The sequence below is a fragment of the Rhododendron vialii genome, chromosome 6a, assembly GCF_030253575.1.
Source record: "Rhododendron vialii isolate Sample 1 chromosome 6a, ASM3025357v1".
Lineage (NCBI taxonomy): Eukaryota > Viridiplantae > Streptophyta > Magnoliopsida > Ericales > Ericaceae > Rhododendron > Rhododendron vialii.
In genome coordinates, this window is record NC_080562.1 from 27,735,997 (window position 1) to 27,796,944 (window position 60,948).

The 60,948-nt window shown below is 40.6% G+C and overlaps 3 protein-coding genes and 1 long non-coding RNA gene across 4 annotated transcripts; all 4 read left to right on the forward strand.

Annotated features, from left to right (window-relative positions):
- Positions 1 to 11,697: 11,697 nt before the first annotated feature.
- Positions 11,698 to 13,581, forward strand: LOC131330037 (uncharacterized). The gene is made up of 3 exons (XR_009200940.1): positions 11,698 to 11,829; positions 12,246 to 12,299; positions 13,390 to 13,581. It is a non-coding gene; the product is annotated as an uncharacterized LOC131330037 (long non-coding RNA).
- Positions 13,582 to 15,449: 1,868 nt separating this feature from the next.
- Positions 15,450 to 17,284, forward strand: LOC131328573 (uncharacterized). Its single transcript, XM_058361504.1, has 3 exons — positions 15,450 to 15,489; positions 16,015 to 17,107; positions 17,254 to 17,284. The coding sequence occupies exons 2-3, from the start codon at positions 16,020 to 16,022 to the stop codon at positions 17,282 to 17,284; spliced, it is 1,119 nt and encodes a 372-aa protein (XP_058217487.1). The 5' UTR covers positions 15,450 to 15,489; positions 16,015 to 16,019.
- Positions 17,285 to 17,321: 37 nt separating this feature from the next.
- On the forward strand, positions 17,322 to 18,321 carry LOC131330035 (uncharacterized). The gene is made up of 2 exons (XM_058363510.1): positions 17,322 to 17,906; positions 17,993 to 18,321. Exons 1-2 carry the CDS (start codon positions 17,337 to 17,339, stop codon positions 18,071 to 18,073), a joined length of 651 nt encoding a protein of 216 aa, XP_058219493.1. The 5' UTR covers positions 17,322 to 17,336; the 3' UTR covers positions 18,074 to 18,321.
- A 22,768-nt stretch (positions 18,322 to 41,089) lies between these two features.
- LOC131330029 (probable LRR receptor-like serine/threonine-protein kinase At3g47570) lies at positions 41,090 to 45,533 on the forward strand. Its single transcript, XM_058363498.1, has 2 exons — positions 41,090 to 43,967; positions 44,863 to 45,533. Exons 1-2 carry the CDS (start codon positions 41,207 to 41,209, stop codon positions 45,279 to 45,281), a joined length of 3,180 nt encoding a protein of 1,059 aa, XP_058219481.1. The 5' UTR covers positions 41,090 to 41,206; the 3' UTR covers positions 45,282 to 45,533.
- Positions 45,534 to 60,948: the final 15,415 nt, after the last annotated feature.

Genomic DNA, 60,948 nt, shown 5'->3' on the forward strand with positions numbered 1-60,948 from the left:
ATGAGTTTCTGCTGTTATGGAGTACCCCTGGGACCATTCTGGACCTGTCCCAGAACCCAGAAATGTGTAAACCAAGCACTGGTCTGGTTGCGCCAGGGCGCACCATCGCGCGCCAGACTGGCTCTATCGCGCGACAGAGCGCCAGGGTGCACCATCGCGCGCCTAACTGCCTCCATCGCGCGACAGAGCACCAAGGCACATCCTCGCGCACCAAAATGGATCTGTCGCACGATAGTCTGCCTCTGACTAGTGAGTGGCCTTGCACGAGTAACTTGGATTTAGGCTGTTATTCTGTTCCCACACTGTTTATGGGGTGCTTTATTCATTTGTAGGGCTTTTTAGCCTTTAACATTGCTTAGAACTGTATATTATGCTGCTATATGAACTGCTTGGTTTGTCCTGGGTGTGCACTGGTCCTTCCAGAGCCCAGAGGGTTTGTGAATAAGAGCTGTGGGTTTGAGCTCACCGGCGCGCGCGTGTCTTGGAGTTGTGCGCGCAGGAGTGAACAGCATGCAATGACTTGTTCAGTGCATGCTAGTTTCTTCCTGCGCACGTCACTCCAAAATAGGGGCCTTCCAGTTTGTTTAAACTCCCACAGCAGTCTGTTCTCATCCTATAGTAACTGCTCATCCATGCTATCTATCACATCCAGCAAACATGTTACAGTTTTAATCCCCGATTAACTGTTCCCCCGCCCTAATTGGCTAAAGTATTGATTAATCAAAAAGAATCGCAAACAAACATCTTTCGCAAATGCCTAAGTAGAGACCGATCTCCGGATTGGGCAAGAGGGGTGCCATAAAACCCTTCCCCTCTCATAACGTGGCTCCTGAACCCAGATATGGTTATGATGGACTGGTTCCTTAACTTTTTCAAATCAAACAACGCGGCAAGTGCTTCAAAATACAGTTCCTTGGGTGTCGGACCTTCAAAACCCGAATGACGACTCTGTATTTTCGCGAGCGCTTATCGTCCAGCTTAAAAGCGCTCCCGCGAACCGGCACTTTTTTCTTTTAGGAGGGGAACGGAATCCCTTCCTAGGAAAGAAAAAGGGGCACGCATGCCCACAGCAATAAACAGAATAGCCAACTCCACGTTCGGGCACAATCAAAATCGGCGCGGTCGTCAATCTTTTCTTCAATTCCTCAAAAGCTGTCTCACATGCGTCACCCTAAACAAAACGTGTCCCTTTCCGTGTCAACCTAGTCATAGGTGCCGCTAGGTGTGAAAGTTCTTGGACGAAACAGTGAAAATACCCTGCCAAACCCAAGAAACTACGAATCTCGAACACATTTTTCGGTCGCTGCCAATTCATAACGGACTGTGTCTTCCCCGGATCTACGGACACTCTACCATTCGAAACCACGTGACCCAAGAATTTAACCTCGAATAACCAAAACTCGCATTTACTAAGCTTCGCGTACAAACGGTGCTCTCTGAAGAGTTCAAGAACGATAGTGAGATGAAATTGGTGTTCCTCCTCCGATGGTGAGTATATGAGAATGTCATCTACAAAAACGACCACGAAGCAATCAAGGTAGGCACGAAAGATACGGTTCATTAAGTCCATGAAAGTAGCCGGCGCATTCGTCAATCCAAAAGGCATAACTAAAAACTTGTAATGACCATAATGCGTACGAAAAGCGGTTTTCGGAACATCCTCTCTTTGGACCCTTAATTGATGATAACCGGACCTCAAATCAATTTTAGAGAAATCACCTTAAATGGTTGAATCCACTTAATATTTATCATCTAGAGTTGTAGAGTCCACTTAGGACTTATCACATATTCAAAATACATGATAAATACAACCAAGTAATATCCCATGTGGACGCACCCATGGGTCCCATGCAACATCTCCCACTCGTACACAGTGGGTATATATATTGAATCTCTCGTTCAATGAATTCCTCAATCCTATTCTCCTCTTCATATGGGAAAGTGAAACGTGCGACCAAGCAACAAAAGTACTAAAACAAAGTGTCATATTAAGCCACCATCTAACTAACATAACACTCAACATCTCGTCTATACCCCAAATCATCTAACCACACCAAGTCTTGCACCTCTGATCCCTCACGTAGTATAACTGAGCCATGCAAGACCTCTTAATGCATTTGTGCTCAAAGATTGTATCGAACTATCATCGATACAATTGCCCAGGCAAAGAGCCACAAATCATTAGTGTAATATCAAATGATCTTTCCTTAGACACTCATGTCAATCTATCTAATCTTGACTGCTTTCCTAGACACGCTCCGCTGGACCGTATAGCTCGTGATCCTTGGATGACATGCTAAAGTAGCAACATCAAACTTCAACTTCATAACATAGTTCTAAGTCCCAAAGGGTATAAGTGTATATGGACTACATAGTCCAAGGGCTCACACAGTGACGAAGAAGGGATCTATTCTGTCACACCCTTTCACGGTTGACTCAAAGCACATACAGTATGATTTGTATGCTATGGCGGAGCTCCCACTTATGTTATGTCACACTCTAACACCATACAGACCTTGACTCAAACGCTACTCAAGCGCCAACGTGAGTTTCCAAGACAAGTTCTCCTAAAGTCCTTTCTCAAGAATCTCACATCTGGCTTTATACAGGTTGCATGGAGGTGTGGATACACTCCATGTTCGACTTGTTCCAGTCTCATCTTAGCCCTTGCTAAGGCGACAAATAGTTTTCACCATAAACCCTAGCCTACTTTCCAAGAGCCAAGGAAATCACACATTGTGATCATTTTATGTCTCATCCCGCGTGCTACCTAAGCATCGGGGTGATCTCCCGTGTGAGAGGGACAATCAAAAACCTGGTGACATTTTAATTACAAGATATGTGCACTAATTATATAATATTCCAATTTGCATATAAATAATTGAAAAACAGATTTCATTATTAATGCATAAATTCCAAAAAAAAATGTCCATCAAACTCAAGCATATCAAATCCTACGTAAGCCCAAACCCCTAACATGTCTATGAAATATGTCTCTAGCAATGGGTTTGGTTAAAGGATCAGCAACCATGTCGCTCGTAGAGACATGCTTTAGGACCACCTGTCCTTGCGCAATGATATCACGAATGAAGTGATGACGGGTGTCAATGTGCTTTGTTCGACCATGGTACTTGGGATCTCTTGCATAAGCTATTGCTGATGTGCTATCACAATGAAGCACCACAGCCTCACCCAGATGTCCTGTTACACTCAAGCTTTGTAAGAATCTCCTCAACCATATCGCTTCTTGAATAGCAGCAGTGCATGCCACGTATTCTGATTCCATTGAAGATAAAGAAACAACAATGTGTTTCTTGCTGCACCATGTAATGGCTCCTCCTCCAAGTATGAAAACATAGCCAGAAACAGACTTACGCTCATCTCTATCAGCAGACCCATCTGCATCACTATAGCTGACCAATCTAAGAGTGCCACCTTGGTAGCATAATGCAAAGTCTGCAGTCCCTCGCAAGTATCGGAATATCCTCTTAACTGCACTCCAATGGGCAGTACCAGGATTACTTTGATATTGGCTGACCATTCCAACTACGAAACATATATCGGGTCGAGTACACATCATCGCATACATCAGACTACCAACTGCACTTGCATATGGAACATTTGTCATTTGCCTTTTCTCTTCTTCTGTTTTACGACTTTGCTCAGTGCTAAGAATTTGACCCTTCTCGATTGGAGTATCTATGGGTTTGGAATAGTGCATACGAAACCGTTCCAAAATTCTCTTTATGAAAGTCTCTTGAGACATACTAAGATGTCTCTTGGAACAATCTCTTGAGATCTTAACCCCAAGCACATAATCTGCTCGACCCAAGTCCTTCATCTCAAATGTAGAGGACAACCACTCTTGAGTGGCTTTGATTAACTCCAAATCATTTCCCGCCAACAGAATATCGTCCACATATAATGAGAGAATGAGAAACTTTTTCTCAACTCTCTTAACATACACACAATGGTCCTCTTCAATCATCGTGAAGTCAATACTAATAATCGCTTGATGAAATCGAATGTACCATTGTCTAGACGATTGCTTTAGGCCGTAAATGGAACGTTTTAAGTGGCACACCTTGCGCTCTTGTCCCTCGACCTTAAAACCCACTGGTTGATCCATATAGATCTCTTCATCTAGTTCTCCATTGAGAAATGTTGTCTTCACATCCATTTGGAACAATTCCAAATCTAAATGTGCGACGATAGCGAGAATGAGGCGAATGGAAGCAAATCTCACCATAGGGGAGAACGTTTCCTCATAATCTATACCCTCACGTTGGGTATAGCCTTTCGCCACGAGCCTAGCCTTATACTTGTCAATTGATCCGCCAGCCTTGTGCTTAATCTTTAGAACCAATTTGTTGCCAATGGTCCTGCGCCCAGGCGGCAGATCAACTAACTCCCAAACTTTATTCTTAGCCATTGAACTCATCTCTTCATGCATAGCAACTAGCCATTTTTCTGAAACAGGTGACTTGATAGCTTCTTCAAAAGAAGCTGGCTCATCAACATCCACCGAAACAGTCATGAAGGACTCTCCTTCAATCTCGAAGCGGCGACGAGGAACTGTTCCACGTTGGCTTCTTCAAGTCTGTGGATCTTGAGAGTCTACTAGTGGTACACTCCCACTCAATGGTACACTCCCACTAGGTGAAGGATCGCTCCCACTATCTCCAACAACTATAGGATGAGGTTGCATATCCTCATCTTGCCTATGTGATGGAGATAAATCTCCTTGTGGTTCCTCTAACTCATAGAGCTCAAGATCCTTTTTAACCTCACCAATGCTTGGAAAATCCTGCTCTAGGAAATCCACATCACGCGACTCAATTTCAGTCATTCCCCCATCTGGGTGTTCACCATACAGAATGTATCCCTTGGAGTGCTCAGAATATCCAAAAAACACATTTATTAGCTCTAGGACCCAATTTCCCATGTTTGTGGGAAGTATTGTGAACATACCCAGCAGTTCCCCAAGGACGTAAGCCCTCTAAATTAGGCTTTTCGCCATTCCATAACTCATATGGTGTGGAAGAAACTGATTTGGAAGGTACTCGATTAAGGACGTAGGCAGTAGTCAAAAGAGCATCTCCCCAGAAATTTATCGGGAGATTGGCTTGTGCCATCATCGACCTAACCATATCAAGAAGTGTTCGATTGCTTCTCTCTGCAACTCCATTTTGTTGTGGAGTACCAGGAATCGATAATTGTTTGCGTATCCCTTTTTCCTCACAGAATACTTTGAACTGATCAGATAAGTATTCTTGACCCCTATCGGTTCGGAAACTTTCAAGTTTCTCTCTTTTTGATTCTCAACCTCTGCCACAAAGTGCTTAAAACAATTCAAAGGTTCAGAGCGGTGAGACAACAGAAATACTGAGCCAAAGCGTGAGAAATCATCTATGAATGTTATAAAGTAGGATGCGCCATGACGTGCCTTGACATTCATTGGTCCGCATATGTCAGAATGGACTAGCTCTAACGAATGAGTAGCCCTAGAAGCCTTACCAAAAGGCTTCCTGCATGCTTTACCAGCCAAACAAGGCTCACAGGTAGGCAGGCTTACTTTGGCGAAAGGGCTCAATAGCCCTTCTCTAGCCAGTCTAGCCAATCTTTCGTGGCCTATGTGGCCAAGTCTCGCATGCCATTTTATTGAATCAGACACAATATCAGAAGAAGAAGATGCAACATAAATAGCAGAATTATTATTAAAATCTGAATCCAAATCCAGCATAAAGAAATCATTCTGCAAATACCCATGACCATAAAAAGTTTCACCAAGATAAATAGACAAACCATTATCCTTAAACTGAAAAGAAAAACCTAACTGCAATAATGTTAAAACTGAAACTAGATTACATCGGATAGAGGGTGCATGAAGCACATCATGAAGAAGTAAAGAACGCCCAGAACGCATCTTTAGCTGATAGGTTCCAACACCCAAAACCTCTTCTTGCACTCCATTGCCCATTATTATGTAGTGTCTACCAACTGGCATCCGATGATAATCTACAAACCCAGCTCGATCTCTAGCTACATGTTTTGTTGCTCCCGTATCTACAATCCAACCAAGGAGAGAATGAGTCACAAACACATGTGAACAAACAAAAACTTTTAGAGAGCTAGTTTTAGGGTTTACCTTCTTTGGCTCAGAACACTCCAGAGCAAAGTGACCCTTCTGTCCACAGTTATAGCATTTCAGTTTGGACTTATCCTTTTTAGCAAGCTTGCCTTTTTGATGCTTGGTTACCCTGCCTTCTTTTGGCCCCATCTTTTCAGCCCTTCCTTGTCTTGCTCCCTTTTGCTGTCCTTTGCGCTGGGACCTATGTCCATTGCGCTGTCCAGCTCTAGCGACAAGTGCAGCACTGCGGTTCGCATCAACGCGCTCCACCTCCAGCTCAAGGTGCCGAGAGATGTCATCAAAATTCTTTATCCCTTCATTGTGTGTTAGCACAATTTTAATGTCTTTCCACAAAGGATCAGGAAGGGATCTGATGACAGCCAAAATCTGTTGCTCATCAGTGAGATCATTACCAGCTGATCGCATTTCACGAATCATGGCTGACATCACCCTAAGGTGCTCAGCCATGGTATGCTTTGGATCCATCACGTTGATTGAACCTCAATGTTAAGGCACGAAGCCTTGTTGCTGATGTGCCACCATATTTTAGGCGTAATTGATCTCACATTGCTTTAGCAGTTTGGAAATTCTCAAATTCCCCAAGAAGGTCATCGTGCATGCAACTCAGCAAGGTAAAGCACGTACTTTTGTCCTTCTTACGTCAAACGTCATAGGCTTGCTCATCACGACGATGTTGTGCAGTGGTCCCCTCCTCAGGCGAGGTCATGACATTGGTCAAGTGATCAAGCGACTCTTGCTCGTTAAGAAGGTACTGAGCCTTCCTATGCCAGATATCATAGTTGGTTCCATTAAGTTTCTCTCCCTTATTAAGATCAGCAATAATATTCTTGGATGCCATTTGACTACATTCATTCAACAAGGAATTAATTAGGCACATATCATAATATTTTATTCTCAAATTTAAAGACCGTGAAATTCTTTCCCACATTATAAAATCAAAAATTTTGCATTTTAGGTGCTGGTAATCATCTCCCCATAATGTGAGATAGAATTAAATATCTAGTTAATTTGAAAATAAAATATGGGGAACAACTCCCATTTTCCACATTATCTAAACATGTGACAATATGCAATAATAATAATAATGCACTGAAACAACTATTGCATATATTATTTGAACGAATCAAAATAACAGGCTAGCAGTAAATCATTGAACTAATCAATTACTAAACAAAATGGCTCGAACATGTTGAACTTATCAATGATAAAGATGATAGCCATAAAATTTTATGTAACATATGCTAGCAGAAGAAGAAAAAAAAAAGAACATCTCTTCCCTTTTTTTTTATTTTTAATGGAACATATTGATCATCAATAAAAGAACAGGGAAAAATCCAGACAACAGGGATACTCCGAAAACATATTTCGGTCCCACATAGCTTTTACATATGCAACCCATACGTCCAGTCAACATCAAACCTAACACTGTTAAGGAGTAAAAACAACCAATTAAAATTGATATGTCAAAATTCTGTACACAACCAAAGGGACTAACCCAAACTTTTCCATGCAAAAGAGACCTATGTATGACGTGTTTTTCAATAACACAATCTGTAGAAGTCGTTTTAGGAGATAAATATGATACATGGAAAAAACAGGAGGATTAAATGTGGAATAGCCATAAAATATTGAACTAATCAATAATATTGAACTTATCAATTAAAGCAGTACAACAAACAAAGTCAGGGAAATAGGCAGATGTCCTCATGCTCAAACCCTTTTATGCACATTCAGCAAAATAAAATAAAAAGCAGATCTATCAACAAGAACATTATTATTTTCTGCTGTAAAAACAATTATTAATGGGTTATGCACAAAGCATTAATTATTAATAGCAAGCTTAGAACATGAAGCAAAATAAGAGTTGTATATCAGTACGTAACAAGAATGATCTGCTATAGTGATGTCATGCACGTGCTCACAAAAAGCTGTGCCATGCCGTTTCGACTCCCACTGGATTCAAGCCACCACACAATTTTGATCTCAATTGAACACATGTCAAAACTGATGCAAACCTTCACAAGTCATAGTTTACTCCTTTAAAAACAGATCATGTGTTCACTGTACGGTTTGAAAGGTTATAGAAAATACTTTCAATCTGTAGCCCAAAGCCACAAAATAGACTTCCAACATTATCGAATAAAAAAAAAGGGATGGGGTTTCCGTTCGTTTACAATTTTTTTAATCAATCCAACCGTATGCATATAAAAGGCGAAAACAAGCATGAAGGCTCTGATACCACTGTTAGCAAATAATACAAGTAATACAAAATACCTGCTGCGGATTACTCAAATATAACGGATAGAAAACTTGTCTTACGAGCCCTATCAATATGCACACCCTGCACAAAGAAATATTAGAAAACCCTTCCTCGCAGGTGGAGAGGCTACTAGAGTCCTCCACAAACTTCACACGTTTCAAATCCCTAGGGACTAGATGGTGCCCTAGAGAGAACTAGGAGAGAGAGACTACTATTTGATATCTGAGAGAAAATTCAACTGATATCTTTTCTATGGTAGGATATGGGAATATATAGATGAGAAAGATATATAGAGATATAAGACTTACTTATCTCTATCACTTAGGTAGTTTGAGTCCCTATAGGACTCATCACCTTAAGTGGTTGAATCCACTTAATATTTATCATCGAGAGTTGTAGAGTCCACTTAGGCCTTATCACATATTCAAAATACATGATAAATACAACCAAGTAATATCCCATGTGGACGCACCCATGGCTCCCATGCAACAAGAACGATAGAGAGGAGACAACAAATTAAGAGTTTATATAGTTGACCTCTATTGCCCCATTCCCATTCAGGATAAACAAAGCTATATTTTTTGCAACCTCAATGAGGCATGTTCTTGAATAACCTCTGCAGCTATCAATTGGGCATGTGTATGTGTTTTTCTCCTTCTTTCTTTTACTGGAAATCGGTATACAATAGCAACTTTTTCCTAAATGAATTCAATTATGGACAAAAACCAACTCATTATATTCAAGCTGCTGCAGCTTCCAACAAACTTGCATATTGTGTAAGTGATTATCTTCTTCCGTCATCAAACTTCTTCACTGACTAATTTTCCTTCTTCCCTCGTAGTTGCTTCAGGTTTGATGGTTAGCTTGAAGGTATCTGTTGACATCACAACTTTGGGATGCTGCATATCGCTTTGGGTAAACGTTACGTGTTCGAGTTTGTTGTTCAATTTCTGTATTTTTTCGAGTTTATGTTAGCTTGAAGGTATCTCTTGGGTTTGTTGTTCAATTTTCTCATTCAAGAAATGTGTTTTAATTAAGACTACATTTCAAGTGGGACTCCAATAGCATGGGATACATAATATATTATATATTATCAAATAAAAAGGCGCACCCGAAACTCCCGAATGTGGGACCTGAGGAAGAGTTAATGTATGCAGTCTTACCCTTGCAAGTAGTGATTAGGAACATATCGCACATTAGCTCCCACACAAGCCCTTCATATATATGCAACCACTTCTTGAACAACCGGCCTATTCCTATTCATGCAGCAGCATAGCAATGGCACAATGAAAGCTGTCAAGTTCAGTCTATCTCTTTTCTTTCTTTCTTTTTTTTTTTTTGACTTTTTCAACTGTGAAGATTCCATCCTCGGCGTACGATCAGCAGTTGTTTTCGAGAGTAGAACCGTTCACTTTTATGCCACAATGGGCTACTTTATCCTTGCGCTGCTCTGCATGCCCTTCAAAAGTAATCCAAATTTTGCAACACCCAAGGAATGAAAGAGTTAAAAGAATGAGAGCGAGTGGAAATTCATCGATTAAAAAAAGAGAGTGGGAGTTCATGCAGAGTTCTCCAAACAGCATTAACACGGTATAGATGAAGTGGCAGCCTTGTGAAAAGAAATTGATTCTGAATATGAAATTTGCCTATCTTGTGGGGGCAATCCGCAATAAATAGCATTTTGTTGTGATCTGGCCACTTAATTAAAGTGGCCTGAGTTTAATTTACAATCTAGTTATACAAAAATTGAAAAACAACTGTAAAGAGTTCATGATTGCAGAGAAATGGAAGGAAAAAGAATTCAAAAGGCGTTTGTTTATAAGCCTACTTCGAAAGGTACGTAGGTTTTGATTACGAGATTGTTTGTTAGCCAGACTAGTTTTGGAGATTAACTAAAAAGGGGATAAGAGGGGATTAGTTAAAAATGGGGAATTATAGTATATTGGTTTGGTTGTTTGTGAGTGTAGGTGAGGAAAATTGTATGAATTCGAGAAAATGTGACTAATTGCCTTCAAAGTTCTTTTTAATATCCAAATTTGGGGGAGAGGAGGCTTAATTGGGTAATTGAGGAAGAAGGAGTACAAAATTAGGAATGACTAGCAATTAATAGGTTTAAGCACAGCCAAAATGTGTTTCTCCTTGTAATTATCTTATGGCTCTTCCTTCCAATCCCTCGTTATTTTGCGTGTTGAAGTGTGAAATATTGTATAAATGCAAACTTTATTCATATCCAAGTGCTAATTTTTAAGGGGGGGAAAAAGTCCAAAAACCCATCTAAATACTCTTATGCCTCCACCAACCTACGATCAGGCTAACTTTTGATTATCTTTGACCTCCCCTGGCCTGTTCAAGTTCAACCTCATACATAAGGGCATCTCAAAAGAAGTTAATAGAACATGATTAGAAAAAAGGGTGAACGTCTGCAGCGCACACTTGCGTACGATATTCACCGGTAATGTCTACTATCAAGAGACGTAACATTTACCACTGAAAGACGTAATATTTTACCAATAGACGTAACAGCGCATACTGTATACACCCTTAATCATTGAGAGGCGTAACATTTACCATTTAGAGGCATAACAATTATCCATGAGAGGCGTAACATTTTCAACAAAGGCGTACCATTTTTCAAAGGTAGGTGGGGGTGTGTATTAATTGGAGCTTTTTTCCAAGGAGAGAGATATAAAAATTCTACATTGCATTGGCCAGTTGAAGAGTGATCACTCGCAACTAGTGCGCGCACTCCAAAGGAAATCTAGTTTGATAGCTTAACTCTTCAGAAGACTTCACTTTTGACTTTAACAATGCACTTCTTATGTAAAATCATGACATTTAGAATTCTAGTCACGTGATTCAAATAGGAACTCGACACTCTAATTTAATTCTAATAGTAAGTTAGGCTACGCGAAGTGCATCGTGATCCGAATGAGTGTGTGAATTCTGATTTAATTTTGTAAATACTAAGGGACAATTGAGTTACATCTGATACACAATACAAGTTATTCTATGTTAGGATTTTTCCTTGAAAATTGAACAACGCTACGATGATCCTCATATTTTTATTTATTTATGTTGAAATTATGAGAATTTTTGGAAACCGAAATTTGTACGCGAACGGACCAGAATAGCGACGATCGGGCGCGAAGAGCCACGTGGCGCAACGCGGTGCTTTGTGGATTCATAATTTGAGTCAGCACTATATATATTATATTGTTGTATAAGGATATATTATATGAGTTAATTACTCTTAGTTAGTAATTAGGATATCAACCACCTCTGTTTTCTTCCACCGTTTACAGAGAGAGAGAGAGCAAAGGAGCAGGCGGCAGCCATTTTTCTCCTTTAAGGTCTGGTCCAGCCATGGCCATCACCGTACAACATCAATTTCTTTTCGGAAGTCAAAGAAACTTAACCGGTAAATTTGAATCTTCCTATCCTTCATTGTTCTTCATCCCTACTCCTAATTTTTGAGCCCTTCACCATGAAACCCATTTTATAATCTCAGAGGATACTTATTTTTGACAAAGGATCAGATTGGTTGTTGAGTTCTAGGTCCCATTCCCTCAATTTATCCCTAAATATTTCAGAATTTTCGGACGAACTCACAGGAGTAATTAGTAACTATTTTTGACGTTTTTTTCATAAAGTATTAAATAGATAACTATTTCATTATGGTCCTTTTAGAATTTCAATCCGTGGAAAAGGTTTAGACTTGGATTTTTGTGGGAGATTTGATAACTATTTGTTATTGGTCCTACAGGGGTGTCCTAATTTAGACTAGTTACTTAGCCATATTTTCGGGTTAGTGATTATCAGTGCGCTTCTACTTAGGTATCAATTCAATGGAGTAGTTCGCATGCGTGATGAGCTAGACGCTACTTTTTGGTGAGTTGCGCATACCTTAGTTACATGTATTTTCTGAAATTTTGGAATGAGATGCCATTGCTTGATTTTGTTAGAAAATATGGAATTTGAACTTCCTCGTTGGTTTAATTGATGTTAATGGGCTTATTTTCTTTTTTGGTCCCTAAAGTATTTCCGTCGTGTCACTTTGGTCCCCAATATTTCAATTGTAAACATTGCATCCCCAACGTATCAATTTTGTGTTTAAATGGTCCCTGGAGGTCACGGCGTTCATTTCCTCCGTCAAAATGAAGGGCAAACTTGGTATTTCACCACCCCATAGCTTTATTTTCTTTTTTGGTCTCCAAAGTATTTCCGCCGTGCCATTTTGGTCCCCAATGTACCAATTGTAAACTTCGTATTTCCCCAGCTACTGCAACACCCCTTCCATCTTATGTTACATGGAGACAAGTGCACATATCGGGTGCAAGTGCATACCTAAGGGTCGGATACCTAAAATTCAAAAATTGGGAATACGTGGATATGGAGCTAGATTTAGACACATGTGCAGAGATACGTTAAATAACTTTTTTTTGAAATATTTTTTTATATTTGTAAATTTCCATAACAAGATAGAAAATTTATGTATGAAAAATCCAAAATACATTTTATTCCTTTGTTTTGTCATCAAAGTATAATAAAAGCTCATCAAAAGGCTATTGAAGGTCCATTTATTTTACAGGATTGATACGCCCACCACATGTGGTTTGTAAAAGCCATCATTAGCCTTTTGATGAGCTAGATTTAGACACATGTGGTAATGATATCTTATCACTCTTCAATGGGGTCGCTCCCCAACCGACTGGCAAAAATACCGTTGAATGCTATTATTGCTCAAAAGTGCAAAAGTTAATTGACAGAGAAATGAAATGAAAAGGGTCCATCTTTTGGACCAAAGAAATGAGCTTATGGACTAAACTGCATGTACTGGAGAATTTGATGGGAATATTTGAAATGTGCTTTGCTCTTGAATTATTTTACTAAGTGAGGTATTTCCATGGTCAAACTTGTAACTTTGGTATATGTTTCTCACCCGAGCTTCGGCTTCTGAAAACCTTTTCTAATTTTTCAGGTTAAGGTAGATAGCAAGTTGTGGGCTGAATGGGGTGCTAGAATAACCGTGGAGAATTGTGTGTAGCCTAATGGTTTGTAATTATTATACTTGTACACTTAGAAGCTCTGGGATTATATTATTTATTCTACGCTTCCGCATACCTTGCTTATATGGTTTAAAATGACAATGATGTGAGAAATCCCTAAACTAGACTATGAGCAGGTCTTCGGCGGCTTAACACCCGCTTGGCCGATCACGACTTCCAAAGTAGGTTTTGGGTCGTGACATCTTATCTGTCTTCAATACCTACCATTTGTATACAAGGGTAACGTAGCATCGTGAGCGATAGACGCTCAATGGCTAAAGCCTAACTGAAACCCACAACTTTATAGAGAGTTAAGCTTGCATGCTGACAATGAGAGTTAATCTTGTTTTTCTTAAAAGGAATCATTTGATTTGAAAGGTAGTTTCTGGTCGGACCTGGTTTTCTTATGCTGACTATAGTTTTTTTAACATAAGCGTTAATTAGGTATCTTCTCCCACTCTCTAGTTTTTTAACCTCCACCAACTCAATAATCTGAGAACGACGAAGGTGCCTGTTTTTTTGGTTATGGCTAGTCATATTATTCTTAGTTTGATGTAATCATAAATTGTGTGGCACCATGTGCAGGTTCTAATGTCCCTGTTAGGAAAGGTCTGTTAGTCTGAACTTAATCTGTTTTGATCATTATTAGTATCGTCCAGCTTGCATAATCTCTTGGGCATGTGACGGTCAATTTAATGAATAGTACTGAAGGCAAGTCATTCTTTTGTTATTGCCGTCGACTTTCATTTTTGGGTTGCAGCCAAATCCTTAGGCTGCAGGCTAAGGATGGTGCATGGTATTATTCTTTCTCTCTCTATTTTCTGTTTTATGTGGTTAATTTGTTCAGCTCCTAGGTGGACCACATACAGGTTCACCGTTCACCCTTTGTCGCGAAGAACGTCCAACTGAATAGGAGCGCTATAGTTGAAGGATGAGGCAGCTTTGAAGGTATGCCAAATCAGCTTTTAATATATCTAGCTACAATCCACAATAAAAAAAAATCTAAAAGGTAATTGGCTCCCAAACACTCCAAGAGTATGGCTTGGCCGTGGTCAGAGGGAATGTTAGAAACTTTCAAAATAAAATGGGTTTAGTTTGGGATGAATCATGGTTCCTTTTACTAGCTTGGCTCTAAGGTGGCTAGGCTCTTATTGTACGAGACACCCTTAAACGGCAAGGCCGATGGGCTGTGCGGCTGCAATGTGGCGTGACAGTTGGCAATTAGTTAGTTAGTTAACCATGTGGGGTGTGACTGTTGGAATTGAAAAATGAAAAATGAATCCTTGACCCTGTCATGGGGTGCCAAACACCCAATAATTTATCGCATTACTAAAACGAACCAACACCTCTGTCTTGTTAGTCTTTGCTTTGTGGACATCTCTCTATCTCTAACGGAAATCTGTAAATGTTGCATTAAGTTCTTCAAATTATTGTTTTTGTTTCAATTTTAGGATTCAATAATCCGTGGACGGGTTAGCGATTGATGTAATACTTGGATTCGGAATTATGATTTGGTTAATGAAAAGGACATTAGTTATTAAGATATTAACTCCACGAGTCTTCTATTTTTGTTTTAGTATGTACTGTATATAAATAATATAAAAAATTGGCCTAAGGTCCATTATACCACGTTTCAAACCCACTAAGTCCATTGATCAAGTTTCTAACCCACTAAGTCCACTAATAGGTATTTGATAAGGCATAAGGTCCGTTTCATTTAAAAGAGAGATAATCCCTGACTGATTTACCCTTCCATTCAAATCCCTTATTTTTAGCCCATTATCCCCCCATTATCCCCTGACGTTTGAATCCAATTTTTTTACGTTACAATAGAGAGTCAGAGAGAAATAGCGTGAAATCAGGAAGATAGTGCTTGTTCTTGAGATCATCTACTATTACTCATTCGTTAATATCGATTCTTATTCTGGTTTTGGTGATCTTCTGTTCTTTCTCTGGTGATCGCGAATATTTCCTTTTCCCAGACGAGTCATTCCAAGAAATCCAGGCCCTAGTCTCGTCTCCCTCCCTCTCTGGTAACTCTATCTCTCTATTGATCTGTTGCTTTTGATTTCGTTTCTGACATTGATTTTGGTGTATTTGAAGTTGTTATTATACATATGAGAATTGCAAGTTATAACTGTATAAGAGTCGTATCTGACTTTGTACATAACGTTACTGTTGTTATATAACGTTATATAACGTTAATATTCTCCTTTTCAGATTCGCTGTATATTACGTTATTGTATTTATATAACGTTATATTTTGTGTTTGTAACATTGTAACGTTGTATGGTTTTTGATATATAACCCGGTTTTCAGTTTTTTGAATTGCAAGTTATAACTGGATAAGAGTCGTATCTGACATTATACATACGTTACTGTTGTTATATAACGTTATATAACAACAGTATAATCCTTTTCATATTCGCTGTATATAACGTTATTGTATTTATATAACGTTATATTTTGTGTTTGTAACGTTGTATGGTTTTTGATATATAACCACGTTTTTCAGTTTTTTGATTTTTTCGCTTTGTTGTGTGTTGTTATGTGTGCAGTTGTCATGGATTCAACAATCATGTTTCTTTGTAAGTATGGGTTGCAGATTCTTCCGGTGAGGTTATCGGGTGGTGGTAGGTTGAAGGATGTCTTAAGTAGTATTCGTAATAGGTGGGAAAATCTGTCTGTTGGTGGGTTTTCTGTTTCATATGCTTATGAGGATGGATATTGTGCTCTTCATAATGAAACTGATTTTGAGAACATGCTTTTCTTGTTTAGTAATTGTGATCGCATAAACGCGAAGGTTGATGAGAATAAACATAGTAGCAGGTTAATTGTTGGTAGTGCTATTAATGAAGTGGGTGATGTTGATGAAGTGGTTGATGATGAGTTAGAATATGTGGATAGAATGGACCCCGCGGAAAAGTATTGTAAACATGCTGAGCCTAGGTATTTGACTGAAGCTTGGGCTCATTTGATAGAGGGTGTTGGACAGGAATTTCCATTAGGTGTGAAGGAGTTCAGGCAGGATCTGGCTAAATATGCGATTGAGAATGGCTTTATGTACCGTTTGGTGAAAAATGACAATATTAGGGTGACAGCTGTTTGTGTTATTGTAGGGTGTGGATGGTACGTGCATGCTATTTTAAATAGAACCAATGGAGTATTTCATATTACAAAGTGTCATAATGAGCATAATTGTGGTTCAACGTACCGAACCAATAAGCATAAGCGTGTGTCATCCCGTTTGGTTGCGAATGAGATAGCTGGGATTGTCGAGAAGAAACCCAAGACTTCACCTATCGACATGATGGATATGTTTACGGACAAGTATGGTCTTGATCTGTGCTATCATAGTGCTTGGTTAGGTGTTGAAAAGGCAAGAGGGGGATTATATGGAGATTATGAAGGTTCATTCGATAGGCTTCGGTGGTACGTTGAAGCTGCAAGGGCTACGAATCCGGGGAGCGTTTTGAGGCTTGAATCTGATCCTGTAACAAAGGAGTTTTCGCGACTGTTTGTGTCGTTTGACGCTTGTATCAAGGGGTTCAACTACTGTCGGCCTTTTTTGTGTCTTGATGCGACCCATCTGAAGAGTAGATTCAAAGGATCACTCATTGCCGCAACAGGGAAAGATGCAAATCAATGTATGTTTGTGTACGGTTCTTTATATTTTTACCTTATATATTAGATTTCATTTGTACAGTTTTGAATATATAACATTGTATGTTTTATTATGAGAAGCTACACATGACAAAAGTTTGCATATGATCTAATATTTTATCATTCATGTGCAGGTCTATTCCCCATAGCTTTTGCAATTTGTGATGCTGAAAATGAAGCTAATTGGACTTGGTTTCTTGGCCTTCTAAAGAGTACAATGTCCACTCGTCCTATTACCTTTATCACTGATCGTAATGCAGGTCTTGTCAACAACATTCCTGTTATGTTCCCCAGTTGTCATCATGCATACTGTCTCTATCACATACAGTTTAACTTGAAGGATCACTTCCCGGGACGGTTTAGAAAAGGTTTTCGGAACAGGCTCGTTGAATTGTTCAACAAATGTGCATATGCTTCATCGGTGTCGGTTTACAAAGTTGCTGAGGAAGATTTTTACCAATTTGGCGGAGATAAAGCTAGGACCTTTATTGCGAGTGTCCCCAAAGAGCATTGGAGTAACGCGTATTTCGAAGGTCAACGGTATGGTGAGATGAGCTCTAGTGCTGTGGAGTCGTTTAATAATTGGATTCTTAAAGCTCGGGAAATGCCTGTATTTTATTTAGTTGATGAGCTTCGTCGCAAAATTATGAGGCAAATGGCTGCTAGGAGAGTAAAGTCGATGAAATGGAATTCAGTGATTTGTCCGAAGATGGATAAGAAGTTAGCTCACTTTATCAAGAAAGGAAGGTCGTGGAGGATCATTATGTCAAAGGGTGGTTTGTACGAGGTACGCTGTCGTATCCCAAAGGTAGTATCTGTTGAGGAAAGGACCTGCTCTTGTGGTAATTGGCAATCTACCGGTTTCATGTGTAGGCATGCTGCAACGGTTATTATAAAAGCTTGTGGAGGGGAAGGAAATTTGGTGGACCATATGGATCCGTTATACCTTGTTGATGCGTATCGGCGTACATATGAAGAACCCATATATCCGGTTGTAGAGAGTGACATTCCCGATTTTACGAAGGAAGGTGACCGGGTTATAAACCCTCCATGGAATAGGCGGCCAGCGGGTAGGCCCAAAGTTAAACGCATTCGTTCAAGGGGTGAAGAGTCATATACCAGGCCTAATAAATGTGGGAGGTGCCACAAGGCCACAAAGCACAATCGAAGAACATGCAAGGAGCCAAGCGATATATGATGCAAACAGGACAAATATGAGAATAAAGGAGAGATTAGGATGGAGAATAGAATAAAGTTGGGGCTTTGTTTTTTTTTCATTTTTTTCAGTATTCATGCCTAAATATTGAAATTGTTTCTTTTGGATTATGGATAAATAAAGAGTTTAATGTTTTGTAGACATGAGTTGTGCACATTTTGAGATATTAACGTTATATAACATTATATAAAGTTATCCCTTCTCCTTTACAGGTGCACATCAGTTCTGTACAGTTTGATAAAGTTATGTTATATAACGTTATATAACATTTTATATTCTGCTGTCCAGGAACACTGTATATATCGTATATGTACTTGTATAACATTATATATTCTCCTTTTATTTTTTAGTTACATATGACATATTTTAAAAAATGGCCATAAATGTTCGTAAATTAGTAAGAGGGAAGGAAACGTCTTAAAGACACCAACAAAAGATAACAGAATAACATTAAGCTTATTCTACTAACACTAGCAACAAAACACTTCAAATACTAGACAGAGGCAGTGTGTGCCATTATAAGGATCAACTGTGTTTGCCATTGTTGACCATTCCGGCAGCAGTTCTGGACAGCATCAGCTTGTAGCCGAACAGAACAACAGTAGTCTGCAATAGCAAACAGCAGCAAACGGCAGTAGAAGGAGCTACACAGTTGATATATCATAGTTGGAGCCACTATTAATTAAACCAAGGATTCATCATATTCCACACATAACAGCATCAATCAAAGGACAGACAATACCCAATATGGAGCAGAACAGAACAGTAGTAGAAAACAACAGAACAGTAGTGTGAAAAGCAAATCAGAACATTACAACTGTTGCAAGAAACATAACAGCAGCAATATCTTAATTCCAACAACTTTTATATAACCATATATACGAACTAAAACATGTCAAAAATCTGATACAGAACTGTGGCAAATATCAGATTGCTGTCGTATAAGTTAAAGTTTGTTCGAAATGAGCCATCAGAGAATTTTGTATCATCTCCTTCCAAAAAAAAACTTTTATCTATCCTTACAAAAAAATTAAAACCACATTTGTCCCGAGGACACCATCTCACTCCCCATATTACAATCTCATCATCATATCACTCTCCATATCACAAACGGTCATTGCGACCCCTTCCCCATCCTTCTAGCTTCCCATTTCTTGATTGTCCAGCTTCTACCTTCATCGTTTAAAATCCGAGAGACTAAACCAGCTCTAAACTGATCAATTTCTGTCTTCGTCAGTCATTTTGGGATTGGTTCAAGGTGCGCCAATAGTTCCATGAGCATGCAGACGATAACCCCACAATCAACCCTACATAGTTTCGAGGCCAATAAGAATGATAAGTTTATTTGAAGTTCTTTTCAAACTACTGTATGTACGAGTTTTATGGAGTTTCGAAGCTTACGATGTATTTTCTTGTTGTGGAGCATTTTGAGGTGAGCATATTGGATCATCGAAATTTTGTTCTTGAAAGAGTATCTCTGTACCGGTACTTTTGTTCTTCAGCTCATCATGCCTGTCCTTCATGTAGTTCTCCACGTATTTTTTCTACATTTAGGAAGGACAACATTAGTGGTGTTGATATTGTTCGTGAATGGATTTATGACTATTTGCATATATGAAATTACTAAGTGTACCACAAAGGTAGCGTCTTTCAGAATTGGATCTCTGCCGTCTCTCTTCTTCAATGAATTGTAGTGCATCCATTTCTTTTTCCTAACATCATAGAAAAGAATGGTCCAATGGTACGGACTAAATTTTAGCGGTTTGTCCCCGCTGCCATTCATAGGGAATACCAAGTACCAATAATATGTAGTCCCATGTTGCCGAACGTTTTCAAACACACTATGGAGCTTTTCGTCGAGCAGAACTGTTCTCATGTCGCTTTTCACGTTGTGTAGTATAGTCTGTTGCATTGAAAAAGGTTTTAAGGACATTAGACAGATGATCATATATAACCTTAAATAAGCAGACAATTACGAAAGTAAAATATATGTTTCTTACCCAGATGGTGCATGGGAAATATGCAACGTTACCATGGTTAAGCTTATCTTTTTCCAGCTGGATTGTTAACATACGAGTGAGACCATCGATCATCTGCATTAGTTTCCATATTTAGTTAACAATAGAATCGACCAATACCCAGTCTGATTTGTATATAAGATATGATTGCCATACCCAATTTGAGACGTCCCCTCCTTGCAAGAGTTTCATTACGTCTTCCAGGGGTATAACTTCTCTCGTCACATCACTGGTCCAGACGGTGCAACTGTTATCGCAGGTTTTCCAAAAAAATTTCAGCAATTACTTGAGATCAGATCAGAGGAAAAAATATATGTAATGCAAAAAAAAAAATATGAGGTTATATGCCCAAAAAATAATATGTTAAAGCAACAAAAAACTTGCATAAGGTTGCCACTGACGAGATTGCATGGAAACATGCAACATGCAACGAAAAACCAATTTCATGTAATCATTTGAGAATTCAGTATTAGCATTATCATTCAATAGTGGCAGTAGCTTTCTGTTGATATGAAAGCCTAAAACTGCTTCTAGGAATCATCAAAATGTTGATGTCTGATAATGTGTCTGCACTCCCATATCATGTTTTGCCTTTTCCACTACTAGGATTGTAGAGGGAACACAGTGTACTATGTGTACTAAGTTGTGGTACACTAGGAGTATGCTTCTATATATTTCAGATTATCATAATTATATTTTTTTCACTTATATTCTGTAAGTATATCGTTTGGGTGTTTGGATTGGGCAGTGACTGAAAATTATGTATACGAACAAACTGTCAGCACAGAGATAATGTTGTAAACAGCAGCAGAGATCATATAATGCAAAAATTCCATATGAGGTTATATTATTGTAGTATATTGACTTACTTGAGATCTGCGTCAGAACAGTCAACAATTTGACGCAATAGGTTCGCATCTTTATCCGGGAGCAAGTGAATCAATGGTGCTTCACTCAGATTCCACTTTTGTTTTGATGATTTCTTTGTCCCCTTTTTCAAATCAACGTAGACAAAATCGTCTAATCGCTTTTCCACTCTGGTGAAAGTTTTCTTCACTCCTCTAGTCAGGGATGATGATTTCACTTTTACTTTGGTTTTCCCCTTCTTCCTTTTAGGTGTGTCGCATTCTAGTATACTCGTGTATGCTTCAATAGTTGTACTGTCCACATCTGCATCTGGCACCATTATGTCCTCTGGTCCGCCCTCATCCTGGACAATTTCAAACCGTCCACCTTCTTCTTCTCCTTCTTCTTCTCCTTTTTCTTCTTCTTCTTCTTCTTCTTTTTCTTCTTCTTCTTTGTCCACATTTTCAACTTCATGTATCTCTCTCCCGGCATCCACTTTTTTAGCTTTGGCCTCCGTCTCACCCACATTTTCGCCGATCTGCATTCCCAGAAAAAATCCAGTTATAATTGTATATATAACCTAATATTTTTAACAAAATATATAAAAGTTGTTATATAACCTAATATATACAAACATTACTGGGTACATTTGTGTGACAGAGTGTGTCACAATATCATCAATGTTGTCTCCGATCACTTCTAGTTTTTCTTCAACAATGTCTTTCTCTATGAGCATGCCACCAATCTCTGTCTGTAAAGTAATGTTTTCGTGTTCTAGGTGATCTTTATCAAACTGTGCCGAAATGCCTTCAAATCCGAAACTAGGTGTTGTGGATTATTGATGCTTTGTAATCCTTCTCCTAAGTTCAGTAATTGTGTCAATTTTCTCCGAGTTTTCCCTCCGAAGCTCAGAAATTATCTGGTCCTTTTTCCGCATTTTCTTCACTCAACTTTCTGATTATGCCTCGGAGGGCTACCACTTCATCTTGCTCATTATCCGTTTCCTCATCACTTGTATCTTGCACGACCTCATCGCCCGACGTGTCAACTGCCGTCTTCAACTTAGCGTCCTTGTCATCAGCCTCGTGCCCGGGGACTGGGGAAAACCTGTACAACTCCTCCTCCTTGTTGTTTGGCTCTAACTCTGAGGATAATTCCTTTAAAAAAATATAATAAACAATGATGTTTATAACTCACATCTACCACCAAAACTGTATCATATTGGATAAACTATGTAACTAAAAAAAACATATAACCATATGAAATATTTACCGATTGCGGATCAAGAGAGTCCAATTTGTTTGTACGCAGTTCCTTGGTTAGGTCACCAAGCCTCCACTTGATGAACCTTGGTATGGTTTGTGGATCTCCTTGTTTAATTAAAGACACATGCTCACAAAGCCAATACTGTTTTCGAATATAGGCACAAATTAGATTAAAACATACCAAAAAATTGGAAAAGCTAGGAAAATTATCAAAAGTTTACGCATCCTCCGACTTTTGTTGGTTTTGAAGAAGCACTTTTGTTTAGTTCTTGAATGATGTCTTCAGTTATGAAGGTTGCCCAATCATATGACGTGTTGTTATCCAAAGATTCAATGAACTCCAAGTAACCCCAACTCACCCTGGCTTGTGTATTTGCAAAAAACAGTGTCCCTATTAACAAAAGGCATAGGACACGTGTAGAGACTCGTATTTTTATTTATTTATTATATATAATTAAATGTTCATTAAATGCTTAATTGGGAAAATATGAATTTTGTGGTGAATATTTGAATTGTGGTTTAAAATGATGCAATTGTTAGTAGAGGGGTGTGTGTGTGACTTGCAAAATATGTGAGTATATTTATAGTGGTGTGAGTGGTAGGAAATCATTTTTTCTCCCAACTCAAACTCTCGGCTCTCTCTCCTCCCCTCAACGTCTCTCTCTCTCTCTTGCTCTTTCTCACAAAACTCCACCTTATACCTCCAAAACCTTAAAGATCAACCTTCATTCGACTTTCTAATCGAGTTCTTAGGCTCGAAATTCCTTGGGTTAAGCTTGGAGGAGAGGATTTTGGTTGATTTCAAAGGTTTGGAGTTAGGGCTCATTCGAATCTCTTAGGTTTCGCTCCTTGAATCGAGGTAGGGATTTCTAACTTTCTATGTATGTTTATGAGTTGATTTGGTGTCCAAAACTTGCTTTGGATCGTTGTTTGGAAGCCTTGTGTTTGCCCATGAAAGCTGTAAATTCGTGCTGAAAAACCCAGGTGCTACATGTACCAGCATTTACCCGGTACATGTAGCAAACCCAGATTTCTTTGATTTCGTTCACTGGCTACATGTAGCACCCTAAATTGCTACATGTAGCAAACCCAGATTTCTTTGATTTCGTTCACTGGCTACATGTAGCGCCCTAAATTGCTACATGTAGCAAACCCAGATTTTTCATTCTGTTCGCTGGCTACATGTAGCGCCCTAAATTGCTACATGTAGCAAACCCAGATTTTTCATTCTGTTCGCTGGCTACATGTAGCGCCCTTAATTGCTACATGTAGGAAACTGGAAATTTCTGAAAAGTTTTCCCCTTCATGGTTTGGAACCCCGATCGCTTCTAAACCCTTTCGGACACTTCCAAACCTATCTCAAGTACATTCAATTAAATTCCTACGATTGATTAATGTTACCTTTGGTCCATTGGTCTTCCGTTAGTAAGAAACGAATACAGAATTGCATGGTTAAGATTTCGTTATAATGCATCCTATTAATTGTTGATTACTTGTGAATGTTTATGGCTCGTATGTGACATTGTTGACATGTTGTAAGATGTCCCTTGTATGAGTGTGATCGTTTGGAAGTCATAGCTAGCATAGTGAATAAGAGAGTAGTCGTATGTGTCGGAAGTTGGGATAGGGAGTCTCGTAACGCAAGGGGTGGTAATACGGAGACTCAAGTGGGTCACGTAACGCAAGGGGTGGAAATACGGTGATCCAAGTTGTTAGGGTTTACGTAACGCAAGGGGTGGAAATACGATAACCTTCGAGATTGCTAGAGTTGTTAATGTCTTGTGAACTAGTTAGCATATTAAGACAAAGGCACATCTTAGAATGATCTTATTGGCACTCTTGTGAGTTCGTTGTTGACGATTGATTGAGCTGAATCTCTTGACTTCATCCCTCCTACCCATATCATCATATTAATACATCGAATTGATAGAGATTTTCCTACTGGGCTAGTGTAGCTCAACCTAATCTTTCTTTTCAGGTTCAAATGCTGGACAATAGCTCGTAGGCAATGTGTGCTTGGGAATGAAAGACTTTTTGGAAGCTAACCTCTTGTAGTTACTTTAGCATCTTTGTATTAACTTTATTTTGCCAGAGATGTAACTGTAACACATTACTTTAATCCTTTTGACCAAACGTTTGTAATATTCTAACAGGATTGTACCTGCAATTATGTATTTTTGGGGCCAAAGCGCCAAGGTTGTAAACCTTTGATCGTGGGGATTCGATTTGTAATTTAAGACAGGTGGGAACCCTTTTTGGGTAATATATATATATATATATATATATATATATGATAGGCGAGGTTCTTTATTTAAAATGTATTACTTAATTATGTTGAAAATCGAGGGCGTGACAACACGCGCCAAGTCCTTCGCATCGTCCAAAGTTGCACCTTTAATAGCCTTGGCAAAGAATTCCCTTAGTACTGGAATGGTCAATATCCTTTGGCCTTTGGGACCTGGGCAGAGACGATCCGCAAAATCTGAATTTGGAACCCTTGGAGTTAGATTTAGTATAATCCTCGTACTACCAGATTGTATCCCAAATATCAGTGTAACCTCTTTGGCTGTTATTCTTACAGACTTGCCACCCAATTTGAATCTCCCACCCGTCCCCTCATATTGATTTACCAACTTTAAAACGTCAGTATTGCTTTTCCTTACGTAGGCCTCATCCAGATTTGCTTCGACAATACCCAACACAAGCTCTGCAAACGGTGTTTTCTTGATCTCCTGAATTTGAAGTGGTGTGAATTCCCCGGTAGGAATACTCTTTATCAGTTTTACCACAGTATTTAAAGTTGACCTGCAAAAAATATACAATGATACAGAATATCATATATAACCATATATAATTCAGATTACAAATACATATATAACTTTTCACTAGTAAGTAATTCATATGTAACATTATATCAAGGTTTATATGGAACAGCTAACATTTGTATGCTGTTGCAATACATTCAGAATGGTACATATTACCATATATAACCATATATATTTCAGATAACATCATATATATGCTTGCACATGTGAATATAATATATATAACATTATATCAAAACAATCATATACATATGACCAGGTATCATTACCTGTACTGAATGTGCCTCATTACTTTTTGGGGATTATTAGACATCCCGGTTTCCATTTTTTCTTGTTTTCGTATGCCTTTCTTGCCCATGAACCCTTTACTTCTTTTACATTTCTTCCCCTTTTCCTTTTCTTCTTCATCCCCCTCTTCTTCATCCCACTCCTCTTCTTCTTCATCTCCCTTTGTTTTTTTGCTCACCCTTGCTTTTATGTCCTTGGATACTTGAGACCTTGTTTTCCTTTTAAATCCTTTGTCAATCTTTGTTTCTTCATTGTCATTACCTCTTTGGATTTTCCGCACTGCCTCAGAAGATCGTGCCACCCTCTTTGTCGGGGTTTGCAGATCTATAATCACTTCAGCTTCCCTTTTAGGCCTTTTCCTCTTTCTCTCATAAACCTTTTCAGTCTTTGGCTTTAACCCACGGTCTTTGATCTTCACTTTTGACATGGTAACCTTTTTAATTGGGTTTGGGGAGGAAGTTTGGATAGTTGTCTCTACAGCAGCTACTTTTGATGCTTTCATCTTCATTGCGGGCACCTTTTTCGCGGGGGAGGGGGATGAAGACTTGACTACCTCAGTCTTATCATAATTGTCTGCCTTTTTTCTTGCGGTTGGGGAACGCTGGATAGTTGGAGTCTCAGCAGCTACTTCTGGTCCTTTACTCTCTCTTGCTGCCACTTTTTTCCGGGGGGTGGTAGAGGTAGACTTGATGACCTCGGTATTATCGTCACTGTCCTCAATATTTATGCTAGTTGGGTCTACTGTCCGCTTTCTTGGTGTCTTCTTCTGCCTCATCTGTTTTTGTGGGTCAATCATTGCTAACGGACGAGCTTCTGCTGCGTACGTCACAGGTACCAACTCTTTCCCTGTTTTGTAGGATTTGTCATTGCAGCACATACAATAAAAACATTTAACATATGGAAACAAACATGTTCATATGTTTGCAAATGGATTCGATAAATTGATATTACCATATATGTTCCATGATATCAGCGGGTCAAATGAAAACCTAAACGTTATATAACCTAACTATTATACGTCTCATTATACACTATATCAGCAAAGTATATAACCATATGTATCTTATATACAGAGGGAATACCATATATTTGTTGATTTATGTTATAGCTGTCAAACCAATTAAATTTGATTAATGAAATGGTCCGCGCAGCGGCCTGATTGATCACAATTTATATCCAACATTGATATAACCATATATACTCGCAATCAAAACCCTAACAATAACTGACAAACAATTTATATAACCATATATACATAATGAACACCATATATTCGTTGAATATGGTTATAACAATTAAACCAATTAAATTAGTTTATTGAAATTGTCCGCGAAGCGGCCTAATTGGTTCGAATAAATATCCAACATTGATATAACCATATGTACTCGCAATCAAAACCCTAACATTACTTGGGCAAACAATTTAAATAACCATATATATACGAATATAAGAATAAACTGGACTGATCAGAGATTGATATAACGATATATACTTGCTACTGTAGGGAGGTATTCCCGAACAGGTACAAAATGAGCCCGAGCACGGTCAGAGAAAAAGGTCAACGCGCAGTGGACCAGTGATATGAGAAGTCAATGGTCCAGAGAGGTTGTACGATTCTCGGTGCAATAACATGAGACGTTATTGGACCAAATACAAGGAAAATGACATGAGATGCCACTGTTCATAGAAACTTGTTCGGCAAAAGAGAGCTGAACAGGAGGAGAGCTCCTTAGAAAGGATATGGTTCAAATTGTTTCCTTAGGGCCAGTAACACGTGAGGTAACTGGTCCAGGCCATCTGTTCGGCCATGAGATGGCCGAACAGAGAGAGAAGTTCTATTTGAGGGAACATTCTAGAAGGGTCCAGAATCACTGGTATTCTGTTAAAAGATAAGATCCCGAGAATATAGGATCTGAGAAAGATACCCAACAAGTATGGGATGTTCGGCTTGTTATGGAAAGAGTCCTTCAAGGATTAAAGGAAACAAGAATCCTTGATATCCTGGGATTCCTATACGAGTTAGGAATCCTAGGGCAACACGAATGCTTGGCCAGCAAGCATACGCAAATCTATAAATAAGAGGTATACCTAGAGGAAAAAGGTACGCAATACACTGCATTCTATTTGCTTTCCTACTGATAATTAGGGTTTGATTGCTAGTACGTGATACTAACAAAAGCATCGGAGGGCCTTTGCCACGAGAGGCAAAGGTGCACTCACTCCTTGTCTGTTTTGCAGGACAGGGATTTCATTGACAAATTAGGGTTACGTTCAAAAGGCACGTGAAGCCGTAGCATTCCAGCGCTGTTCAAAGCACTGCTTGAATTTGTCCACCTACAATTGGCGCCGTCTGTGGGAAACGAAAGAGTTCCCTTTGAAATACGACCATGGTGGAAGTAGAGCCAGCAACGCCACACGACCCAAAGGATGTGTTAATTGGAGGAGGGGATAAGTCTCCACCCGGGGCTCCGAGAAAGCCCGAAGGAGGACACAAAAGGACCACGAGTAAGGGCCACCCCCTTACTATCCACGGCAACTCCAGAAATAGAGATGGAGAGACGGCATCGAAGTCCACGAGAAGGACTAAATCCCATCGAGGGGATGAATCGATTGCACACTCCAGAAGTGTATACCATAGCGAAGACGTTCTTGATAAGAAGAGACAAGAAATTGAGGAGTATGCTCGTTTGATCAAAAAACGAGAACATGAAATCAGAGAACTAGAGAGAATCAGAGAACATCCGGAGGACTCTAGACGATCTCGAAGAAATTCTAGAGGCAGTGAATACGCTTTGGTACAGTATCAAAAGGCTCCTTCACGAGGAAGGAGGAGCAGAAGCAGGAGTCCGACCCCGAGGCGACATAAAACTTCTCCACGAAAAGAGAGGAGCAGGATCCGAACACCCGAGCGAAGGAGGGTATCTCCAAGAAAGAGGAGAAGCAGAGGTCGGAGTTTTACCCCCGAAGAAGAAGGGAGTAGAAAACATCATAGGGACAGGTACGAGAGACCTGATTCCGATTGGGAACGAATTAGATCCAAGAAAGGACCGGAGGATGAAGCCATGACTGCACGGGAAGCAGCACGGAAAGCACTGCAGAATATAGCATCCTCCCCTTTTGCAAAAAAGTTACAGGAGGCTAGATTGCCGACCAGGTTAAAGCACGGGACATTCATCCTCTACGAGACAGATGCTGATCCCGTGGCCCATATACAGCATTACCAGCAAGCAATGTTTATGCATGAAGGGGATGATGCAATCATGTGCAAGATGTTCCCGTCGAGTTTGGGGAAGGTTGCTCTGTCCTGGTTCCACAAATTAGGCTCACGCTCCATCCGAACATGGGTGCAATTGGCCGAGGAATTCACTGCACGGTTTTTGACGAGCAGGAAAGCTCCCAAAACCTTTGAGAGTCTTTCTTTTATGAAACAAGGAGAGGACGAGCCGATCAGGACTTATGCAAAGAAATACTGGGAAACCTTCAACGAGATTGAGGGATGTAGTGAAGAATACGCAATAGCCACGTTCAAAACAGGCTTACCTGTTCGGGGGGAACTGCGTAAGTCTCTAAACATGAGTCCCGTGCAGACATTGGCAAAATTGATGGAGAGAATTGAGCAGCATGCCAGGAACGAGGATGACATCCTTCGAGAGGATGGTAAGTTGGCCGCCGAGCAAGTTAAGGGACCTATAAAGAAAGCTGACAAGCCAGAGCCCAAAACTTATCGTGAAAGAAAAGATTATGGGCAGGCGAAGAAAGAGCAGTACAAGGATAAACAAACCCCGGATCCCAAGTCATTCTTTTCAATAAACACGGTTTGGAAAGAGCCCATTTACAGGATTCTTTATCGAATAAAGAATCAACCATATTTCAAATGGCCCCCAACTCTTGTGGGAATAAAGATGCAAAACGTGCTACGAATCAGCACTGCAGTTACCATAAGGATTAGGGTCACATGACAGAGGACTGTGAGATGTTTAAACGACATCTTGATGATTTGGTCTCACGAGGTTACCTTAAAGAATTTATCCAAGAAGATTCCAAGGATAAAGACAAGGCAATGGAATTGGATTACGAACAGATTCCAAAAGGGGTAATCCATATGATACATGGATTAGCCGAACCTTATACGAGAAATGAGGTGAGATTGCTTCAGAGACAAGTGAAACATGACCAACATGTAATGCAGTTGGGGAAGAAAAGAGGGCGCAACGAAAGGGCAAGTACCGAGGGCATAGTTTTTACGGATGAAGATCTGGGAGGAGTCCAGGTACCTCACAATGATGCTTTGGTCATAACCCTACGAGTTGGGGAATATGATATGGAGAGAATCCTGGTGGATTCAGGGAGTTGCACCGAAGTGCTATACTATGATGCGTTCAAGAAACTGGGGCTCACACAAGAAGATTTGGTACAATCAGTAACTCCATTGGTCGGATTTGGAGCAGGAGCAGTTTGGCCGTTAGGCAAGGTAACTCTGCCTGTTCGGGCTGGAACAGTAGTGCTACGAACCGACTTCTTAGTGGTGGATGTACCGTCTTCCTATAACGTGATTATAGGGAGAACATGGTTGCACAAGATGAGGGCAGTCTCTTCAACTTTCCATCAGATGGTAAAGTTCCCAGGGTCTAATGGGATTGAGCACATCAAAGGTAACCAAAAGATAGCTCAACAATGTTTGGTATCCATCATAAAAAGAGTCCATAATGCCCACCATGTTAATACTGTGGAAATTCCGGATCTGCCGACCATTGAGGATATTGGAAAAGACCCAACCGAGAGGGTAGTTGAGGATTTGAAGAAAACACTGATCAAAGAGACTGATCCAGATAGGTATTTTCTAATTGGGGAATCACTGCCAGAAGAGGAAGAAAACGAACTGATTAGTTTTTTGAAAACTTATGTCGATGTATTTGCTTGGACACCAGAGGAGATGCCTGGGGTGAATGCAGATGTTATCTGCCATCATTTGAATATAGATCCACAGCATAAACCGGTCATTCAAAAGAAACGAAGGGCAGCCGTACAGCACGTTGACGCCGTAATTGAAGAAGTGGATCACTTGTTGGAAGCCAAGGCAATAAGGGAAGTTTATTATCCAGAGTGGCTTTCAAATACTGTTGTCGTCAAGAAAAAGAACGGAAAATGGCGCGTATGTGTTGACTTCACAGATTTAAACAAGGCGTGCCCTAAGGACAGTTTTCCTCTTCCAAGGATTGACCAGTTGGTTGATGCAACAGCGGGATATGGACGGATGAGTTTTCTCGATGCATATCGAGGATACCATCAAATTGCAATGTTTGGGCCAGATCAGGAGAAGACGTCTTTTATTACACCACGAGGGTTGTACTGTTATAATGTCATGCCTTTTGGATTGAAGAATGCAGGGGCAACGTATCGAGACTGGCGACCATCATGTTCGGAAAATTGCTCGGCAAAACTATGGAGGTTTACATAGATGACATGGTGGTAAAAAGTAAATCTGGGCAAGGCCATATTGCAGATTTGAGAGAAGCTTTCGAGATTTTGAGGAAATACAAGTTGAAACTCAACGCCTCGAAGTGTGCGTTTGGAGTCGGCTCTGGAAAGTTTTTGGGCCATCTTGTAACTCTAAGGGGAATAGAGGCAAATCCCGACCAGATAAAGGCCTTACAAAATCTGGAAAGTCCTCGGACAACGAAAGAAGTCCAACGATTAACTGGGATGGCAGCAGCTCTTAATCGATTTATTAGCCGATCAAGTGACAAGTGCAGACCTTTCTTTCAGCTGTTGAAGAAAAGGGAAGGGTTCGAATGGGGAGCAGAATGTAAACAAGCCTTTCAGGATCTAAAGGGATACTTGGCCTCTCCTCCCCTTCTTTCGACTCCAGAAACAGGTGAGTCTCTAATTTTATACTTAGCTGTTTCTGAGCATGCCGTAAGTGCAGTACTTTTAAGAGATAAGGGATCCGAGCAAATCCCAGTCTATTATGTGAGCAAAACTTTGTTAGATGCCGAAACAAGGTATTTGCCCCTCGAGAAATTGGTCCTAGCACTAAGGACAGCAACTAGAAAATTGCCACATTATTTCCAGAGCCATAAAGTTGTGGTTTACACTGAGTTCCCATTAAAATCATTGCTCCGAAAGGCAGATTTCTCGGGAAGGATCTCAACTTGGTCCGTTGAGTTGAGCCAATATGACATCGACTATCAGCCGCGCACAGCAATCAAAGGCCAGGTGTTGGCAGATTTTATGGCAGAATTCTCACCTGCGGTTGCACCTCTGCCTCCTACGAGAAAGGAGTGTGAAGCAAAGTCTCCTGTAACGAAGAAACAGGCATTAGCCGAACAAGATCCCCTGGAATGGAAGCTGTTTGTTGATGGGTCAGCTTGCAGCACCGGTTCAGGAATTGGAGTTGTGCTTTTACCCCCTGAAGGGTCAATGTTAGAATTATCTGTTCGGCTAGGGTTCAATGCATCAAATAATGTGGCAGAGTATGAGGCACTCTTAGCTGGTTTGAGAAGTGCAAAAACCCTAAAAGCTGAACGAGTTAGGGTGTATTCTGATTCACAGCTCGTAGTCCATCAACTGTCCGGGCAATATGAAACCCGGAGCGAGAAGATGGCGGCATATGTACAGGTGACCAGAGATCTGCTCGATACCTTCGAAAGGGTGTATATTGAGCAGATAAGTTCTGGAAAGAATGCTCATGCAGATTCATTGGCATGGTTAGCCGCAGCTGTGCCATCTGAGTTTAAAAGAAAAATAGCCGTGGAGTATCTGACTGAGCCGAGCATTGGGAGAATTGTAGAGATGGTCTTGGACGTGAACCAAGGACCAAGTTGGATGGACCCAATAGTGGAGTTTTTACGAGATGAAGTACTCCCTTTGGACAAAAAGGAGGCACATAAAATCAGGACCAAATCTGCTCGGTTCTGGTTATCCCCAGAGGGAAAACTATATAGGAAGTCTTTTACAGGACCCTACTTGCTTTGTGTGCATCCTGAGATGGTGCAAAAGTTCCTCCACGAAATTCACGAGGGGACTTGTGGAAGCCATGCTGGTGGTCGGTCCATAGCCCACCGAGCAATCACCCAAGGGTATTGGTGGCCGTACATGCAAGAAGATGCTAAGGTGTACGTAAAAATTTGTGAGAAGTGTCAGAAATTTTCACCAATGATTCGAACACCAGCCGAGGACCTGGTGCCGTTGACAAGTCCCTGGCCGTTTGCTCAGTGGGGAATGGACATAGTGGGTCCACTACACAAGGCAACTGGGAATCGAAAATTCCTACTAGTTGCAACAGATTACTTCACGAAGTGGATTGAGGCTGAGCCATTGGCCAAGATCACTGAACCTATGATAGAAAGGTTCGTGTGGAAAAGCATCATAACTCGCTTTGGGGTACCTTATTCGTTGATTACAGACAATGGGTCGCAATTTCAGAAGAAATTCAAAACTTTCTGTGCCCAGTATGGAATAAGAAATTATTATTCGACTCCAGCTTACCCTCAAAGCAACGGACAAGCAGAGGCTTCAAACAAAACAATCCTTGATGGGATTAAGAAACGTTTGGATAAAGCAAAGGGGAAATGGCCGGATGAATTGCCATTGGTTCTATGGGCATACCGAACAACGCCTAGGAGGTCTACGGGAGAGACCCCCTATTCATTAGCATATGGAACAGAGGCTGTTATTCCATTAGAAATAGGTCTGCCGACCAACAGGACCACTTTGGTTGAAAGTGGAGGAAATGACAGAGCCTTGGAGATTGAGTTAGACTTTGCCGAGGAACGACGAGAACGGGCCTTGGTGCACTTGGCCTCATACCAAGAGCAGCTCATCAAAAGTTATAACAAGAATGTACACCCACGAGAGTTTGGTGTTGGAGACCTTGTGCTACGAAAAGTGCTCGGCAATACTAAAGTGGCTAATGAGGGAAAGCTAGGGGCAAATTGGGAAGGCCCATATCGCGTTACAGAAATCGCGGGCATTGGGGCTTATCGATTGGCAGACTTGGATGGGAACCCAGTACCAAGACCTTGGAATGTCCATAATCTGAGAAAGTTTTTTATATAATTTTTCTTTATGCACATCGTGATTGTGTGGGAGTTACGAATAAAACTCTCTTGTGTTCTAGTTTTGTTATTTTTACAAGGGATACGAGTAACGCCCTCTTGGGTTTTACAGTTTATGAATGAAGTTACGTTTTTAGTCTAAACTGCTGTTTTCTTGGTATTTGTTTTAAATACGAATCACGACATTGGTTTCCCTCATTCGTATTGGGGAGCAGGGTATAGGATATCCATTTAAGTACGTGACACTTGAACACAAGTTCGAAACACTTGTGTAAACTTCAAACATTTAAGTACGAATTACTTAAACGCCAGTACGAAACACTTGTGAGAACGCAAGTACGAAATACTTGAGAATTGTTCTAAGTACGTGAAACTTAAAGTACGTGACACTTGTGAGAACGCAAGTACGAAATACTTGAGAAACCTGGACAGACATGCATAAACTTTAAACAAGTATATGTTAGCCACGAGATATTCAAAGTATGAGAACCCTTACGGGTCATACGAGTATATGCACCAACAGTCCACAGCATACGAAAATATGCACAAACTGGGAAGCATACGAATATATGCATAAAAGTACGTGAACCTTACATAAGTACGAAATACTTAAACATTTCAAAAACACCCATGACAGAAGTTTTATGTGGAAAAGGTATCTTGACAGGAATAATTCAAAAACAGATGTAAAGAAAGACAGAGCTCATTCATCTTCAGTGAGATCTTGCACAGTTGTAGGAGCAATTACAGGAGCTACTGGTGCAATCACATCATCTGTGGTATTTTCATCTCCAAGTTGACCATCACTGACTTCCTTTTGGCCAGGGTTGGTCATATCAAATTGAGGCTCCACTTCAGAAACAGGTTGCTCAGCAGACACGTTCACCACCTGCTCATCATTTATCTCCTCTGCAGTATCCTCCTCTTGACTAGCAGCACTGGGTAGTTCAATGTTGGTCCAGAGAGGAGATGATTCAGGAATCTCAGCTTTGGCAAGGCAAGCTGTCCAAGAGGCCACCCAGACTTGGTCTTGTATCCCAGGCATTTGGCTTGTGTAGCTTTCCGTGGCAACCTTGATTCCTTCATTATATCCTTTCTCAAAAGCAGCTTTGGCTTCAGTCTGGGTCGTCTCAAGCTCCTTCAAAGTTTGTGCAAGACTGTCCTCCGCCCCCTTCAGTTGTCCCTTTAAACCATCTGCCACTCCCAAGGCTTGGTTCCTTTCTTTCTCGAGCCTGATGATGGTACGTTGAAGCTTGGTGTTCTCACTTACAAGCTTGACACGTTGAGGCTCAGACTGGCTAAGCTTTTGAGCCATAGCCACCATTTTTTGCATCACCTGGAACGTTCAAAACAGTTAAACATGGATACCAAATGCTATGGTATGCTATGGTTTACAAAAAAATCTTACCTTGGCATTGTGAGACATGAATGAGCTTAGAAGGTTGTCAGGCGAGCTTGCCACCTCCTTCTGCATATCTCCTGGCAGCAGAAAAGCTTGAGACAGGGCAAGGGCAGTGCCTTCTGACTCGACACTGTCCCGAGCAGTGATAGCTCGGCTCCCGTGCGAGAATGGAGAAGCCCAGATGGGAGCAGGTGATGAGGAGGATGTTGGGGGTCTTTCTTGAGTTTCCTCCACTCGTTGACGTTTTTCACGGTGAAGGGCTTCAATCTCTTCAAGAGAAAATCTTGGGGGAGCATCTGTTTGAGTCTGGGGGCGACGACCACGACCTTGAACACCTTGGCCCCGAACAGTACCACGACTCCGACCAGGAATGGTGAGGAGGCTGCCTAAATCAATTGGCCGGTTCATCTCTGGAGGTGAGAGGGTATGATCGCTGGAAGACGAATTGGATGTGGGACTGGAAGTTTCCTCAGCAAGAGGGATTGGTTCGTCAGAGATCGGAGGTGTCCGAGAACGCCTTTCTTCTTGTTCAGAAACTGGTCTTGAAGGACCAGCTACTACAGGGTTATCAGCTGCTCGGGTTCGCCGATCAATAAACCCACCGTATGAAGCTTTGTAGCTGAGAAGTACTTGAGCTGCTCTTGCTCGGCCTGCAAGGTATGTCCCTTTGCCGTTGAATGCAAGTGCTCGTCTGATATCCGCTACGTGAACTTGTGGGGTTATGATGTTATAACCACGGTTGATATTTGATGCTGAAACAAAGCATAAGTAATTAGGAGCACGACAAAGCTCTTTCTATGAAAAAGGACAAAACATATGAAATTAGGGGAAAGCACTAACGTGGGCTCCCGAATACGTGAGGGGCATGAAAACCAATCACTTGGTCGTCCTCATCTCTGGGTTCGAAGTTGCCCGTAACGATCAGAAAGTCGTCATCATCCCCTCGAGCAGAGTCAGGGAGTTCAAGGACTAGCTTTTTTCTAGAATCCCTACTTTTTAGATAATAAGTGAGGGCGTCCCCAGTTCTGGAAATACTGTATAGATGGTGAATATCGTACAGGCCTAGGGAAGTCCCTAACATTTGGTTTAGGGTATTTATGCCCATAACTACTCGGAAGAAATTAGCAGAAACCTGCATTGGCGAAAGCCTGTAATACGCTAAGACTTGGCGGAGTAGAGGGGCTAAGGGAAACCTAACTCCGCCTTCAACGACGGCTACTACTGGAATGTGAAGGGTGTCAAAATCGAAGCTTTCACGAATGGCATCCTCAGGAGCCAAAACAGTAGCTACGTTGTCAGGAATCCCATATCGAGATCTGAAACTAGCCATGGTTTGAGGAGTATTACAATGTCTACGAAATCTCCCCATTACCAGAAAATCTTTTGGGGTTCTTTGAAGTATAAAGAAAGGGGACGATGAAACCCTAACGAAAGATTGTGAACAATCCACCAAGAGAAAAAGAGCAGTAAAGAGAGGAATGATGACTTACGAAAAATAGTCGATTGAATCCCTAAGAGCAGAGAGAAGGAGGTCTTGAAATGATGAACAGAGCTTCAATGGTGGGTAAACCTTGAAATCGCCTCTTTCTGCTAAGGGAATCTAAGAGAGAGATTGAGATTTTTGAAAATGGGACAAAAACCCAAAAATACCCTAAAGGTTGGTGATGTACGTGAAACGTCACCCCAGACGCCGTTTGAACGTTCCGTTTTCCAATAAACACGTCCGTTCGTATTTAATGTAAAAGCAATACGATGATCGACACGTGTAAAGGTTAGGGCTAAAAAGCCTGTGACGGCCACAAGAAAAGATGATTTTTTCTTAGCAACGTGATGAAATATTGCAGGAACAAAATGAATTCGCTCGGTAAAAGAGCTTTACTCGTCATCTGAGTAAAATATAAACGAGCAAAGCTGGGGAGCAATTGTAGGGAGGTATTCCCGAACAGGTACAAAATGAGCCCGAGCACGGTCAGAGAAAAAGGTCAACGCGCAGTGGACCAGTGATATGAGAAGTCAATGGTCCAGAGAGGTTGTACGATTCTCGGTGCAATAACATGAGACGTTATTGGACCAAATACAAGGAAAATGACATGAGATGCCACTGTTCATAGAAACTTGTTCGGCAAAAGAGAGCCGAACAGGAGGAGAGCTCCTTAGAAAGGATATGGTTCAAATTGTTTCCTTAGGGCCAGTAACACGTGAGGTAACTGGTCCAGGCCATCTGTTCGGCCATGAGATGGCCGAACAGAGAGAGAAGTTCTATTTGAGGGAACATTCTAGAAGGGTCCAGAATCACTGGTATTCTGTTAAAAGATAAGATCCCGAGAATATAGGATCTGAGAAAGATACCCAACAAGTATGGGATGTTCGGCTTGTTATGGAAAGAGTCCTTCAAGGATTAAAGGAAACGAGAATCCTTGATATCCTGGGATTCCTATACGAGTTAGGAATCCTAGGGCAACACGAATGCTTGGCCAGCAAGCATACGCAAGTCTATAAATAAGAGGTATACCTAGAGGAAAAAGGTACGCAATACACTGCATTCTATTTGCTTTCCTACTGATAATTAGGGTTTGATTGCTAGTACGTGATACTAACAAAAGCATCGGAGGGCCTTTGCCACGAGAGGCAAAGGTGCACTCACTCCTTGTCTGTTTTGCAGGACAGGGATTTCATTGACAAATTAGGGTTACGTTCAAAAGGCACGTGAAGCCGTAGCATTCCAGCGCTGTTCAAAGCACTGCTTGAATTTGTCCACCTACAGCTACCAAAACCTCAACTTAACATAACCAAACCAGTTATATAAGCATATAAACTGGACTGCTCAAACAAAAGTATAAATCATTCAGAAATTTTCCCGAATAACTTGTTTGAACAAGGAATCAAAGTGGTTAACAAACAATGATCGAAAAATCACCTAATTGGTCCGAATATATATCCGACATTGATATAACCATATGTACATCCATTACAAAACCCTAACTAAAATTAGCAAAACCATTTATATAACCATATATACGAAGAATAACATACCTAGTGTATCGATTGCGGCGTATGATCTGACGGCAATATGAGGGCGAATCACGGCGACTAGAACGGGTGAATCACGGCGACTAGAACGGGCGAATATCGGGCGACGAATGGAGAAGAAGTTCCGACTGAAACTATGGCGTCGAACGGAGTAGAATAACGTACGACTGAAAAAATGGTGATGAACGGCGACGAAGAAGGCCGTTGGCAATGTATGGTTTTTCTGGAAACGTCTGTATCGTCGTTCTGAGAAGGGGGTGGGGGGGAAGGGGGGGAAGGGGGGAAAGGGGGGGAGGGGGGGTTGGTTTTGTAATGGATGTTAGAGGTTTTTTCGGGATATGTTCAATTTTGAAATGGCCGTTTTTGAAATGGATGAATAAACGTGGCAAATTGTTTTTAAAAAACAGGGGTATATTAGACTAAATAAGGCTATTATATCCTTACTAATAGGTTAGTGGACTTAGGGGGTTTTAGAATTTAGAAGTGGACTTAGTGGGTTAGAAAAGTGCTATAATGGACTTATGAAAAATTCTCCCTAAATAATATGCATGTATGCTCCAAGTGAAAAGCTGTTATTATTAGTAATGTGTCTTTTTAAGTATTATCTCAGTGTAAATTTGAGTCGCGGGTTGGAATGTATATTTATAGTTTTTACGTATCAAATTTTGAGTTCGAGTATAGAAATGGTAAAAGACACGAGAGGCTCTTAAAGGACGTTATTTTTCTTTTAGTTCAAAAACTATAGACACAATTTTTAAAAATAAGACAGTCACCTATGGCAAAGTGAAGTCATAGTATCAATTTCAACGGCATTTGCTCTTCGACTAAAAGAAAGCATTTCAACTTTTAATTTGTAAATGACCCCATATTTGTAAATTCCTGGAGTTGCCAACTCCTTATCGGACAGATGACATCATATCGAATGAGTATGCACTGTTGTAACGTGGTGCATACCATGGGACAAACACTATAATTATAAAGAAAGCGACCCGTAACGAGTATGGAAGTGAAGCCTGACAGATACAAATTGCAAGTCAGTCTTCCTTGGCTTATATATATTGAAAACTTCATTGTAGAATACACCGGTGTCAATTTCAGTGAAGAGTGACTCATGGGGCAAGTGGATAGACTCAAGGACTGAATCAATGGACTTATGCAAATTGCAAGTCAGTCTTCTTTGGCTTTATACTGAACTTCATGCTAGAAATTAATACACCGGTACTGTCAATTTCGGTGAAGACTGACTTGGGGCAAGTGAGAAGACTCAAATATCTAAGTCATGGTTCATGGCTTATACGAAGGTGTCCTTGGGTTCACGGACAGACCATAGAATCCTGCTAGATCTATTGCATCAAAAGTTTAAAATTCTTCAGATTGTGACGTATGTGCTTGTGGTGCTAGACTAATTGTTAGGGCTATATTGGAGTTTCAACTTTTGTGTGCCTTGCTTAGAAGGATACAAAATCATGCTTAGAAACATGAACTAAAGGAAAAATAAAGTTATCACCACATTAATTAAGAAATTTCGTTAAGGCTTCATCAAATGGGTCTATTTTATGCGGACTTTTCTTTTTCTTTTTTTTTTTTTTTTTGAGAAAATGAGATTTCATAAGCTTGAGTGATAATAACTATAATTTAAGAAGAATATTTGGAGAAAAATCATTGTCAAGAATGAATGTCCAAGGCAGTGCCGAGTGGTCGTTCATCTCAGCAATCAACGACTCGGATCATGATTGAGCAATGGATGGTTAAGATCCGTACGCGCTCAGATTTAATCTGAGCCATTCGTGCCAAGATGAATGAACGGATGCCGCTCGGCAAGAGGTTCTTGGCACCATCCCCGGATCCGTTGGCAAGTAATATCTAGACAACCAAACACGCATGCCATACTTTCCTCAAGGCCTCTCTGACCTATTTGGCATGGTTTTTTTTTATTTTTATTAGTTCTCTTTATTCTAACAAGATTGGAGTCAAATTTTTATATCACATCATTCGTCTCTGAGAGTAATCGAAAAAATATGAAAATAGAGACAAGTAACCAAGGGCCAATTATTCACACCTTAAGCTAGGCTGCTATGTTGGGTATGCAGACAACCTTGAGCAACGCTGGAGCCTGGGGTGCGCAAGAGAAAACTGTTCTTAGAGAGAAGAGAGAAAACTTGTACTCCATTAATTTTCATTATAATGGATTGGTGTGGCTCCTGTGGTTTTTCTCGCCTTCAGATTTTCCATGTAAATCTGTGTGTTCTTTCTTTTCTATTCATTATGCACTGTGTCGTTTTGTTGTTTGATTTATGTGGTCGTAGTTTCCAAGATGCGTAGGGACGTTGTGAATTTAACGTGTAGGTCGATTCTTAACAAGGTAGAGTTGCGAGGAAAGGTAAAGAAAGTATGAAAATGTCGGGGTTCTTTTTTTGTATATTTTTGTTTTCGGTTTGTAGGAAAACTCTGGGACTCCCATCTCTAACTTTTCTACTATGATTAATTTTTCGTTAAAACTTGTCCTGTAAAAGTTCCATATTTTATTATAAAAATAATAATCTTAGTTTCCTACGCAATAAACAATTTTTGTTCAAAACTTTCTCATGAATACAAAAAAAAAAAAATACAAACTTGGACGGACTTTACTAAATGTTTTCTTGCTTCCCTCATCTCACAATGGAAACCAGTCATCAAGGACTCAAGTCTAGTCGGTCCAGTACGAATCCCATACAGTTTGGTCCACTTTTGAATTTCGTGGGCCAATCCCTGGCTCACAACAATGATCAGAAACGTTCATTTTGTAAAGCTCGTCAAGTTCTTCGAGTTCGAGAAGAATCATGTTCATGGAATACCGATTAATAACATATCTAAACACCTTTATATAGAATTTATCTTGAACAAAATGCAATGTGCACATTTATCTGGAATTTCATAGCTTTTAGTCTATGAATTTTTTGAACCAGACAAATATTTTGGGACGAGCTAGAATCAAATATTGGGTGAATGTAAGCAGACTTAATAGATTTTAACTTTGGAAAAGTTGTTCCTCCAAAATTTCAGTTTCAGCATTTACTTTCAATTTCCTTGCACCAGTCTCTTCTTCAGATTCAAAACAAAGTAAGCAGCGAAATCTGCTCCACCACATACCTGAACAACACATGGCCCAGTCGTTGCCGCCTTCGTTTTTTCTTTTCATGCCTATCGTTGTTTTCTTGCTTTGGGGTTCAGTACCCGACTCTGTGCAGGGCGGGAACGAGACTGATCGGCTAGCCTTACTAGCATTCAAGGCGGAAATCACCGGCGATCCCCTCGGGATACTAAATTCTTGGAATGAATCCGTCCACTTCTGCCAATGGGTTGGTGTAACGTGTGGCCGCCGGCACCAGAGGGTCACTAAGTTAATCCTTCCGAATGGCAAACTATCAGGGCCCATTTCGCCGCACATTGGAAATTTAAGCTTCCTTGTGTGGTTACTGTTGCCAAACAATAGCTTGAGTCATGACATCCCCCAAGAACTCGGCCGCTTACGCCGACTGAAATTCTTGTACTTGTATAATAATTCAGTTACCGGCGAAATTCCGGCCAATATATCTCGTTGCTCTAATCTTATCTCCCTTGGATTTACTCTAAACAGGCTAACGGGAAAAATTCCAACGGAGCTCGGTCGCCTATCCAAACTCCAGGGATTGCATGTTGGACAAAACAATCTAACAGGAGGTGTGCCAGCATCTATTCGTAATCTATCATCTTTGGCAAACCTCTTTATATCCCACAATAATTTTGGTGGGAATATGCCTGATGGTCTTGGCAGATTGACAAAATTGGAAACTTTTGCAGTAGCGGACAACAAGTTGGTCGGTACGATTCCCTCCTCGCTCTTTAATATCTCTTCCATTGCGAATTTCGATGTCGGAGAGAACCAAATCCGAGGGATTCTTCCCACAAACCTAGGAACTTCACTTTCTAATCTCAAGTTCCTTGGAGTTGGTTACAACTTGTTGACTGGATCCATTCCTAGTTCAATATCGAATGCCACCAATTTATATTACCTTGGGGTGAACACCAACAATTTTACTGGGAAAATGCCTTCTTTGGATAAGCTGCGTAATCTAAATGTGTTAGATGTTTTTTCTACTCATCTAGGAACAGGGGAAGCAGATGACTTGAGCTTTCTCTCCCCTTTGATCAATGCCACCAATTTGGAACGGTTGGAACTGGACAACAACGGTTTTGGAGGTGTGTTTCCGGAAGTAATTACTAATTTCTCCATTCGTCTTAGTCTTGTAACGTTGCAGAACAATAAGCTGTACGGGAGCATCCCAAGAGGGATAGGGAATCTGGTCAATTTGCAGGAATTTAGTGTATTTAACAACCATTTGACAAGTAACATTCCTGCTGATTTTGGGAAGCTTCAAAACCTGCATCTTTTGTCTCTCGGAGGTAATAGATTCTACGGTGACATTCCGTCGTTTTTTGGAAACTTATCCATGTTAGCATATCTCGATCTGTCCAAAAATGATCTTCACGGAAGCATCCCGTCGTCTTTCGGAAACTTATCCATGTTAGTAGGTCTCGCTCTGTCCGAAAATGATCTTCATGGAAGCATCCCGTCGAGTATGAGCACATGCAAGATGTTGCTGCATCTTATACTCGCCAAAAACAGTCTTACTGGCACCATACCCAAACAAGTTGTTAGTCTCTCATCATTGTTTTATCTAGACCTATCTCATAACAACTTGACTGGCGTCGTCCCTGTGGAAATCGGAGTTTTAAAAAATCTTGAAACACTAAATATTTCTAACAATATATTGGTTGGTAATATTCCAAGTGCCCTTGGTAGCTGTGTGAAATTGGAATCACTTAATTTGAACGGCAACAAGTTCTGGGGAGTCCTTCCATCAACTTTGAGTGAATTGAGAGGCTTGGAGGAACTAGACATTTCTATGAATGATTTCTCAGGAAAAATCCCAGATTATATCGAGAGCTTTATTTTCTTAAAGAAATTAAACATATCATTCAATGATTTTGAGGGATCGGTACCAAAACAAGGCATATTTACGATTGCAGCAGCTATTTCTATTGAGGGAAACAAGAAGCTTTGTGGTGGTATACCAGATTTACAACTGCGCAGTTGCCAATCAAAGGGATTCCCAAGGAAGAAATTTACTCAACTTCTGAAATTGGTACTCCCATTGTCTTTTGGTCTAGTATGTCTATTTGTGATGATGTACTTCTTGTATCTTCGTTGGTTTAAAAAAAGAACAAAGGTACCATCTTTTAGCTTTTTTGGCCACTCGTTTCCTAAGTTGTCCTACAGGAGTCTAGTTAAAGCGACCAATGGTTTCTCTTCTGCCAATCTAATAGGCAAGGGTAGTTTTGGTTCGGTGTACAAAGGAATTCTTGATCTTAATCAGGGTGAAAAACTAGTTGCCGTGAAGGTATTAAACCTTCAATTCCAGGGAGCTACCAAGAGTTTCATTGCCGAGTGTAAGGCCCTAAGGAGCATCAGACATCGGAATCTAGTAAATGTCATCACCGCATGTTCAAGCATTGACTATAAAGGTGATGATTTCAAAGCTCTGGTTTACGAGTTCATGGTCAATGGAAGCCTAGATGAGTGGTTGCATCCAAATGAGAAAGAAGATGATGCTCACGACAAGTCGCAGAGTTTAAACCTTCTACAGAGGTTAAATATTGCATTTGACGTCGCTTCTGCACTTTTTTATCTTCACCACCATTGCTCGGAACCAATAGTTCACTGTGACTTGAAACCGAGCAACGTTCTTCTTGATGATGATATGGTTGGACATGTAGGTGATTTTGGGTTAGCAAGATTTCATGTAGATGCGACACGTATTTCTTCTGCAAATCAATCAAGTTCTATTGGCTTACGTGGGTCATCCGGTTATGCAGCTCCAGGTAAATGTTTCCCTTAGACTCATTTCCTGTTTCTTTTCTCCTTCACTTCCAACGGTTTTCAGATTTAATCTGGTAACCCACACACATAAATAAAGCTATTGGTTCTTATGTTTTACTCCTCACTGCATCATTTTGCGTTCAAAAGTATTACATACAGTTGAGTTAAGCAGAAAGGTGTCAGATTGTTTCTTGTAATGGAGATGTACGTAGTTTCTTTCTTTGTTTTTGCCAAGACACGTTAACCTAAAAAATGAATAACCAACAATTGTATTGTCTGAACTTTACTGGTTTCTTGATCATAGGACGTACCCACATTTCTTTCTTTTTTTTTAGAGTATTTTGTAAACATTTTCCTATCATCTTTCCTGCGATTTGTAATTCTCTTGGGTTAGGGAATATTTTCACAACAAATGGGCCACGTGCTAACGTCTAGAAATTATAATAGCTTACTTGGTATTAGGAGTTAAAGTATTAAGCAAGACATCTCAGGGGATGTGATCGATAATATGGGGAAATGTGTAGAGCACAGTCTACATAGGTTTCTGTTACTATATACTCCTATCTTTCCTTTTCCAGAAAGTATGCACCGGTGTGACCCCTGGCTTATGTTGTATGTTTGGTTCGGGCTTTTTAATGAAATATACACTTACCCCAAAAAAATCAAAGTGAACCAATCAAGCATGATTCAAATTAAGCATTCTAGATGACACAAGCAAAACCAAATGTCATTATTCGAGCAGGAAGCAACGAAGAGACACAACTCTTTGTCGTATTATTCGAGACGTAAAATTATGTGTATCCATCTAAGAATTGTTTGTTGAAGTTTCTTTACTATTCCTTGAGAGGCTACCTATCAAGCAGATTTGTAATACTTTTTTATCTATATGAATTGTAGAGTATGGCATGGGAAATGAAGTATCAATGTCAGGTGATATGTATAGTTTCGGTATTCTTTTATTGGAGATGTTCACAGGGATGAGACCAACAGATACCATGTTCGATGGTAGTCTGACTCTCCACAACTTTGTTGAGATGGCTATGGCTGAACAAGTAGCAAACGTTATTGATCCAACACTGTTTCAACAAGCAGTAATGGGAGAGGCAAGCTCAAGCATCAACAACTCTCAGTATCATAGCCCGGCTAGCATTCACAAATGCTTGACTTCAATTCTTAAAGTGGGAATAGAATGTTCAGAAGAACTACCAACAGATCGACCGGATATCAAAGAAATCGTTACTCAGTTGCATGTGATTAAGAACATTCTTCTAGGAGTTGGAGTACACGAAGGAATGAGAGCTAGAATTGCAGCTTGATCATGTGCAGGTATGACCCCTTTTACATTCCAATAACTACTAGAGAAAAATCTGTATTTGGCACTAATACCACCACAATTCTGCACTCGGCCGGCGAAACAGCGGTTTGTTCAGTTGTTGCTGACTTAAATAGAGGTTTTAGTTCTGTTCAACTTTACCCAAGTTCCTAAGAACCATGATATTTTCATTTGCTATGAACAAAACGTCAATTTCCATTCCTAGTTCAAACTTGAGAATCAATAAATTCACCCAGAACCTCAGTGTAAGTGTTTTTCAGAACAATAGTGAAGAGACAACAAAGTACGTAGGACCTCTAATGCCACATTCCAATTCAGGATAAACAAACCTCATTTTCGTAACTTCAATGAGGCAAGTTCTTGAATAACCTCTGCATCTACCATCAATTGGAGGATGTGGATGTATTTTTCTCCTTTCTTCTACAGAAATTGGTGTATCAATAGCATTTTTCTACATAGAGCTGTGCTACGTGCACAGACTGCTGTGCACAGCAGCCTTTTCCTCCCGCCCCGGGTCGCACAAAGATGATCGGAGCCGCTCATTTTGTTCAAAATATGTCGTTTAAGGTCTCTGTAAAAAATGAGCTTCGATCGATATCGTTAGAGGCGTTAACAAAACACCCAAAATCACTTCAGAATTTAGGAGTGTTTTGTTAACGCCTCTAACGATATCTAACAAAGCTCATTTTTTACAGAGACCTTAAAGGACATATTTTGAACAAAATGAGCGGCTCCGATCATTTTTGTGCGACCCAAGGCGGGAGGAAAAGGCTGTTGTGCACAGCTGCTGTGCACAACAGTCTGTGCACGAATCATTTTTGTTCTACATATATTCCGTAAGTGATTATCTTCTCCTATCAAACTTCTTCAATAACTAATTTTCCTTCTTCCCTCATAGGTGCTTGTGGTTTGGTCTTTGGTGGGTCTTGAAGGTATCTGTTGAGACCAGACCACAACTTTGTGATATTGCTCCATATTGCTTTGGCTACACATTACAGATGCTAGTTTGTTGTTCAATATCTGTGTTTTTTTGGTGTCAAGTTTATGTTCCTCTTGTGTTTTTAGTTTGTTTCAAGCATGAGAATTTTCTAATTTAAATGTACTATAAGACTTACATGTCAAGTGGGACTCCAATAGCATATGAGCAAAAAGTAATTGTTTCTTGTCACCAATTTCTACTATATATGTGCAAGGTTGTCTCCATCTAAACCAAATTGCTTTCTTTATATTGAATTTGCTACCGACCCATAGTGGGTTTGGGGCCACATGACTGAGAACAAACCCCAGATATATATTGAGGAATTGCAACAATATTTAACTACTCAAACGCTCCATTTGGTTACAGGCCTACATTATTAAGCTCGGCAATATTTTTAAAAATTACAAACTATAATAGACCTACGTACCGCATCATAATTTAACGATGTGGGAAACAATACAAATATTTTACCAATGTTGTTTGAGAATGCAATAAATACTATATCTTCTATCAAGCATAAGCGAATGACTAGCAATAGGTTTAAAGTTTAAACACAGCCAAAATGCGTTTCTCCTTCTAATTATCTTATTGATCTTCCCTCCAATCCCTCATATTTTGCGTGTCAAAGTAAAGTGGGAATTGGCCAGATGCATATATCTATTCATATTCAAGTGCAGATTTTATTGAGGGGGGGAAAAAATCCATCTAAATACTCGTATGATCAGACTAACTTGAGATCGATCACCTTTGACCTCTCCCTGTTCAACATCATGTATACGGGATTATTAAGCTATGAGGGTGTATGTATAGGAGCATCTTTAGGAGATAACAAAAGATGATCGAAAAGGGGGATAGTAAAATCCTACATCACATTAGCTAGTTGATGTTTGGGATTTTTAGTCCCTCGCCGCAACGGAAGCACGCCACAAAATTAAACAAGCACAAGAAAAATAAATAACACAAGATTTTTGTGATTCGGTCTCAATAACTACTCCACAAACAAAAGAGAAATTTCATTATATTGATCGAGTACAATGAGATAGAAAAATATTAGTCCCCAAGCCCATGCTCACTAATAATTTTTTTTTTATCTCTCCATCACTCTCACAATATATTTTCTCTCTTGCTCTCATCAATTGTGTATATCTCACACACACATATAAATCCCAAATACGCCTCGGCATTTATAGAGTATCAAGCCTTGACCTCCAAGGCTTCCTACTGCCTTGTAATTCCTTTTCCTACTCGGACTAGGAAATACACCAAGAAGGAAACTCTTCCAAAGTAATACCGCCAAGTATGGAACTCCTCCAACTTGCCATAGGATTTGATTCTCTTACCAAAACCGAATATAACATAACTACACACGAATAATTACCAAGCACCCCCTCGATAAATTATCACACGTAGGTGAAGCCCAACAATCACCCCCTCGCCCATGTGGGATGATTTTGCACCCCCTCACCTAGGTGCACTGCACCCCCTCATCGGGGCACCCCACAAAGCTCACTTTGCGAATTGACATGACCCCACCTCTACTTCCTTTTGTGCACAACAAAGAGATCACCACTACTAACCAAATTTAAAGCAAAAGAGAACCTCCTTTTAATAGGCGCACCTTTGACCTCGTGAACCAATTTTGTCTCTTCGCTTGGAGCTTCCACGTGAACACCAACTCGTTGCACCTCTTTCCGGCCGAAATTTTGCACGACTTTCACACAGCTCACATGCTCGCCCACAAGCCCAATCGTGCCTCTTTGCAACTTGTTGTCACCTTGTTCACCCCAACGCATCACATGCGCATTATCAAATCCCATACTACTCGCTCGATGTTTGATTTTTGCTCTCCTATTCAAAACATCTCCTTCAAGCTTGTATAGGGTACCCATTGTAGGGAGGTATTCCCGAACAGGTGCAAAATGAGCCCGAGCACGGTCAACAAAGGGTCAACGCACTGTGGACCAGTGATATGAGAAGTCAATGGTCCAGAGAGGTTGTACGATTCTCGGTGCAATAACATGAGACGTTATTAGGACCAAATACAAGGAAAATGACATGAGATGCCATTGTTCATAGACACTTGTTCGGCAAGAGAGAGCCGAACAGGAGGAGAGTTCCTTACAAAGGATATGGTTCAAATTGTTTCCTTAGGACCAGTAACACATGAGGTAATTGGTCCAGGCCATCTGTTCGGCCATGGGATGGCCGAACAGAGAGAGAAGTACTATTTGAGGGAACATTCTGGAAGGTTCCAGAGTAGTCATGTCCCATAAAGGGATAAAGATCCCAAGAATATAGGATCTGAGAAAGATACCCAACGAATATGGGATGTTCGGCTCTTAAAGGAAAAGAATCCTAAAAGGACTCTTTTCCATAAACTGATAAAGGAAACGAGACTCCTTGATATCCTGGGTTTCCTATACGAGTTAGGAATCCTATGGTAACATGGATGCTTGGACAGCAAGCATCCATAAATCTATAAATATGAGGTAAACCTAGAGGTGAGAGGTACGCAATACACTGCATTCTATTTTCTTTCCTACTGATAATTAGGGTTTGATCACTAGTACGAAATACTAACAAAGCCATCGGAGGGCCTTTGCCACGAGAGGCAAAGGTGCACTCACTCCTTGTCTGTTTTGCAGGATAAGGATTTCTTTGACAAATTAGGGTTACGTTCAAGAGGCACGTGAAGCCGCTGCATTCCAGTGCTGTTCAAAGCACTACTTGAATTTGTCCACCTACACCCATCAGCTTCCCATGCAATACCACCTTTTCTCCCTCGAGAATCTCAAGGACTCTACCACTTGACTGGAACTTGCAACCTCTTGAAACAAGCGTTCCTAACGAAATCAAATTTGTTTTTAGACCTGGCACGTGCCTAACCCCAGTTAATGTCACCTTGTGTCCATCAACCATGCGAAACCTCACTGTCCCAACACCCACAACTTTATTGGTTGTGTTGTTTGCCATCCTCACAGTATTTCCGCCACAAGCTTCATATGTATCAAAAAACGTCTTTTTTGAGCACATGTGAAAAGAACACCTAGAGTCCAAAACCCAATCTAATTTTCTAGTACCTGAAGTGACTATGAGCGCGTCACTTTCATCATAAGAATCCTCCTCGGTTGCTACATTCCCTGAACTTTCCTTAGCTTTGTCCTCTTTACACTTTCAACAGTCTTTGATTACATGTCCCTCTTTGTCGCACTAATAGCACCTACTCTTATCACCCCTTGACTGCGAACTTCCTCTTGACTTGGAACCATTCCCTCTCTCAACCTCCCTACCTCTAAAACTGCCACCCTCTGATGCAACCAAAGATCCACCAATGGAGTCTTTAATTTTCACTATCCTTCTTTCGCATTGACTCATGCGAAATAAGGGTAGCCACCACATCATCAATCTCAATGGTATCCTTGCCGTATATTAGAGTAGTTTTGAGATGCTCATACGAAGGAGGCAAGGGGACCAACAAGATGATAGCCTTATCTTCCTCCTCAATCTTCGCACCAATGGCTTCCAACTCAGCCACCAACCTGTTAAACTCATCCATATGGTTCATGAAATTAATTCACGCCCTGACATTTGAAGTGCGTACAACTGCTTCTTCAAAGACAACCGATTTGTCATTGATTTGGACTTGTACCTACTCTCCAACTTTGCCCAAAGTTCTGTCGGATCCATTTCATTGTTGACTTCTCGGAGAGTGCTGTTACCAAGATACAATTGAATCGTACTATTGGCTAACTCTCTCATCTCCTCCCACTAGTCATCCTTCACTCCTTCCGGCTTCTTCGATTTTTTCTTGAAAGCTTTCACCAAACCCTCTCTTGTCAAAATATTTTTCACCCTTTGTTGCCAAAGAGTAAAATCATTGTGACTGTTGAAAAGCTCAATTGCAAAACCTGTGCCTTTCACAGCCATCTCTTGCATGTGCTAATTTTGTGCTCTAACCTTTTGCTCTGATACCAGTCGTTTGGATTTTTAGTCCCTCGGCGCAACGGAAGCACGCCACAAAATTAAACAAGCACAAGAAAAATAAAGAACACAAGATTTTCGTGGTTCGGTCTCAAATACCTACTCCACAAACAAAAGAGAAATTCTACTATATTGATCGAGTACAATGAGATAGAAAAATATTAATCCCCAAGCCCACGCTCACTAATATTTTTTTTTATCTCTCCCTCACTCTCACAATATATTTTCTCTCTTGCTCTCACCAATTGTGTATATCTCACACACACATATAAATCCCAAATATTTATAGAGTGTCAAGCCTTGACCTCCAAGGCTTCCTACTGCCTTGTAATTCCTTTTCCTACTCAGACTAGGAAATACACCAAGAAGGAAACTCTTCCAAAGTAATACCACCAAGTATGGAACTCCTCCAACTTGCCATAGGATTTGATTCTCTAACCAAAACTGAATATAACATAACTACACACGAATAATTACCAAGCACTCCCTCAATAAATTATCACAAATGGGTGAAGCCCAACAATTGAATAGTCACTTGCAACTACTAACTAGTGCTTTGAGTTTGCAAGCTGTTCTCTTGGTGGCTTGAGTTTGCAAGCTGTTCTCTTGGTGGCTAGGTGCGGGTGTTTGAGGCTGGTGTTTGTGTGCTACTTTTGGAGCTGTTGTTGTTCGTTCCTCTGGTGCTCTTTTCCAGTTTCTTTAGCGGAGGCTAGTTTTGGTTGTTTTTTCTTGGGTTTGGTTTTGTTTCTGAGCTGTCTTCCTGATTGTTGGTGGAGGTGTTCTCTTTTTCTTGTTTCCTTTTTGGGTGTTAGTGTGTTGGTGCTGTTTTCCTTTTAGGTGTTGGCGTATTGGGGTTGTTTCTTTTCTTTTGTTGGCTTCTTGCCAACGTCTCTTTTGGGTTTCGGGTAGCTCTTATTTGCCCTTATTCCTTTTAATCTTAGTTTCCTTTTCAGAGATTAATAAATTTTTTTTTGCGGAGAAAAAAAAAAACACTACTAACTAGTGCCATACTCCAAATGAATCCTCAAAATTTATTCAAGTTTTTTAACCATTTCTTTGACTTTAAAGGACCTACTTGGTCACAACATATAACAAATTCACCAAGTAATAGTACTTCCTCTATTCCTTTTTAAGTGTCCTGTATGAATAGATGTGCTATTTTGGAATAAAAAAATACATGTGTGCATATTTATTTCAATTTCTTTGCACTAAATTAGTTAAATATCAATAATTTTAAAATTACCGTTTTAGCGGTCATCACAAAAAAATCAGTTCTATTGGATAATTGTATCCAATCTAATTAATCTTTCATTTAGAATTTAGAATCCTGAGTTCTGAATGAATTTTGAAGAATATTTAGACCAGTATGTGCCCAGTACTCCCGTGATCTGACCACAAATATTGTAGGGCATGTTTAGAAGAGCATTAATCATAGAAATTATCTTGATATACATTCATGGTATCTAAGGGCAAACATTTTTTGAATATTATGAATTGCTATGATATCTATCGATATCTGATCAAGATAATTTTTTTGCTTAATGCTCTTTTTGTTTTTTTATACATAAGAGGACCTAGGCTCTAAGAAACAAAAACACTTGACGCAGTAGCTCGATACTTCAAGACCACCACGGTCATTGCGCAAAGCCTCTAACGTTTCTTAAAATTTCATTCAAAATTTAAAATCCCAAAATCTGATTTAAAAATTGAAAGATAGGATGAAGTACCTAGAATTATCCGATTGAGCTAATTCAATCATTAACCACTTGAATACTTATTTTAATATTGTATTATTAAACAACTCGATCGGATCATTCAAAAGAAAGAAAAAAGATTTTTCCTTTTTAGTTTGGAGCTGAGGCCCCCTCAATAGCAATTTGAACGACATACGTACTAAAAGAAAACAGACTTTGGGTTGGTGCTGTGCAGTGAGGTGAGCACTGTGTTACACACTTCCGAACCATCGAATCATGCATCCGATGGCTCGGATTTCATCTCGGCAACCAACAATCGAGAGCTGTTCATTGCTGAGATGAGATCTGAGCCGTCGGAAGTACGATCCGAAGGATCGAAAATGCGCAGCACAGTGCTGCGCTCACTATATTGCACAGCACCATCCTCCAATTCAAAGAAAACAACCTTAACTTTTATAATTTGTAAATGACCTTGTACTTGTAAATACTGGTCGCCAACTCTTGATCTGACAGATGACATTAAAACCGAACGAGTTTGTATTGTTGACATATATACTAGTTTGGTATAATCATTTAATCTGTGTCTTCGTCGTATCTTTAAGGCAGATTTGTTGTAACATTGTGCATATCACCTAGTGGGGACAAACACTATACTCCCTCCGTCTCTATTTTTTAGTCCATCGGTCCATCCTAATTGGATTTTAAATTGGTTAGATTTGTACAGTACTATTAAACAAAGTTTTCAAAATCACATAAAATATTATAGATTACAAAATATAAATAATTGAAAAGTGCCACGAACTTTCAAAAAGGACTAAAAAATTGGAACAGAGTGAGTACTTAAGAAAGTGACCCACTAAAATTTTCTTTTGCCGATCAAAAGAAGAAAAAAAAAAATCGACCCGTAACGTGTATGGAAGTGAAGACTAACTGATGCAAATTGCAATCAGTCTTGGTTGGCTTGGCTTATACTGAAACTTCATCCTAGAATACACCAGTGTCAATTTCAGCGAAGACTGACTTGGACTTATGCAAATTGTAGTACTTTTTCTCCCCCTTCCTTGGCTTGTACTGAAACTTCATGCTAGAATCAATGTCAGCACTGAAGACTGAATTGGGGCAAGTGGGAAGACTCAAAGGTCTGAGTCATGGTTCATGGCTTGTACCAAAGCGTCCTTGGGTTCACGGACCGACCATAGAACTCTGCTATCTATTGCACCAAAATTTTAAAATTCTTCAAATTGTGTATGTGTTTGTGGTGCTAGAATGGGTTTTTTGGCGACGCTTTCGACCGTTGTTATAGAATGATTTTCTTGTAGTGACTGTAATGTCGCGCATGGCCTTACAATATGCCATGCGGGGTATCTGTTTCGTTATCAGACTGTCATCAGCTCTCAGGATATCACACACATCATTTTTTAGAGGTATCAGAAGATGCACAATCACTGGATCGTCTTAGGACAATACCATCTCATCAAGCCATGAACGTAAAACCACTTTTAGTATACTTTTCCAATTGAAATGTTCAAGAAAACCTTGTTTATAAAACGAAACATGGCTTATAGATATGGTCTTATTTCTGAAGACACTGATGATCGATTCCTTGACAACAAAACAGGCTTTTCAAAAGATAGCTTTAATTCAGACAGTTAGAACTAGAAAATAGTAGCTTATGAAACGTCGTGCGCCGGAACACACTAGGCCGCGCGACACATTGAAACACCGCACGGCATGATGTCTTCAGATCAGTGGCTATTTTGTTTTCTAAAAATGATTTTTAAGTCAAAACTTTACCAAATGAGGGTTAAGTCTGACAGCAGAAGAAGCTCCCTCAGGGTCAAGACGTAGCCTAACCCAAGGAAACTAGGTTTTTACCTTTGATCTTGAGCTTGGGTGAGGATGAATGACAGTGGATGAGCGTTGGTGAGGTCGGTTGAAAGAAAAGAGGTGTGGATGTGTGTAATAGATGGGTATATTGGGTAGTTGGGATCTTAAAGTGAGTAAAATGACTCACTTTTAATGGTAGGAGAAGAATGGGGGACTTTGAGAGAGGAGAAGCCTAGAGAATGTTTTTAGAGCAAACTTTCTCAAGACTTGGAAGTGAGGAGTGGGTATGAAAGCATGATGAGAGAGAAAGAGTGTTCAAGGTCCCTTTCCCTTGAGTGGAGGGGTATATTTATAGGCAAGAGCCAAGGACTTTGAATTCAAATGGTGGAGGTATTTTCTGGGCGGGCCAGAAGTGCCTTTTCAGCTTAGCCAACTTGTAGCTGTGGCTCAAGTGGGCATGGCCGACAGCTAGCTAAGCCAGTCAGAACTTTACCCGAAACGCCGTGCGGTTAACCTTATGACCTCTTGCGGCATAATGAATTCGATTATGCCGTGCAGTGTAGAAGTATTCCGTGCGGTATTATAGGTTTAGTCCAGGGCTTTTGGGCTTTTGGTTTGGGCTGAAGGGTTTTGGGCTGAAAGGGTCCTTTATCCAAGCTCGTAAAGGTATTGTTTCCTTTATTTCATCATCGGGACGTTTAAAGGCCCTCCGAGGTTCGGATTGGGGTGTCTACAGTATACAAAGAGATACACAAACCCGACTAAGTACAAATGCTTAGATGTGTATGAATAAACACATGAAGATAGGGTGTGTGCATCTGAGCACAACAATACTAAGTATGAGAAACTTAAGAAGCATGTATATTGCATGTGTTCGGTCTTAGCAAGAACAAGCTAAGGATACTTGTTCTCTATGCTTGGGAGCCAAGAGCATTCGTCAGAAATATTCGTTGGGTAAGACCAAGCTCCAAAATTTTGCTAAGTATGAATAAACTTAGGCCATGAGAAAAGCCACAATCCGATTGAGTATGATAAAACTCAAAGTTTGGCTAAGTATGAGTAAACTTAGGCCATGACCATGAACGGTGCTAAAATTTGATTGAGTATGATCGAACCCAAATACACTTAAATACAGATAAACTTGGGCAATCTGCCAAGCAAGATTGAGCTTGGGCAATACTTAACATGAAAACTTGGGTGATTACGAGCTAAAATTGAAAATAGGTACGGATAAACCTGAATTATGACAACGAAGACTGTCAAAAGTAGACCTCAGTACGGAAAGGTTTGAGGTCCAAGCAGCAAACATTGCATGAATCACGACAAGCAAAGATTGTCAGACAAAGGCCAAATCATGAAGAAGTTTGGGGCCCGAGCAACGAACATTGCTCCAACACGAGCAGACCCCAAGATAGGCTAGGAGGACGAAACTTAGGCCTTAGCAACAAATGAGATCTAAATCAAATCCTGGTGCACTTAGGTCTTGGCATTGAATAATGCCTGAAATGGCCATGTTTGGCCTAGAATGAGATGAGTATGAGTATTCCTAAAGTATTGCTGGGAATCCGCTAAAAGTACGAGAAAACTTTGGGCCAAAGCAATGATTGAATATCGAGAAACTGTGAAAGTTTGAAATAACCTGGAGTTGTTGCTACGTACGAACAAACTTGGCAAGGGTGCAAAGGATTTGCTAGAAACCAATGAACACCAAAACCTTTGGCTTGGTCTTATGATGAAAGCTGTACCACTTATTCTAGAGCAAACGAAGAGCAAAAACGATTTTGATTGGCATATTAGGAGCTTTGCTTGTCATTTGGGTTAAAATAATGAGTAAAGCTAGGGAGCAATTGTAGAGAGGTATTCCCGAACAAGCCCAATTAGGGCCCGAGCAAGTGGTACGTGGGACCACAGAGTAAGTAAGATAAGATAAACCGTCGTACAAGACTGTGTTCGGCAATACAAGACCAGTAACATGTGAAGTCATGGTCCAAAGAGTCTGTTCGGTAGATAAGGACAAAAGATACGAGAAGTCGTTGGTCCAAGTAGTTGGAAAGGACCAGTGACTTCACATAAGTCACTGGACCAGATGGATTGCTCGGCAATAAGGGTGCCGAATAGGGAAAGAACTCATGGTACAAGGAACCATGGTATAAATCTGATAGTGATAGTCGCCATGCAATACGGTGGACAGCGATATGGACCAGTGACATGAGAAGTCATTGGTCCAGGAAGTCTGTACAAGGCCTTGGACCGGTGAACATGAGAAGTTCTTAGTCCAGGAGATAGATAAACAACCAGTGACATGCAAAGTCACTGGTCCAAGTATCCTGTTCAGCAATGAGAAGGCCGAACATGAGGAGAAATCTGGGGAAAGCAGCCTCAGGTGCAAGGAACATTCTGGAAGGGTCCAAAAACAGTGGTATTTCATTAAGGAATGAGATCCCAAGAATGTAGGATCTGGAAAAGATACCCAATGGGAGTGGAATGTTCGGCCAGCTATGGAAAAGAGTTCTAAATGGACTAAGGTAATGAACTGATAAGGGAATGAGAATCCAAGATATTCTAAGTTTCCCATACGAGGTAGGAAACCTAGGGCAACACGGATACTTGGGCAACAAGCATCCATGAATCTATAAATATGAGGTAAACCTAAAGGTAAAAGGTACGCAATACGTTGCAATACGATTATTCTCCTACTGATAATTAGGGTTTTTCTGCTAGTACGAGATATTAACTTAGGCATCGGAGGGCCTTTGCCACGAGAGGCAAAGGTGCACTCACCCCTTGTCTATTTTGCAAATTAGGGTTCCAACGACGAATTAGGGTTCCGGTGAGGAGGCACGTGAAGCCATTACGATCTAGTGCTGTTCTAAGAACCAATTATTTTCATCCCTCTACAGTAGGGATTTGTTTCCTTACAGGGCTCATTCCATATTAGGACTGTTTCCATAGTTATCTTGATCTCTTTCCTCTACTGGAATATCCTACCACCTTATCACTTAAGGCTATCTCTCTGGAGGATCCCCCTCTGTTCAGTTATCTCATTGCTGAATAGACCACATGGACTAGTGACTTCACATATCATTTGACCGTTGACCTCTCACACCTTTGGTCCTCACGGCCAAACAGATTTCCTGGATCAGTGACTTCACATGTTATTGATCCATGTAGCTGATCACTGCCCCCATCAAGCAACACATCCTGCTTTATTTACCACGTGGCCGGTCACTAAACCCGCTTGTTCGGGAATTCCTCCCTACAATTGCTCCCCAGTTTTGCCCTTTGTCACTGTTCGGGGGCAACTGGTAAAACTGGATATAGGCCTTTGAGTCGAGCTTCAACTCTTCAAATCCCGCGCAGTCGTGTCATTGATGTTCTTGGTGCCTCAATCATTATGCCGTCTCGAGACAAGAACTCCCCATATATTTCGTACACCTCACATTTAATTCGATCTGATGCTTTTTTCAAATAGCGTCAGAACGGTTACTTGTTCAAACCTCTTTCCCCGTTACTTTTCATGTAATAGCGTGCGAGGAGACGTTTCGTCTCTGTCCCTTTCACTTGAACCCCCAAAAGGGATACTTTTGGATTTTTCACCCAAAACTCGAATCCTCTCTTTCTCTCCCTAAAATCAGGCGAGAGCTTTCTTCCTTTTCTCCATTACTGCCGTCTGAAGCTTTCGGTTGCACCTTCAACCACCGCTGCAACAAGCATTGTAAGATTTCTCTTTCCCTTATCTCGTTTCATTCTTAAGGTTTCATTCATAGCCATTCCCAGATTTTCTTTGTTTTGTTCATAGCTTCTTGAGTTTACCCATGGCGGAGGAGGATAATAATGGCCCCAAGCCTGGTAAATTTAGGAAGCTTTGAGTAACGCCCGCATCCATGGCGGCTTTTAGGACAGAGTATAGCATTCCTGAAAATGTAGGGCTTGAACTTGCCCCATTAAGAGTAGATAGGGATGCTGGATCATGGGATAGGACGTGCATCCCTATTGTAGCTATCGTTGAGGGTGTGGTTCACTTTCCCCTCGATCCACTACTTCGTCGTGTGTTAAATTGGTATCACCTTATGCCCATGCAAGTTTCCACTAACTTCTTTAGATTAGTGATGGGGGCCGTGGCCCTAAATAGGATCTTAGGAACCCAACTAGGAATCTGGGAGATCCAATGGTGGTATAGCGTCATGCTAAACTCCGAATACAATACCTACTACTTCAAAGTAAGGAAAGCAGAAAAGCGTCTCGTGCTTAACTTGCCAGATTCTGCCCGTGATCATGAAATGGACTTCCTTTATGTCACTGGAGCCTACGAGCCGCTGGGGGAAGATGGCCAAGTGGTGGGCTTCCATTGCCCCCACATATGGGGCTACCCACGTATGCTCCTAATTCGCTTCGTAATTCTTGTTTACTGCTTCCTCATAGCTTCTTTATGTTTCCAATTAACGTTTGTATTTTAATTCTGCAGCGGATAATGCTAACAAACGTCCATGACGTGAACCTAGCTACTTCCGAACAATAGAAATCAATAGGATTCTCAGGTACACAAGAGAACCTGGAACATTGACAGTTGGTCGGGGTCGTGACGCGAGCATCCTTTTGGGCTACGATCCCTCCTACAAAGGCTTTATTTACAGAAGGCTCGCCAACCCAAGTACCAACGCTGCCTCAACTTTGACTGCCCCCCAACCGAGGAACTCAAGATCCAATGCTGGAGTGACAGTCGCCGGACAGCTAGGTGAAATTCCAATTTCTGAGGGCCTTCCCCTGCCGCGTGGGGTGCTCAGAGGATCCACTCAAAGACAGACCATTTCTCAACGACATCCCAAACAGCCAGCTCCCAATCATGATACTAGCCAATCATCTTCTTCCTGCTACTCTCCATCTCCTCCAAACTCAGGTACTATGACTTGTCAACCCCTGAACCTCAGCACCCTTCTCACCGTCTCTTCACAGGGACGTGGTGCCACCGGTAGGGTGGCATCAATTGGTCATGCCCCCCTGCCACCTCATCGCATTAGGAGGGCTTCAACACGATCCTCCTCCTTCTCCCCTCGGGAATGTGATAGTTCCCTTGAGGCTATTGATGCTCATCGGGACAAACGTCCTAGGAATCAAGATACTAGGGATGCCTTAGCCCAAGCTACTGGTCTATTGAGCGAGATCTTACACCGAGTACTCAGGCCCCACCTCGACCCTGGACCCCTCAACTGATCAGAGGTGATCGGCCGGTGAACGTTGGGGATAGTGCCAGCTCTTCAGAGACTGCACTGGCCCTTGCTCAAGGCCTTCTGTTGCCCGTTGATATGCAGAAAGAGGCCGCATCCTCACCTAATCGGTTGATATCAATTGGCCTCGTTAATGGAATTAAGGTAAAGTATTCTCATCACTTTAACCAAGCTCTAAGTTGCCTTTGTGCTTAATCGTAATGCTTCTCATTATACTTGGATGTTCTCAGTTCATTCAAAAGATGGTCACACTTGGCTAGAAGCTTCAAGAAATTGAACCTGAAAGGAACAGGCTTCTACGGGATAACACTAGGCAACTCCAGTCAATCGTAAGGTTAGAAAGAAATAGAAATAAGGCAAAGCAAGATACTGAAGAGATGAAAACCAAGCTTGAGACTGCTGAAGACAATCTTGGACAAGCAATGGCCGAGATTGATAGTGCCAAGAAGACAGCTTATAAAGATGGGTACCAGAAGGGTTTTGATGCCGCAATGGCGAATTATGTCGATCAAATGCCAGCAATTTAGGACCAAATCTGGGCGGCATGCTTGGAGGCGTGCCTAACAAAGGTTGGTGTCCCAGAAGATTCTCCCCTCTGGGTGAACAATGATCTTCCAAGCAGCCGTGCTCCAGGCTCCAATGCATAGCAGGAGCACCCAATAGAGGACATCGAGCAGCAAATTGATGATTTTGATGATGCTGACGAGGAGATCGAGATGGAAACACAGGTTGCTCCAACAAAAGGTTCTCCTGCTCGGGGAGCAAATTCTAAGGCGACTAACCTGGAGGAAAACGTTGCTGCTAGTGTTTCCACTGCTGAAGTGAATACTGAGATTGCAAACATAACCCTGCCAGAGATCCAAAACCTGGACTAGATTGGTATATACTCCTCTTAATACTTTAGAACAATTTGCAGGTCCTGTGTGACCATAGTTTTTGGCCCTGCGTGGCATCGGTACTTTTGATAGTTGGATAATACTCTGATAACATAGGTATTCGGCCCCTCGTGGCGTAACAGTGTGTGTTTATGGCCGTGCATGGCCTTATTTTTTGCTTGGCATTTTGTGGCTTTGGAATCACGTTCTATTTAATGCTCTGAGTATTTCGTATTCAACCAGGCTTAGTGTGTATGAACGTATGCACTTGTTTGTTTCCGGTTCATATGTTCAAATGCATCTAAGTACGTTTATTGCTCGTATGCTATGACTTTTAAGTGTCTCATACTTTAAACAAGTTTAAGTTTCTCGTACTTTAGATGCAATTATGTCCCTCGTACTTAAAACAAGTTTAAGTTTCTCATACTTTGAATGAGTTTAAGTTTCTCGTACGTAAACAGTGTTGCATATATTCGTATGCACATAAGTTCTATTCGTACTTATGAAAATTCACTCAAGTAATCATACTACTTAAGCTTTTCATACTTAGACAAGTTAAGTTTCTCGTACTTTTAAACAAATTTAAGCTTCTCGTGCTTAAACAAGTTATTCATACTTTGCCGAGTCTAGTGTTTATGAATGTATTCGTATGCAAATCAAGTTTTCATACTTGTGCAGTCTAATTTTTTCATACTTAGCGAGCAGACACGTGTATTCACACGTGATCAAGGCATTCATGCCTGCATGCCTATTCTCTACTCCCCAATACGAATAAAGGAAACCAAGGCCATTTTTCGTATTGACAGAAAAAACGGGAAACAAGATTTCTGAAAAATGACTTCATTGCAGAAAAAATTGACTTTATTCATAATCTGTTTGAACTCAAGGGAACGTTACTCGTACCCCTTGCAACTAATGAATAATAAAAAAACAAAGGAATTTTATTCGTAATCCCCACACAATTATGTAGTGCATCCTTAACAGAAAAATAAAACTAAACTCTTTTAAACAAAGAATTTCCTCAAATTGTGGATATTCCAAGGCCTTGGCACTGGGTTCCCATCCAGGT

Coding starts and splice junctions, on each gene's coding strand:
- LOC131330029 (XM_058363498.1), top strand. CDS start 41,207: ATGGCCCAGTCGTTGCCGCCTTCGTTTTTTCTTTTCATGCCTATCGTT. Junction 43,968..44,862: donor ATCCGGTTATGCAGCTCCAG/GTAAATGTTTCC, acceptor TATGAATTGTAG/AGTATGGCATGGGAAATGAA.
- LOC131330035 (XM_058363510.1), top strand. CDS start 17,337: ATGTCCACTCGTCCTATTACCTTTATCACTGATCGTAATGCAGGTCTT. Junction 17,907..17,992: donor CAAAGGGTGGTTTGTACGAG/GTACGCTGTCGT, acceptor TTTCATGTGTAG/GCATGCTGCAACGGTTATTA.
- LOC131328573 (XM_058361504.1), top strand. CDS start 16,020: ATGGATTCAACAATCATGTTTCTTTGTAAGTATGGGTTGCAGATTCTT. Junction 17,108..17,253: donor AAAGATGCAAATCAATGTAT/GTTTGTGTACGG, acceptor ATTCATGTGCAG/GTCTATTCCCCATAGCTTTT.